This window comes from Prosopis cineraria, unplaced genomic scaffold (assembly GCF_029017545.1).
Source record: "Prosopis cineraria cultivar Desert tree isolate PC_DT_omini unplaced genomic scaffold, ASM2901754v1 PC10, whole genome shotgun sequence".
In the NCBI taxonomy this organism is placed as follows: domain Eukaryota; kingdom Viridiplantae; phylum Streptophyta; class Magnoliopsida; order Fabales; family Fabaceae; genus Prosopis; species Prosopis cineraria.
Genome location: NW_026555341.1, coordinates 7,449,640 through 7,520,141, shown reverse-complemented (window position 1 = coordinate 7,520,141; position 70,502 = coordinate 7,449,640). Strand labels below are relative to the sequence as shown.

Below are 70,502 nucleotides of genomic sequence, written 5' to 3'. Positions count from 1 at the left end.
TATATATGTTATCATATACATGGGAAAAAATTATAAAACAAAACGAGTTATTTTTTAAATTTTAATTCATGTGAGAATAATACAGGGATGGAAAATTGTTATTTATATTTGTTATATGTATAAGGTAACATTATAAATGTATCTGGTTACTTTCTTGTGAATGAAGTTTTTCTGTATTATTAAAAAAAAACATTATAAAATAAGTTGCGTTGAGGTAAGGCAAATTGATGTTTATGGATAGTATATCTATTTTTTATTTTTTGCTATAATTATGGTTTATAAATATTATTATGACACAGTAAATTATAGTGTATAGTTTATTATAGTACATTTTTTTTTTCCTAGGGTGATGAATAAGCCAACATATTTTAAAAGAAATTAAGCTTATTTTATTTTAATTTGGAAGGGGCGAGCATGAGAATAATAAAAATTATTACTCAGATTTTAATTTGTAAGAGTAACAAGTGATAGATTTAATAATATTTATTGAAGGATAAATTACATTCTCCAATTAATTATCCGGAAACTAGTAAAAAAATTTAATTATACAAAGCAAAACTAAGTAGTAAAATCACTTTTATATTTAATTTCATTTTTTTTCATACTGACTAAAAAAGAGTACAAAGCATAATCATCCAGAAAATATTATATTTAAAATAAAATAAATCATTTATATCCTTACGAAATAAAATTTAAAATAAAATAAGTTGTTATTTAAATTTAAATAAATAACAAATTCTAATTCCATGTAGCCTCAAATATTTTTTTTATTTTTATAATTCTATTTTAATTTTACCTTTTAAATATTACAATATCTCATGGAATACAGAATAAATCTAGTTGATGATACGAGGTTTTAGTCTACAAATTAATAAGTATTCCAAACAGAATTTAATCACGAATCATTAGCTATAAGAAATCGAACGTCAAAGAAGCAACCGATAATTGAAAAAGCGATGTCACATAAGCATGGTATTAAAACTCAAATCAAATCGGCCGGTCAACCTAAAAAATGATGATCCAATTCCTTATTCGGTCTGAATTTACTTCTAAACTAGTGAGAGAATGAATCAGTATAACTCGATTAATCCGGTGGGTTGACTGAGTTAACTGGGTTATTATTTTTTCAAACAAAACCCCTAAAATGAGATCGTTTTGGGAGATTTTTTTTCATTTTTAATTTTTCAAAATGTTGAGTTCAGAAATAAGATAACAAAAAAAAAAGGTGAAACTGAAGTTAAAAAATGAAAAATTAGAGACAAAACACGTTAAGTTCAATTCAAATTTCCAAACACCGTTCAATTCGACCTTTTGTCTGTGTCTCGCCTCTCTCACCTAACCTAATTGGTGTCTCTTCTCCAGCTTAACCTCCATCTCTTCTTCAAGCTCCAGCTCTATCTCCATCTCTACTATCTCGGTCTCTTCTTCAATTTAATCTCTGACTCTTTGTCTCTTATCCAGCTCTATCTCCATTTCTACTGTCCCCATCTCTTCTCCAACTCAATCTCCGTCTATTCTCTAGACTTTTAAAATTGAAAAATTGTAATTGTGAGAATAAATATTTAAAGTATTATATTTTATTATTGTTAGATTTTTGAGTGGTTGAATTTAATTAAATGTTTTTATAATTAATATCTTTTTATTTAAATTATATTATTTTAATCAGTTTACCACCGGTTCAACCCAAAATTCAACCTTGATTGAACAACTAGCCCGCGACCCAATGTTATGATCAATTCAATTGCCAGTCCGATTTTACATATCTTACACAGAAGTAACCTTACAACTGTTAACACTGAAAACATTTTACTCTCGTAATTCTACAACGAACGAATTCCACGCAAAAATAAAGCAAGACCATCAAACAGACAAGTGCACTTCCTGAACTCAGTGTCATCAAGGTTCACCAGGACTATAAATAAACGCAGTTAAACAAGTATGTACAGAAACCCCCTGAACTCTTCCATCTTAATCTTTAAATACGACCCAAAAAAAAAAAAGACAAGAAATTAAGATCACAGAATTGGAATGACGACCACGAAAGCAGCTGAATGGAAAGAAAAACACTCCTTCCTTGCACCGTACCAAGGAACCCTAAAAAAATAAAACTACAAGATAGCGCTTTAACTAATGACGGGGTTCAAAGTTAAACAGGATATTGATGTATACCCAACTGCACAACAATAGTAAGCCACTTCAGTCCTTCTTTCTGTCCTTCAGAGGTCCCTTGGGAATCTTACTCAAAACCTTGGCATCAAACACTGCATACTGCTTCTTAATCTCGCCGGTTGCCTTCTCAGCAAAGGCATCCACGTGATCTTCATACTTCTCGTAGAGCACAGGAATAGTGTGAAGCAAAACAAAGGCTGTTCCACGCTCATTAGATTAATTAAATCAGCACAGCATTTAAACTATCAGGTAGTAAGTGCTAATCTGCGATAAAAACCTTAATAAAAAATGGAAAAGTTTGTTACCTATATAGAACAACGTCAAGAAGTTGCACCAGTTCCCCACGATAGAAAAAACCCATAGTCCTGCGATAACCTAACATATAATACAAAAAGTAAAATACGGGCCAAGAAAGTATGAAGAATTGCACACCCAACCTTGATTAACAACACACAATTCACTGTTAAATGACAACCAGGACAATCAAATAACATGATAGAGAAAACAATAAATACAAAATGCAACCCCACTCCCCTCTTCCTTTTTTGGCCCCTTCTTCTTTAACCCACTAACTTCCCGGAAAGGATTTAAATCCTCTGAAATTGTAGTGAATTTCTGTGAAGTTTTTCTTTTTTACAAAAAAGAGAGAGAGAAGATTTTATATTTTATAAAAAATAATAAAATGAGCAAAAATACTCTAAAAAAAAAAACAGAAAACTTCACCTAAATTCACCAATCCCAACTTCAGAAGATTTAAATCCTCATTAAAGACCCACACACTCAGCTCTCTCTCAAATTTAACCCCCTGCTTTTAACACTTTGATAGTAATAGATTTTTCAATGAACAAGCACAAGGTTGGAACACAGTATGAAATGACTACAAAATTGTAAGTTATAAAAGGAAATGAACATACAGAAAGAAATTTCTTGAGATCCCTCCCTGATGCAATATCCCTCAAAGTAGCAATCAACCAATTGATCTCGATTCTAAGAGCAGAAGCAAACTGTCGAACAGGTTCCTCTGGAATGTGAACATCTGGTATCCGTGGTGGAGATCTGATAAAAATTGATTATTTAACCAAGTAACTAGCCCATGAAAGATAATTAATAACTTAAAACTAGACATGGTCTTGAGGCTTTACTTGTTGATAAAAGTTGAGGCATTAGACCACAGGAACAAAATTGCCAGTGCAAGGATCAGGATGTGGCAGACCAAAGTGAGTAGATGGTATTCAAGCAATTCAAATAGAACCCAAACGACCGTGGCAACACCAAGCGCAGAGGCTGATATCTTCTTATTCCTCCATAGCATAACATCTGCCGCTGTTACGTGAACAAGCAAATCAGAAGACACCAACAAATAAAGCAAACACCAAGGAAACTGGAGAGGGGAGCAAATCTAGGCCCCAAATGGAAAGTATGCCAATTTAATGAAGATTTTTCACCATAAATAACGAATTGATGAACCATAACCCCGGATCAGAACCAAGCTCAAAAAGCACTCAATCTGATATCAACCGTCGCCCGTGGGGCGGGGGACGGGGGAGTTTCATCCGATACAACACTTACAAGGACGTGGTTCTCACAATATCTAGACTCAAGAATTTTGACGATGAATTATGCACTAAATTCAAAATTTTAGGACATAAAATTAAGATGATATTACCTGTAATTAATTCAAGGATGTATTCACAAATTTACAACAGAGAAACAGGCATAATAGAGTCAAATCATATGACTTCAGTAATGATTTTACTTAAATCAAGTTTAATCACTGAAAAGAGGAGTAGAAGAATCGTATTCAGACCTCGATCAAAAGATTAGAAACGAGGAAAGGTATATATAAAGCACGAGAATGACGGTGCTCTAAATGGTTAGGAAACTGAAGTTCCCTGAGAAATAGAAAAGATCGTAATAAAGAAACTACGTACGTTTTCCGCCACCAAGGACCTTATGAACAGGTTTTTCCCTTCCAAAAAGTCGGAAAATCTTGGACTGGATCGAAGGAGTAGATTTATCCTTCTCGTCGTCCGAATCAGACGAAGACGACGAGGAATGGCGGTCATGAATCTTCTCAGAAATCTTCTCTAACAATGATTCAGACTTCGGTTCCTCGTGCTCGTGATGCTCAGCCATGATTCACCAACTGAAAATTTCGCACTTCCAATCGGCAATCAATCAACAAAAACCCTAGAGCTGGTTTCGAAACGTCTGGAAGGAATAAGACCCACGAATGCGAAAAATGGCCGTGCCGTGCTTGTTAGCCTTTAAGGTTAGGGAGCGGACCGATGTTGATGGTCTAACGGATGGCATCTCAGCCGTTCAAGTGAAGAGAGTGACCCGAACTCTCATGGTTCATAACCGAACCCGGAAACGAAATAGCGGGGAACGATTGACGGAGTTACAAGTTTCCGTGAGAACGGTGGAAGATATCAAAAGGGGACCCGCAGATCAGCATCCGTTAAACTAAACGGCTCCTGCACCCTGATCAAGTGGACGCGTGGCGCGAATATGATAATCGGCGTTTCAAAGTCACACAGTGCGAAAGCGGTCATGAAAACTGCGTGCGAGTGCTTGGCATTGAATGTCTCCACCCTTTTTCTCTTCATTTTCCTTCATTTCCTCTTTTCTTATTATTTAAATTATTTTATTAAATAATTTTTTAAAATAATAAAATTAATGAATGGTGAGGATGGATGAAATAAAGAAAAATAAAAAAAAAATAAAGAGACTCCTCTCCTGTGAGTACTCGTCGGATTTGGAGCAAAACCCTCCTCCATTTCACTTTAAAATTTAAAATAATCTATGATGTTCATTTAAATTAATTTTTAAATATTTTTAATATTATATTTATTAATATAAAAAATTAAAATTAGATTTGGGCTATACTAAGTGCATTTAAATAATTAATTTATAAAGTTTATAAATTCATTAATATTAAAATATATTATTTAAATTATACATGAATTATCTAGAATCCATTTAGATTATCAAATTATAAAATTATAAATTTTTTAATATTAAATTAGACTAGTTAAATTTGTAATGATCAAATTAATAATAAACAAATTTATTAAAATTTTTTATAAATTTTATTTAAATAAATATAAAATAAAAATAAAAAATTTTAAATTTAAAAAAATGCAGATCCCCTGAGAAGGGATCAGTATTATGGTGTTCATCCCAATGAGTAATGAACACTAAAGATAATCTACATTTAATATTAAATTTTTTTACACTTTTCATGCCAATAAATATATTATTAAAAATATTTAAAAATTAATTTAAATTAATGGTACAAATCATTGTAAAAGCAAGATAAAGGGCTAGAATTGCTTCCTATTCACCAAATCCGAACGCATGGAAACTTCAGGTAACGCAGGGACACACGTTGTCGCATGAGGGCGAGACATGTATCTTCAACACGTGGCATTATTGGTCCCATTCGAGAGTTTTTCTCACCTTATAGTCAGGAGTAAGTCACGACGATCGACGGCCGGCAGCCCTCCATTTAGCTGTGTCCTATTTGGCACAGGAAATTGTTTATGGTGAAAGTGGAAATAAAAATAAAAGTGAAAGTAAGATTTAAAAATATATTTAATATGTAAATGAAAGTGGAATAAAAATCATATTTAATGAATGTAGTTATATTTTGAATAGACCAAAACACTCTTATTTTTTTCTTTAAAAAAAGAAGCTTCCATTGTTTTCATCATTCATCGTCTCCAAAATCATCGAGGCCACCTCCACCAAATCTCAAAACACCTAAACAAGAAATCCTCCATCTGATCAGAATTTGTCGCAGAAAAATACTATGAAATTGAAGTTGAACATAACATTTGAATCAAATACAATAAAATATGAACACAAAGTTGAAGAACAAAAAATCATAGATCTGAAATTGAATCCAAGTTTGCATTGTGCATAAATACTGCCAAACTCAAATCAAGAAGCAGGGGATTTTGTTGAATCGTGCCGGAAATTGAATCATTCCTAAGAAGCAGGGGGAAGATTTGATTTCAAAAAATGAGAAAAGATGAAGAGGAGTGAAATCGATCCAGACCTGGTGAAACAAATAATCAGAACAATAAGAGAAAGGAGATGAAGGGCTGAGGATGGAGACAACGATGACTCACAACAACAACAAAATCCAACGCGAGCGAAAATGGAAGTGAAGACCATAGAGGTTGAGCACAAATCTGGAAGAGGAAGATGACGGATCAAGAAACCAAAAACAGGGGAAGAAGGTGGAAAAGGGTTGAGGAGGAAGCAAAGTGGGGGAGGTGGAGGATGCGCAGATCACCGAGGGGAGATGTTGCGACAATGAGGGAGGTTGGTCGGAGAAGACGAGTGACAATTAGGAGGGGCAAAACTTGTCAATTGATATAATACTTGAGAATATAAGAATTAAGAGATTTCACTTCCAAAAAAACTAAAGCCAGTTCTATCCAATATAGTAAGAAACTCATGCCCTATTTGGTATACAGCATTGGTAGCAAGGATTGAGATTGGATTAGAGTAATTTCACCTTTAGTATGTTTGGTAGGAAGCATTCCTTAAGGCTTGGGATTGCTCAATCCCATTTAGATAGAAATATTGAAACCCACCACCCCTCATGGTATTACTCAATCACACCAAAATTGAGTTTGGGATTGATACTGTTTAGATAAAAATATCCTTCCAATCTCCCCACTTCATCATCTCCAACCACTCTTCGATTCTTCATCTCTATCACAAGTCATTCCACTCGTAGTCTCCATCGCAAGTTGTTCGCTTGGCTATCTCCGTCGCAAGTCATTCCCATCGCCATCTCCATCGCAAGTCATTTCAATCGCATTCTTCGTCGCAAGTTGTCTCTATCACCATCTCCATCAAAAGTTGTTCCCATCGCCATCGCCTTTGCAAGTCATTCCTATCGCCATCTCTGTTGCAAGCCATCTTTCCCTCCAGATCACATCTCACTTGCTTTAATTGGCTACTATTTCTCTAGATCGTAATAGATTGAAGCAACATGAATAGTGAGAAAATGGATAACTTATTGTGAATTAAACTGGATAGTTGAAATTGTTATATGTGGAGCTTGGTTGGAGAGCAAAGGCAATGGCCTCTCGATACCATTGTGCTCACAATTTGGGAGAAGGTGAAGAAGGGTTCATCAGAGTTAGGGTTGCTTTTTTTTAATTTTAAAGGGTATTATAATCTTTTCATAATTTATGTTTAATTGTAAAATAGAATGAAGAAAAGTATTTCTACAAGTATTACCTCATACCAAATATAATTTTAAAATCTCATTCCCATTATTATTCTCAATCTCAATCCCTCTAAATTGAAACGTGCATATCAAACAAAGCCTCAATTCCATCAATTTTGATGGAAGTGGGTTTCATAAAGAATTGAATGTCAGTGTACCAAACATTCTAATTTTACAATTCCACTTTCACTCTCACTTCCCAAATTTCAATTCATGCATACCAAACGAGCTATTAAGGAGATTGAAAAAATTTGAGAAAATTACATATAGATCTCACAAAAAAGAAATTATTATTAAAATGTTCTCTAAAATTTATAAAATACTCTTAAATTTCAAATTCTATATATTTATAACTTAACAAAGGACATTTAAAACTTACAAATAAATGATAACTTGCAATAATAAATTTTAAATACATGTTGTGCAATTATAAATATCATTTATCAAGTTGTAAATGCCCTTTATTCAAATGTAAATATGTAGGATTTGCAATTCGAGAGTATTTTGTGGATTTTATAAAATATTTTAATAATAATTTTTTTTGTGAGATTTAAGTATAATTTTAAAAAAAATTAATGGAAATTAAAAAAAGGAGAAAAAATCCCCCAAATCCTCCAATTTAGGGGAAGGGTTTGGAAATTTTGTTCCCTCCCCTCCCTATTGCCAAATAAGGGAATGGGACTTCCGTCCTTGCTTTTGTCCCATCCAAACAAGTAAAGAAAAATTTTTATGAAATATGTCCCTTGTTTCCCTCCAGCCATGTATTGCATATTTATTATTTTAAAAATCATAGTAGTTATATAACTTAGAAAATATTACATCAATAATTTTTCATATTATCATGTAATTTTTAACTAAAAATATAATTAATTTTTATGTTTTAATTAAAAAGCTGATTCAAAATGTAACTTTAAAGAAAATCAAAGCTCCTGAATTGATTTAAACCTTGAAGTTTTTTTATTTTTTTTCTTGATACACTGATCCGATTATTAATATAAGATGAAGTTAATAAACTTGCTCATTTACCTTGAAAATGTAAGAAAACTTATAACTTTTTTAATTTATCCTTCTTTATAATTAATAATTATAATAAATTATTATTTATAAATTCAAATGTCAATAAATAAGCGAAAGAGAAAGTAAGAAAAAATAATGAATTTAAATTTGTTTTATATTTAGGACCAGAGAAGACTTTTAAACTTGGTCTTATATTAAATAATAGAGGGAGAATAATAGTGACAAATACGTTCCTTAATAGCTTCCCGGAAAATACCAAGCTCCCCCAGAAGGTTCCATAGTTTCATCTGCTCCATCCAGAATCTCTAGGTCATGACCTTCCAAATCGAGTGGTGGGGACGACATTTTCTTAACCCCTGATGACCCTGGTTTTGCCCGATTCTTATCAATATCTTTTTTGTATAATAAATATATAATCTTAACAATAGATACATGAATAGGTCCGAGTAGTAAAAAACTTAAAATGAACATTTGAGTTGTAACAGTAGTTTATTTCATATAGGCAATGAATCCATTAGTTTTCACTTTTAACTCTCATATACTTTTCCTGTTTTCCACGCAGACTTTATCTTAGATAGCATTATATTTAAATGCAAGACATGATGCATATCCCGATCCATGAAAATGTTTCCTAGATTTTATATACTAAAAAAATCATGGTAACCCATTAACTCCTGCTCTAATGAGGCCGTAGTCCAAATTTTCAAAACAAAAAAAGTATTAACTAAACATTTAAAAAGGAAAAAGTTTATAAAATTCCACATAAGAGTAATTTTACAAAATGTAACATATTCTAATTTTGTAATGATATTTATTTTACTCAAAAACAGATAATAAAAATATAAAAAACTGTAACAAGATTTAATGCAGTCCCATCCACAGCCAATTGAATTCAGTTGCCTGTTATTCAATATCGTCTCTAATTAAAAGATAATGAAAAGAGGTTATCTTAATTTCTCAGGGTGTTGCCATTATATGTTTGATTGAAAAATTATTTGAACAAATCCAACATACAAAGGCACGGACAACTAATTAAGTAGCATGTCATTGTATCGTGTGAAAAATTTTCCTAACAGTCAGAAAAACCAATAGTTCGGAGCCCAATCCCCAATATTAGCAAATTCAAACTGAACCTAGAACGGGTAGGAAATCAACGACGCGATTCTCAAGGATCGGGTCTTAAATTTTTGGAAACGTCACTCAAATGACATAATTCCACGTAACATGGCGCATGTTGGAATGGTCGACTTGATTAGTTCACGACCACAGTGCTCCCCCATCAAGAAGCAGAATAGAAGATCAGTTAAGAGCTAAAAGATGATATGAGAAGCACAAACATGAGAAATAAAGAAGATGCCAAGTCATGTACCCTAACCAAAATTGCTTGAGCTACAGGAGAGAGAAAGCTATTCCCGTGACTACAATTAACAGTTACAGCTTGGGAGCATTTTACTATAATATTGAAATCAAGATTAACAACTCCGCCTATATTTATAGCCGGTCCCAAGCCCGGATAAAGGAGGAGGGTTGTGTTAGGCCATCAACAGCCAATGTAAAACTTTGTAAAATTTATCACGAACATGGACAATAGACGTTATAATGTTAATGCTAGGTCGTTGCCCGTAAATAACGCGCTGCATGGCTCGAGTACAGTGATAAGTAAGTTAGAGCCGCTGCATCGGCGCCCGGATGTAGTGTTAAATGAGCAAGGGCTACCGCGTCATTCTGGACGCATGCGGCTAAAGAAGTTAGTCCATAAGAGCAAAATTAGATTTGGTACTTGGAATGTTGGGACATTAAATTGTAAATCTTTAGAGGTTGTAGGGGTTATGATTCAAAGGAAAATCAATATCCTTTGCCTGCAAGAAACAAAATGGCGTGGAGAAGAAGCTAAAGATATTTAAGGTTTCAAACTTTGGTATACAGGAAAAGTAAGTGCACGCAATGGAGTAGGCATCATTATAGATAAGGAGTGGAAGAAGAACGTTGTAGAAGTTAGCAGAATTGGAGACAGAATTATTTCCTTAAAAATGATAATTGGACGTGAGACTGTTAATATTGTTTGCGCTTATGCGCCGCAAGTCGGGACAGAAGCCAGTCTTAAGGAATTATTTTGGGAGGATCTAAAGGGGTTGATTCGACATATACCACAGAATGAAAAGATTTTTATTGGAGGAGACTTTAATGGGCATGTTGGGAGGGAAGCTGGTCAGTATGCGAGGGTGCATGGTGGTTTTGGTTTTGGAGAGCTAAACAATAAAGGACAAACTCTTCTTGATTTCTCATTGGCATATGATTTTAAGATTGCCAACACTTGTTTCAAGAAGAGAGATGAGCATCTCATCACTTACAAAAGTGGAGCCTCAAGGTCATAGATTGATTTTCTTTTGGTTAGGAACACAGATAGAAGACTTTGTAAAAATTGTAAGGTGATCCCTGGAGATGCTGTTACGACACAACATAGGGTCCTAGTCCTTGATGTGTGTATTATGTGTAAAATCCAAAAACGTCAACAAGTAGTAACACCAAGGATTAGGTAGTGGCAATTAAAAGGTGAGAAGCAAGATATTTTCAAGCAAAATCTTTTGGATAAAGGAATTTGAGAATCTCAGGAAAGTACTAACATCATATGGGAGGATATGGCTAAAAAGATACGGGAAGTTGCAAAAGTAGTTTTGGGAGAATCGAAAGGTTTTGGTTCGAGAGATAAGGAGTCTTGGTGGTGGAATAATAGTGTACAGGACAAAATCAAGTATAAGAAGAACTGTTTTAAAGCCATACATTTGTGTAACAATGAGGAAAATTGGGAGAGGTACCGTATGGCTAAGAAGGAAACTAAGAGAGCTGTGGGTGAAGCTCGTTCTAAAGCTTTTGAAGAATTTTATAAGAACCTTGAGACGAAGGAAGGAGAGCAAAATATTTATAAGATTGCCAAGAGTAGGGAAAGAAAATCAAGAGATCTAGAACAGGTAAGGTGTATTAAGGATGAAGAGGGAAGAATTTTAGTTACAAATGATGAAATTAAAAATAGATGGGAGACTTACTTTTCTAAACTTTTCAATGATGGAGAGGATTCATCTAGTAACTTGGAGGATTTAGTAACTGGTAAAGGAGAACAAAATTTGTCATTCTATCGAATAATACGTGATAAGGAGGTAAAGGAAGCTCTTAAGAAAATGGCAAATGGTAGAGCCAACGGACCTGATTGTATATCTATCAAAGCGTGGAAATGTTTAGGTGAAGAAGGGGTGAAATGGTTAACTAAGTTATTTAATGTGATTTTACGGTTCAAGAAAATGCCTGATGACTGGAGGAGAAGTACATTAATTCCTATTTATAAAAATAAAGGAGATATTCAGAATTGTACTAACTATAGAGGGATTAAACTCATGAGCCACACAATGAAATTGTGGGAGAAAGTAATTGAGCACAGGTTGAGATTGGAGACAAGTATTTCTGAGAATCAATTTGGTTTTATGCCAGGTAGATCAACTACAGAGGCGATTTATCTACTAAGGGGATTAATGGAAAAGTATCGTTGTAAAGATAAAGATCTACACATGGTTTTTATTGATTTGGAAAAAGCCTATGACCGTATACCAAGAGAAGTGCTTTGGAAAGCGTTGGAAAAAAAGGGAGTACGGATTGCTTATATTAAAGTCATACAAGATATGTATGAGGGGGTAAAAACTAGTATAAGAACACCTAGTGGTCAAACAAAGGATTTTTCTATAAAGATTGGACTACATCAAGGATCATCTCTGAGTCCTTATTTGTTCAACTTGATTTTAAATGTTTTTGACGGAACATGTTCAAGAGGAAATCCCGAAATGTATGCTCTTCGCGGATGATATAGTTCTTATAGCAGAGACAAGAGAAGAGGTTAATTGTAAACTTGAGTTATGGAGGAAGACATTGGAGTCGAAAGGTTTTCGTCTGAGTAGAAGTAAGACGGAATATTTATATTGTAAATTTGGTAAAGGAATATTCGACAATAATTTGGAAGTAAAATTGGGAGATCAAATTATACCTCAAGTGGAAAAGTTTAGATATTTGGGAGCCATTATTCAAAATGATGGCGAAATCAGTGGAGATATTTCACATAGAATTCAAGTTGGGTGGTTTAATTGGAGAAAAGCTAAAGGAGTTATTTGTAACCGTAAGGTGTCTAATAAACTTAAAGGAAAGTTTTATCGCACTGCTATCAGACAGACAATGTTATATAGTAGTGAATGCTGGGCTCTAACGAGACAACAAGAGCATAAAGTTGGAGTAGCAGAGATGAGAATGTTACGATGGATGTGCGGACATACACGTAAAGATAAAATTCGAAATGAGCACGTACGCGAAAAACTGAGGGTGACACCTATTGAGGAAAAAATGGTAGAAAATCGGTTGAGATGGTTTGGGCATGTACAAAGAGGACCAAGGGAGGCACCAGTGAGAAGAGTGGAACATATAACTTTGAGTCCGATTAAGAGAGGTAGAGGAAGGCCTAAGAGAACACTCTTGGAAATTGTTGAACGCGATCTCTTAATTAATAATATTCCTAAAAGCTTGATAAATGATAGAGTACAATGATGTCTTGCAATCCATGTAGCCAACCCCACCTAGTGAGATAAAAGCTTGTTGTTGTTGTTGTTGTTGTTATTGAAATCAAGATTAACCCAACTAGATAAATCAATACTTGATTGGTTCGATAACATGTTTTGTTAGTGACCGATTTGTGTTGCAAAGTGTTGAATGATAAAATGATGACTAGTAATGTTTGATCTGTTATAACTTTATGTCCTAGAACTCTTTAATTTGTTTTTAATATGTATCCATGTTTATTCTAAAATAACCGATTTAACAACGGTTTGATTAGGATTTTTACACTTAATCATTGAACTTGACCAATCAAATTGTCAGTGCATTGTATTGTATGTTGTGATCACTAGTAAAAGAGGAGCCCATCACACGCAATGAAAGAGCTGGAAAAGAAACAAACCCCATTTCTAACTCGCAATTGGTCTTTATTTTTGCAATGTCTGGCCCAGACCTAAAAGTAATTCACGACCCCACGTCCAGCTTTTATCTGGGAGAAATATTCACCCACGGAAAAAGAAAAAGAAAAAGAAAAAGAAAAAGTTCGAACGTGCACGACGAGTCTACTTAGACGAGAAATAATATAATATGTAGGCCTCTCGTGGACGAAAAGCAGGACAATTAAAGTGGTGGAAACGAACGAGCAACTTTTATTTTAGCATTTTACAACTCAAGAACCAAAAAGCTTTACCTCCAAGACAACATGAAAACCGCCAAGCCATCTCAAATGGTGCGTCTATTTATCGAATAGAGAGGCAAACAAACAACTCGAAGAAAACTAGTCGACAACCAAAATCACGCCACGCTTTATCACCATGATCCTATCAGACACTTTGGATGCACCGCGAAACATCCTAAGACGTGATATCTTTTAAATAATGACAGTAACAAAAAACCAGAATGACGGAATTGAGTTATTTGACCTTAGGCGCACTAATTAATTAGTAGGATTTTGTGAGGTGTGCTTGAAAATGAAATGCAAGGAAGAGAAAACAGCTAAATACTGGTGTTAATCAAGAGAAAGAGGGATGCTATGGAACAGTGATTGACTACCTCATTTGGGTGAGCCGTGACTGGAAAAGTAGAAAAATGAAGCAAGAGGCTGATTGGTTGCTGAAGCATATTTTGCTGATGAAGAAGGAAGAACCTTGGAATTGTTTGAGGCAAATACCAGAAGGATCCGTGTTAGACATGTGAACTAGGGACAGTCGTTGAATTTGTTAGGTGTGAGATCTGTCATCCGGCTCAAAAGCGAACTTTGAACGAATATGGCGTTGTGTCTATAAAACTTTCATATGTCCACAAATCTTTTAATTTTTAGTTTTCGGTGAAGCAAGGCCCACTCTGAAACTTTATGGGCGTTTCACAAACAAAATAAAGTACCGGCATTGGTGCAATTGGGCCATCATCAGTGGAGAGTATCTCGTATTGGGCCCTAAACCATCAGAGAAATAAATGGCCCAAGGTTCGAAGCAAATGCTTCGCTTTTGGACCAGGATTGAATGCACGTCCAGGATTCCTTGCTCGGATTTGATGGCCAGCGGGTGGATTGAGGGGGGCATAGGAGGGTCCATAAAGAGGAAGACCGAAAGTGTGGAATTATTAAGAGGCTTATACAATTCTTCCAAATGTGATGAATTGAAGTTTAAATTCCCATTAAAAAAGATGTTTCCATTTAATATTCAACAATGTAAACAATATTAAAAAAAGAGAGAGTTAATGTAAGGGAGTGCATGGGCATTGAAGCAAATCAAAATCTGAAAGCCTTAACCTTACAAATATAGTAGATAAATTCTTTTTGTAAAAGGTGCCTTGAGAGAGAGAGACGGCTGTGACTGTAAAGAATTACAAGGATGAGATGGAAGAAATTAGAGGGCAATCTCGACGTTATGCCGTAATTGTGAGTACAGATGAAAAGTTTAAGATTAGATGCTGTCACTCATTGGGAGCACATTTGGTTCGTCAAATATTTTAATAGAATTCACGTGGCATTGAAAATCAGACTGGGCCGGCTGGGTCAATTTAAAAACTGATAACTCGATTTCTTGCTCGGTCTAGATTTACTTTTAACTCGATAAGGGAGTGAATCGATATAACCCGGTCAACCCGAGTTCAACCCAGTATAACCTGGATAACCTGGTGGGTTGACTGAGTTAATCGGGTTATTATTTTTTCAGACTTTTCCCTCCAAAATGATGTCATTTTTTTTCATTTTTAATTTTTTAGAGCTCTGAATTCGAAAATAAGATAATAAAAAAAAGTAAAATTGAAGTCAAAAAATGAAAAATTAGAGGCAGAACATGCTAAGTCCAAAAATATAGTATTTTATTATTATTAGACTTTTTAGTGGTTAGATTTGGTTGAATGTTTTTATAATTATTGTCTTTTTATTGAAATTGTATTATTTTAATCATGACCGGTTTGCCACCGGTTCAACCCCGATTAAACCACTAACCCGTGACCCAATACCATAATCGATTTGATTTTATGTACCTTAGAAGTCACAACGAGAGATTAATGAAATAACCATGTTTGATATGTCATGGAAGGAATCAGCATTTGTGTTTGGTTGAATCAAAAAACTTCAAATGTAGAAATTTATTATCATTAATTTTATTTTTTACATTTATTTAATAGGATTAAATAACAGTTTGAACCATGAAATATAAATTTGAGAGAAATTTGAACATGAATTCATAGTGGATACATCATGACTCCTAAATAATTAAAATTAAAGATAGAGTAATTTGCAATCTCACCTTATGATTAATTTAAAATTAAGGTCCGTCAACCTTATGCACGGTGGGCCCTCATTTTTTCGCTCCCAGCTTCCAACTTTGGTTACTCTCTCTCCCTTAGAAGTAACCATGTTTGATATGTCATGGAAGGAATCAGCATTTGTGTTTGGTTGAATCAAAAAACTTCAAATGTAAAAATTTATTATCATTAATTTTATTTTTTACATTTATTTAATAGGATTAAATAACAGTTTGAATCATGAAATATAAATTTGAGAGAAATTTGAACATGAATTCATAGTGGATACATCATGACTCCTAAATAATTAAAATTAAAGATAGAGTAATTTGCAATCTCACCCTATGATTAATTTAAAATTAAGGTCCGTCAACCTTATGCACGGTGGGCCCTCATTTTTTCGTTCCCAGCTTCCAACTTTGGTTACTCTCTCTCCCCTCGGTTTAATGGCGGGTGATCTCAAAGGCGGGCTATTGCATAAATTAATAAATTTACAGCACCTCCATTACTAGAACCACCTTCTCCAGTGATTCTGCGTTAGACGAAATTGTGAACTCTCTTCTCATCAGAACAAACTCCAGTCCACACGCAATAAATTATAGTCCAAATACTGATGAATTGTCACGACAGGTCCAATAATGGCGAATGCCAATAAACCTCTTGTTAATATCTTTGATCGAGACGACAGAGGAGAAGCCGACGGTGGCTGAGAAGGCAATGGCGGCAGCGCGGGGGCTGAAATGATGGAAAACAAGGCCTGCAAATAGTACCAGAACTATATGACAGATTTTTTTTCTTTCACACCTGATATTCTAATAGTATTTAGATATATTAGATTTATTACTCGCTCAATCCACTTCAAACTAATTTAAATTTTTACTTAGGTGGAGTCCTTTTAAAGTTTCGTGAGTATCATTAACAAGACATGCTTTGCATGTGCTATTGCATACCTTGAGATGTAAATTCAAAATCTCAAATTAAACTGTCCAAGTCTCTATCATCTAATATAAGCGTCTGTTGGTTAGATTATAGATTTTGATATTGAGGATATTGACCATACTCATACGAGGATCGAACATGAGGCAAAATAAGAGGTAAAGGGAGCTTGAGTGGATTTGACCTAGAAGAATTAGCCCAGCTAAGTCCTCAGCACCTTAAAGAAAAATTCTCAAAAATAATCCACAAGTAAAATTCAATCAAGAATTATTCACTAAAATTTTGTTCGATTCAAAAAAAGGGGAGGAGGCTCCCTCCCAATTTGGAGAGAGGTTTTGGATGGGAGGGAAGGGAAAATTTTTAAAAAAATTTTAAAAATTTTCCATACCCTCCACCTAACCAAATAAAGAAGGGGCTCCGCTCCCCTTATTTGGATAAGAAGAGGGAAAGGGGGGCTACCCTTCCTTCCCCCCAACCAAACAATACTTAAGGATTTTCCTTCAGCACATAGTAAACATTGTTGAATTCAATCTACGAATATGTGAATTGCCAGCTACAATCCTCAACATGGACATGTCTTCGAAAGCTCATGGCAAGCTTCAGGAAGTGCAGGATAGCAATGTCGTGGGCTATTGCCATTGTATCAATCCTGTTGAAGCTGCCAACCCAAATTTCGAACACCCATTGCCCTACTCCCTCTTGCGAACACCTCTGTAAGGAGAAGACGAAGCGCCATGGGAGATCGTAGCAGAGCAAGACATTAAGGGTAACAAAAGCTTGGTGTTGGTAGCGAAAAACAAAACAAAAGGCCCAAAAAATAATTATAAGATTGCTCCAAATTTCAATGTACAAAATTTAAAGTATACTTCTTTCGTCTCAAATTATAAAATATTTTTAGATAAAATCTTATATATCAGTAAAGATTATTAAATACACTTTACAATCTTACTTTTTTAAGATAAAAATATAAACTTTTAAAAATATTTTTCATTTAATACTTCATTGATGAAAGAATATTAAAGAAAGAGAATATATGAGAAAGATAATAATAAAAAAATATTATTAATGAAATTTTATTTTTATGAAAGTATCTTATATTTTGGGATACTCAATTTTTTCTAAAAGTGCCTTATAATTTAGAACAAAGGAAGTATTAATTACTAAAAATGAATTTAATATTTAAATTGCTCATAAACTTATAATTGAGGATTCAAGTTCTCATTTAATCCTATTTAATAAAAATGTAAAACAGACCAAAGAGAGACATTTTTCATGATGTGATTCACTTAAAAATACATTCAATTTTTTTAAGTTTTTATAATTTTTATTTCTTTATTTTGAACATTTAAAATAAAAAAAAAAGTGCTTCTCATTATACTAATAACATGGGTTCACTCCCTCGTGACTTGCGGGAGAGACCGTGAGAGCATCTTGGTCTTCTTGTGCGTCCAACACAGGAACAACATTAATGTATAATATTGTAGTAAATATTTAATTTAAATATTCATACCACACAGCTTCACGTGCCCAGAACGTACAGAAAGGAACCTTAGCCCAGCGAGGGCCAAGGGGTTAAAAAGGCAAAGATCGTGAATCCTAGTTACCCCCATCATGTTGTAATGAGATCAACAAAGATTCAGCATCATTCTTTTTTTGGCCAAAAATTCAGCATCGGAATTGGATAATGTGTTGTTTGTATTATCATAATCTATACTTGTTAATAAATATTACATTCGCCCCAACGTCTCGTGTTACTTTTTAGTGATCCGAAATTCAGAAAGACTCGCCATGGACAAATGCATCATGGATGACGGGAAGAAAATAATACTAAATAAAGTGCAATTTGTTTCCTCCATGATACTCCGTCAATGGATAGCGTAATTGAAAGCAATCTCACGATGAACGGGATCCGATAAAGATGTTATAATACTTGCTCTGACATGAATGTAGATAGCTACGATTGCCTCCATACTCAAACCGGCGAAACTAGGATGAAAACATGGTACCAAAGTTTGGTCGTTTTCACGAACCTGTATTATTGGCTCCCCACTTTAAAAGCGCAGCGCTGTCGAAGTTAAGCACACCGGGAACACACCTACTGAGATTTAGGTAGGCTAGTGCAGCTAGGCCGTTCGACTCGCTTTCGAAAGCAAGATAGCAATCAATATCGATATGAGAAGCTCGAAACATTAAATTAAAAGAAAGAAGAAGAAGAAAACTGATAAAGAAGGTGGGTGGCTTTTACAAATTGCAGAGCGCTTTAGGAAAAGTTGGGAGACACGGCATGCAAGAGAACAAAATACTTTTGGACATGGGGATGCCCAATGAAGCCTCTGCTTTAAACGGAAAGCATCATGTGTATTTCAATGTTAAAAAAAGAAAACTCCATGCTTGTCACTCTGATTTACTATGTTTGTGCTGTTGATAAAGAGGATCCCATTTTTTTATTGTATGTGCAAAACTGTAAATCCCAATTCTGACAAAATTGTCCATTCCCAAGCACCACCTATGTGGAATGGGAGATGCGTCTGCTACTCATTCACAAAATCATTATTCGTCTTTTGACCGCATAATTAATATGGACTAAGTGATGGAAGTGGATTGGATGTTCTTTTACTCATTAATTGATTGATTTTTGTAATATAGTCCCCCTTAGTTATTATTATAAAAAGCTACTCCCTCTTCTTATATCTGTGTATAAGATTATATCATACAATTTAAAAAAATTAATCAATTATAATAATTATATTTGAAGATAAAAAATTAGACTAACATACCCTATATTAATTATCACAAGCATACATTAATTTATTTATTAATGTAAATTAAGAGAAAAAATTTATAAAATATGTAATAAATGCTTATAAAAATATGTGATTTTACTTATAATAAAAAAAAATCAAAAGTGATAGTTTTTTTAATAAACAAAAGCAGAGGAAGTACTCCCTACATTTTTATACATAAGAGAAACAAATTGTATTATGAAATTTAAAAAATTAGTTAATTATAATAATTATGCTTGAAAATAAAAAATTGAACTAAAATGGCCTATGTTAATCAACATAAGTAAACATTAACTATTTTTTATTAATATAAATTATGAGGGGTGATTGAGAAAATGTCTAATAAATGTTTATTAAAATAGATCATTTTGCTTATATAAAAAAATAAGTAAAAACTGATAGTTTTTCTTATAAATAAAAATGGGAGGAGTATCATATATCTCATTATTTTTTATAAATAAGACTACAAATTTTAATAAATATTTGTCACATACATTCTGAATGCCGCTTCATGAAATTAGTATTATTTTTCACAAAATAAATTTATGGGAGAATTTTAATTAAAGATCATGGATGGAGCTTAATTATTAGAGGGTCCATAAAAATTTGAAAATTCATTTAAGTTCAAGAGAATTAAATTAAAAATAATTTTCACTATAAAAAGATCAAACCAACCTTCACTTGTTATGAAAAATTATTAATTATTAATTATCATACTATAATTATTAATTTACCAATATATGTTATAAATTACATCCATTTGTTAGATAGCAGTAATATTAGTTGTTAATTTATTAACTTTACTCGTTAATTTACTAACATCAGTTGTAAATTACAATATATATCAATAATTTACAACTGATATTAGTAAATTAATGAGTAAAATTAGCAATTTAACAATTAATATTACTATTGTGATTGAACAACTGATATCAAATTTTATATAATTATTGACATATAAATTCATGCAATTTATAACTTATATTAGCAAATCAATAAATAAAATAAAAAAATTAATAACTAATAATTTTGTATAACAAGTGAATAGCAGTTTAATTAAATTATATACATTATTTCTAATTGAAATTCTCTCTAAATTTATCTTATTAATTACAGTGATGATTTAGTTCAAAATTTTTAATTTTGGACATAATTATTGCACTTGTCAATTTTTCAAACTTTGTAAATTGCTTATTTTTGTCTTATATTTAACTTGGAAGGAGTGTTTTTGAGTCAAGCTGTTTATTTAGGTTAAATAATATTGAACACATGGGCATGCAACAGTAGTGGAGTCACGTGGTAGGGGGCAAATACACCCCATCACTTTGGGAAATATTGTAAGTATGGTATAAAATTTTTATAACTTTACACCTTTTATTTTTTATCCTTTGCCACCTCTAGATTAAATAAAAAAATATTTGAGTTTAAAAACTTATTAGATATAAAATAATTTAATGATTTATATAAGATATGAAGAGCATTTTTACATAAAAGATCATATCAACTTACTCATTATAATTTTTAAGAAGAAAAATAATAATCACTCCATTTATGATACTATAATTTTAGTCCTATAATATAATTATTATTTTTTAAAAATTAATTTTTTATTAAATTATCCTCACTTTCTGGCTCCGCCGATGGGCATGCAACAAAACACAAGTCGGTGCTCAACACCTTTGTAAAAAAAAATTGTTAATTTGAATTTAAGATTTGAAAATTTTCAATCAAATTTAGATCGTTTCAGGTATTTAATTTAAAGACTATTTTATGCATTTCCTTTTATCTAAACTTCACATGGAATATAAAAAATAATAAAATAAAATTTAAAACATGGAATATCAATGTTAATTCTTACATAAAAAAAAACCATAATTATTACCTCGATGCCGCTAGAAAAAGAAAAAGAAAAAGAAAAAAAATCATCGCCGACCTCACATCGTATTCTTATCATAGAGGCTCGAGTGGTGCGTAAATTCTATGTAAAAACTACAGCGTCGGAGGAATGCATGGGATCCAATTCGTAGATTTTATATGACACAAAACTATAATTAAAAATTATATAAATAAAATATGTGTCTGTGTGGGAGTGATGTCGTTATCTTTCGATTGAAAAATGTTGAAGGTGGGAACCAGATTTGGGTTTGTAACAAAAATATAAAAAGAGGGGGGCCCTGACATTAACTAGAAACAAAAGAAGAAAGAGAAGAGCAGAATCAAGAGATGGATAAGATCCAACGGTGGTTGGTGATCCATCACATAGAGATAACATGAGGGGGCCCCACCGCATCATTAGGAGAGGGCCATTAAGATCATTATAGTCTGGGTTCTCTCCTTGTTCCGCATATCACTTCCCAAAAACTTAAATCCATCAATCACTCTTGACTCTTGACTTACCATTCAAAAATAAATAAACAAATAGTTGCAATTGGCAATTAGTCCTTTTCTCATGCGGGTCTTCTCCGCTTGTCTCTTCTTTTCCTTCCAACATAACTGACGGTTACGATTGGGCCCGTTTCCCGTCAAATAAGGAAACGCTGGTCAAACACTCAAGCAAGTTTTCCTATCGATGTTCCATAATATCACTCCGTCCAGATATTTTATACATAAATGATAAATCTACTCGTAAATTATGACTATCAACTGTACTTTACCCCTACATCTCAAGTGTGACAAAAAAAGAAGAATGAAATAAAATAAATAAATAAAATTAATATGAAAACAAGCTAAATTGTTGTTCTTTTCATAATAATTATCATAAAACTTATTATATTCATTAACATTTATTATAAAAATAAAAATTATCACACCCTTTAAAAGTTTTATAAATTATATTTTTCAATCTCATAAATTAAATTAATTTTTTTATGAACATGATTCATTATTTTTTTTATAATCTCATTTTTATTTTTATTTTTAAATTCATTCTATTTTATTTTTTTAATAACCAAATGAAACCTTAGGATAACATTTTTGCAAGTGCCTCCATGATTTTGTGAGAAAAATAATTGCAAATACCTAAAACTAGAAGGGAAAGCAAATTTTATTCAATGATCAAGGTATACATGCAAAAGATGTGATTGGGGAGGAGCTGCTTTAACTTTACAAGGAAATGATCAGTTGGTGCGTGCGTGGAGCTAAATGAACTACATGAGATATGATAACTAGGAGCGGACAACACGCTAGCTAGGATGAGCCAAGACAATAAATTTTTGTCCATGGGGGCTCATGACATGGCCAGACGATGACAGGAAAAGGTAAAGAATAGTTCAAAAGCTGAGATGCAGCTAAGGGAAGCATGCGGATGATGATTAACGTGAATTATTCATTGAAATTAAGAAGATATAATTATCATTAATATAGTCTGAAAATAAATAATTTCTTAATTTTATTTATATTTAAATAAAAAATAAATCAGCTCTATATTTTTCATATAGTTAATAAATTTAAATAAAAATATAATTAAAAATATAATTAAATATCTCACTAAATATCTTATATTCAGAATCATTATTTAAAAAAAAAAAGGTTTGATAGTAAGGATAGGAGGAGTGGCATGAAAATTAATTGGCTCGCTTACTATCAATTTGATGGCCAAAATGCTTTCACATTGGCATAGCTAAGCCGTCTCCTACCTGCTCACAGACACGGTCTCACACTTCCGATTTTAACAATTTTAGGAAGTCATGTTATATCGCTAATTTTGTTGCAAATGAAAAAAAAAAAAACAACGACTTGAACTCTTGATTTTCTAGCTTTCAAAGGTTCAGCTTTTTTTACTTATTCGTTGAACTAAAATGCATTTATAATAATTATATAAAAAATTAAATATATGTTATTTAACTACACATATTAAATAAGATATTATAAAACAAGTATTGATATATTATATTATATTTTAAATTATTAATAATATAATAATAAGATAATATATATTTACGTGGATCTTTGTATTATATTTTTAATAAAATGTTATTTTCATTAAGGAAATGAGCAAGTATTAAATATTAAATAACTTTATTCTAAATATTTCAGTTAATTTTTAAATTTAAATTTTATTTTTAAATGACAATTATTATATATATAATTTATTTATAAATATATATTATATTAATTTTTTAATAAAAGTTTACTTTTAGTGTCAACAATTAGAAACCGCAGCCAATAAATACATATTGTTTCTAACTGTCAATATAATACACTATTGAATATATCTACATTAATTTTATAACATAATATTTTATTTCTCTAAAAAAAATTTTGTTGGAAAATAATTAAAATTTATTTTAAAATTTTAAATAATTTATATATTTATGTAAAAAATTATGCCTACTCTATTCAAAAATATAATGTATTTTTTGAAAGATTGGATATTAAAAAATATACAATATTTTTAATCTTTTAAAGTATAATTATTATCTTTTTTTTAAGTGTCCTTATTGAATATATCACTTAATATTTATTTTAGGGTGAAATGTCTTGTTAAATAGAGATAAATATAAAAAAAATAAGATTAATTTAAAGACAATTAATTACTTTATTAGAAACAAGATTTGGTTAAAAGTGCATTATATTTTTCAATAGATGAAGTGTTATATTTATAGCTAATATCTATTAAACATTGATGATTTTTAAAGTTTTAAAATTCAACTTCATACATTTCATAAAGATATCAAATTAAATTTAAAAGATCCTTGCTAAATTGCAATTTTTTGATAGTGTTATTTTAATCATATAAAAATTCCAAGAGAGATGTACAACAAAAGTTTAAAAAAAAGAGAGAAAATAGCATTCAAGGGTCATTGGATAAAATTTACTTCAATCAATGATCAGTTGTCGTCAAAACTTGAATGAAAAATAAGCTCAAATGAACGATTGTTAATTTAAAATGAATAATTGTTAAAATCTAAATAGATACTTGTAAATAAAATATTAACCAAAACTAACCAGTATTCATTTAGATTTTGATAATAAATTATCTTTGACTGATATAAATTTCTTGAGTGGTCTTTAATTGATATTTTTCCTTAAAAATCAAATAATTTTATGAGTATTGACTAGCAAGGCACAAAATTTTTTCACCAATGCTAGAGACAAGGATTTTATCTCTCGCTAATATATGAATTTAGAGAGAAAATTTTAAGAAATTAATAACCCAGTGTTCATGAAAAAGTCACTAGTATGGGATAGCTTTTTTATGTCGCCTTTTAATGGTTATTTTTTAACAAAAAAAACCATAGTAAAAATAGGTGATGGCAAAATTGTAATTATGTACAAAATTTTTTACATCAAATTTGTAAAAAATTGATATAAAAACTACAATCCACGTTTGTTATTAAAAAATTGACGTGGGTTGTCAAAAAAAATAAAAAAAATCATATATTTTCACATTAGTTGCTCTTCTATAATAGATGTGAAAACTTAAAACCATTATGATTTCAATTTAAATTTCAGATCTTAAAAGATTCATTATTAATATTTGTTCATTCAATTTTAATTTCCTTTCCATTCGACCCTTCCACTCCTAAACCCGAAACTTAAAATGCTTCCTCCTTTGCCATTATGGAGGTTCATCGCTCAATCCATTGTCATCATTGTTGAGTCAGTCACCATTCTAGGTTCCACTGTCGTCACTTTTTTGCTGTCATTTGTGTCGTTTTACATTATGCTATCATTTTTTTGCATTCCACCTTCCAAGTGCCATTTTTGTTTTCCTTTTCTTTCTTCTTCCATTGTTGATTTCATTGACATTTCTTTTAGTCATGAGTGTTTTGTTCCTCACTATTCTTCTACTTTCTTTGGAGTAGTTAGTAGCTGTGGATATGAAAAATTTTATTTTTGTTCTCACTTAACACTAGTCGTGCTCGATTTGAAATGGCCATTTAGTTTTATTAATTTGTGTTGTTTTCTTTAAAATTGTTATATATTTATAATTGCTTGAGATTATATTACTTAAATTTTTATAATGCCTTTGAGTTTGATTTAAACTTCCTCGTTATTAAGATTTAAGTTGAATTTGATTGTTATTGAAATTTTAAGAGATTTAGTTTTAAAGGGAACTTTGCCAAGATTTTTTATAATCTCTATAATATTTATATAATTTACTCAAGACTTGAGAGTTAGATTTAAATTTTATTGTTGTTGAGATTTAAGTTGAATTTGATTATTGTTAAAATTAATAAGTTTAAAATCTAGATGCATAACAAATTAAACAATTTTTTAATTACACATCTAACAATGATTATATAAAAAATTGATGTTAAAACAATGTTAACGTGTGATGTTAAAAAAATTTTAACATCAAAATTTTAAAAATAATTATTGTAAAAAGCGAGATTTTCATATTGGTTATTATGTAGAAGTCATACTTTTCATGTTGGTTAATTCACTAACTAATGTGAAAAGTTGATCTTTCACTTCATTTTTTTTACTTTCTTCTAATAATCAATGTAAATAGTAAAAAATAATCGTATTTAAAAGTTCTTTCTACAATAGTGAGTGAAATCATTTTTATATACAATGTGTTAGGCATTGACTCAGTGTGATGAATAGAAGTTATCAAATTAATTGAACACATGTGAAATATAGGACAAAAATTATCTTATAGAAAAATTAAAGACTACTTTCATTCCAAATCAAAAAGACACTCATGGCATTTGAAAATATAAAATATTTTGATAAAAATAAAATTTTATTAGTAATTTTTTAAAAATATTGTCCCTCTCACACTATCTCTCTCTAATATTATTTATAGATGTTTATATTTTTATTTTAAAAAATAAAACTGTAAAGTATACTTAAAAATTTTTTATTGGGACATGTCATGTTATTTAAAAGCATCCTGTAAATTCAAATAAGAAATACTTTGCTGATGTTTTAGTTGATCGAGGTGACGTAGGAATGCCTTTATTTGACTTTCACCGTTAATTCAGACATGGCTTTCAACTCAGCCAAACACAGTGATGGATAAAACCATGCAATGACAAACGGCCAACCAATTACCTACTGCAACACAGACGCACCCACATCACTGAAATTACAGAAGGCGGCTGAGGGGCACAAAGTCTAAACTCCAGAGCAATACGATCGCACCAAGTATTTTAAGATAATTCAGATATTTTTTTTTGCCAACAATTTAATTATTATTTTTAATCATTCACTTTCAGGATACAGAATTTTTATAAATCTTGATATGATCTAAATTTTGTATCTGTCTACACTTTTTTTCTTCGTGGCCTTGGCATTAGAAAAAAGTCCAAAGCAACTAGGAGAATTCAAAGGAAGGTGTGGGATTCCCCAAACGTCGAAAAAAAGAAAAACAAAAATGACAATAGAATCCACAGGAGGATTAGAGCGGGGAAAAGACGAGTGAGCGGGCTTTGAATGCGCATAACGAGCCACATATCTGCCACTGTGCGGTCTTCTCTGTCAACGTGCTTTGGACTGACTATCCAGTTACGATTAAGCATGAAGTGAATATCCTTCGCAGTTCTATAACACCTGGCTGACACATCTTAATTTTCACTCTCTTGGAATCAAGCTGATTGCCGTTTGCGACTCTGCCTGTGGTTGTGCATGCCGATTATCCATGATCCCAAAGCGACTCTGCTCTTTGGTCATTTTTTTTATAAATTATTTTTATCAATTTTATTAATGTCAATGCAAGAAGATATAAAAAATAAAAGTGTGTAAAATTTTAAATATATCTTTATATAATAAATTTAAAAATATTTTTAAAATATTACCTAAAAAATCATACTGTAATTTATAAATGAAGTTAAATAAATTTTCTAAAACTTAATGAGATTAAAGGGAGTATTATATAATTTTAAATATAAAAAATTATATGGGCTTGGATTTTGTTTCAATTACTTGACTACTTAAGTTAAAAAAAAATAACAATAAGGATTTATAACTTACAAGACCACTGGGCACCAAGGGATTCAGGTTAAAAAAAAAAACAAAAGAAAAGAACTAATGGATTAGAAGCAAATCTTTTTTTTTTTGTTTTTAAATGCCATGGTCTGGTTTGAGATACTTGACATTCCCCACCACTTAATACGGGGATAATATAAATTTAATATAAATATAAATAGTCTAAATTTAATATTAAAAATTTTTAAATTTTAATATTAAATTTAAATCACCCATATTAAATCTATACTCAAATTAAAAATGAAACATGTTTATTAATATTTTTTATAATTTTTTCTTAAATATAAAAAATAAATATTTTTAAATTTGAGCCATCCAAATTAGATTCACTGTTTCTCATGGGAGGGATAGTGGAGGAATTCACTTAGCATTTTTTTTGCCAAAAAAAATACTGCAGATAGAGATGATATAAGAAATAAAGAAACTGCAATTAAGATAAATTGATTTTAATTGGATGATAATCTTAAAAAGTAGTGATAATTTTTTAATCGTTTAATGACACACACCACATTTAATTACTTTTTAAAATGCTGGTGATTGTGGTTAAAAATATTATGTATTTTAAACCTGGAGAGTATACCCAAAGCATAACGAGGGCACACCCTTTTCCGTTTAGTTTTTCATGCTTTAACGGAATTTGATGTAATTTTTTTCTTTAAAAATTTTTAAAATATATTCTTTCTATTTAAAAATATAAGGTATTTTTTGAAAAATTTGATATTAAAAAATGTAAGACATTTTTAATCTTTAAAGGTGTAATAATTACTTTTTTTTTTAAAAAAAATGTCCTTATTGACAATAACTTTATATTTATTATAGGGTATTTAATAAGAATAAATATAAAAAGATAGAGTTAGTTAAAAATAAGTAATTATTTTATTAGGAAGTAAAATTCAATTAAAAATATCTTATATTTTTTAATTGAGGAAGTAAGTCAAATTTTCTGTGTACAAGATAAGAGTTGGAAGTCCAAGTCTCCGTTTAGATAAAACTTTTTAAATTTTAAAAATAATTTTAAGAGAAATTTGAGACAATGTTTATAAAAAACAAAAAATTAGTTGCTGTATTTTATCTAAAGAAACAGATAATCCCAAGTCCATCCGTCTATAATCTATTTAACGAAGAAAAGTAGGTGCGATTCATGTATTTTATTGCCTGGTCTGGTTGATAAAAAGGTAAATCCACAAAAGAGGTAATGGTCTCAAGGGGCTCACGTGGCCAGTGAACATACGATACCGTGTGTGTGTGTGTGTTGCCGTCGCCATGCATAGCTCAGTCAATCAGAGTACTGGCATTTCCTAATCGGAGGGTCTCCTATCTGCCATCTCTGCGTGTTCTTCAGACCCATAATTGAGTGCTGCCTCAGAAGTGTCGCTCTTGTGAGCATTTTGCCAATTCCTCGGCTGAGAAATTGAACCCCACTCGCACCTCTGGTGCAATTGTAAAATATGGTCAACTTCAGGGAATTTGGGGTAATTTTATATGAATCTAAATATAAGACGACGCGGGCTCTGGTGAGGTAGGTCTGCATTCTGCAGTGTGCTATTCACCCTAAAATGAAAAAGTGGCCACTCCGCCACCCAATTAAATATCAATGATAAAAATTAATATAATATATGAATAAACAAAAGGTGGCAGCACTGAAAGCCGTAGAGGCAGTAGTTATGCAGTGTATGTACAAATCCCTCCCAGCAACTCTGTGAAGTCTGAACATTGAAATAAAAGCCCTTTCCCCACCCAAATGAATTTTACGCCCATCCTGACTACTCTCACATGCCTCTCCTGCAACCAAGCAAACTGACAAAATCAACCCAACCCTCTCTCTGTGTTTTCCATTCTTAACTGAGTAGTGAAGTGAACATTGGAAACCTCAAAAATCATCCTTTCCCCTTTTCCCTCCCTTTCCCACTGGCCACTCGCACCATCCCTTTCTCTCTTTCCCTCCTCTCCTAAAAAGCTACCCACCGAATCTCCCTCCCCGCACCCCCACTTGTGTATACTGGCTCTCCCGACCATGGAAGCTTTTAGCTTGCTCAAATACTGGCGACCCGGTGCTTCGCTCCCTCCTGGGGCTCCTCCTCCCCCTTCTCCCGACGCTGCCACCACCCTTGTCACCGCCGTCGCTGAATCCGTCGTTGACTCTGACGGTGAAGACGACGACGACGACGGGCCGTTCTTCGACTTGGAATTTGCGGTTCCTGACGAGGCTGATGATTCCGAAGATGGCCCTGAAAATCTGAATGTTAACCGTAGCCGAAGCAGCTCGCCCCTCCATAGCGAAGAAGACCGGGCTGACGTTGAGTCGGACGATGGAGATGATGAGAAAGAGTTCAAATTCACGCTATCTCCTTCCGCAAATGATCGTGGGGATCCTGACCTTTCGCTCTCCCCTTCCGACGATCTGTTCTTTAAAGGCAAGATTGTGGAGGTGAAGCCTTCTTCGTTTGTGATTAACTCTTCTGAATCCGAACCCAATTCGAGGCCTCAGTTTACCGCGTCATTGTTGAAATCCGCTACCAAGTTCCGTATTTTTATGGCCGCTCTCAAGAAATCCAAAGCGAATGCGTCGGACAAAGACTCTAATGCGTCTGATGCTCCGAAACAGCCGGAAACTCAACCGCCGGAATCACAGAAGAAGCCGCCAGAGCAGCATCAGCAGAAGAAACTTTTTACAGTGAAATTTAAAATCGAGGAGGTTCCCATTATGTCTCTTTTTACACGAGATAACAGCTCTAGAGGGGCTTCAGTGAACAAGTCCCTGAAGCAGAACACTGAGGAATCACTCACTTCGGCTACGGACGAAAAGCGTTTCTCGAAGGAAGTAATGCAAAAATATCTGAGAATGGTGAAGCCTCTCTACATTAAGGTTTCCAAACGGTACGGAGGCAAACTGAGGTTTTCCGGGCAGCTCAATGTGAGCTCCAGAGCCAAACCTGCGGGGCCAACTCCGGCCACCGCGGCGCAGAAACCTGCGCTGACAAAAGCAGCAACCGAGAAGGTTCCGACGGAGGCGGATAGTTCTGAAATCAAGGGACAACAAAAACAGGGAAATCTGCCGGCCGGGTTGAAGGTAGTATGCAAGCAGTTGGGGAAGAGTCGTTCCGCTTCGTCAGCGGTGGCAGCGACGCCGGCCGGATCAGTTTCTTCGCGACGGCGTGATGATTCTCTTCTTCAGCAACAGGATGGAATCCAAGGGGCCATTTTACACTGCAAAAGGTCTTTCAATGCCTCCCGAGGTAAAAAAACGTATAATTTTTTCTTTTTTTCTGCAACTCTTTGTTGTTGGGTGGAAGATTTTGGGGACCATTTAGGGCTAATTGCTGGTTAATTGATTCGTACTTGAAAATTTAAAGAATTTGATTTGTTTTTTACCCTTATCAAAACAGAGTGCGAGTCTTCCCAGCTGCCACGTTCCGTGAGCGATCCCCTGCACGAGATATCGCCGGAATTATCAACAAAGTCGACAGAGAAAAGCAAAGACAAGTGCCCTTGAACACTGGGGGCTCTTACAGACAATTTGAGAGAATCAGGGTGAGAGACGCAAGATTTGAGTCCTTTTCAAATGTCATCGCTCTGTCTGTAAAAAGAAAAATGTTAGTTGTTCGGATTATAGTGAGTAGCCGTGTATTGATAAACTATTGCTAGTGTTGATATGGCCTTTTTGGCTGGGTCGCTCTTTTATCCCTAGTAGGATAAACTGTAAAGCTCTTCTTTCCTAGCAAGTGAAAGAAGATCGTGCCTTTTCTTTGTAATGCATGATGTATCTATGTAGCTTAGAACAAATAGTTTCTTGACCCCTCCGGTAATTAGTATTTACTACTAGTTTAATTCATGAGTCCCTTTTTTTGTTAAGTTTCTCTTTTTGAAATAAAAGATCATATAAAATATTTAAAATAAAACGAGACACCTGAATTCCATTGAGCTCTTGCAACCTAAATCAGGGATGATAGTGAACGAAAAGAAATTTACATCTACATCTTGAGCCAAGCTAGTGACTCAATTGGTGTATTGATTGCCTTTATGGTGTAAATGATATAAGATAATATTTCAATCCCTAATTAGGAAATGCCTAACAACCTCAGTATGGTCATTTATCATGTGTCTGGGCTTCTTGGGGTATTGTACCTAGTGATCACGTTGACTTCCTTTGCTGAGTTGTGGTTACCATGCCTATACCAAATTCCTCGTCTCAATAGATTGCAAGAATTTTGCATATCTCAGCAATAGTACTGAGTGACCGAGTGGGATCAAGTTTCTTTCCGAGTCTCGTGATGCGCCACAAGAAACCTCTACTTCATAGTCTAGAGATTCTTCAACATCTAGATGAACTCAATTGTTTTGATTGGAGTATGGGACCATATCCCCCGTTCTCTTTTCTTGCCACATGCATCTTGCATAGAAACACAGTCGAAGATCAAGTTTTCCACATCTCTAGCAGGAGAAGGAAAAACTCTAGATTCAAAACAATGCTTCTAGGCTTAGCAGCAGATTTGGTCACAGGGAAGGAGGGGGAGGAGAGAGAGACGAGAGCCGGTTCAATGGTGGCGAGGAGGAGGGAAAAGAAAGGGGTGAAAGGCATTGATTTTTGATATAAAGTGAGGAGCTTTAAATAATAAGAAACATGATTAGCGTCAAAGAGGAGAAAAACAGCGGTCAGAGAAGTGGGAAAGATGGGGACATGAGCAGTAAAAGTGAGATTTTCTTTTTAGGGGTCAAGACCGGGGAGGAAGAAAAGGAAAGAAATGGATTGGATTGGAATTAGAGACAAGCGAGTTTTAAGTGGGAATCTCATTCTCGGTAAAATTCACGAGAGCCTTCTCTTTCTCTGCCTCTGCGCTGTTGGAGCCTTGGCCCTCAATGTGTCTGAAGGCTAGCATATATTGGAATTGGCGACACTCATTGATGTGAGTGCGCACCACTATGTTCATGTTCCTCTGCTACTCGGATACTACTAAATTTCCTATAACGTTAGACATTTCCTTTGTCTTTTTGTGCCACATATGATTATGGACTCTACATTTACCGGCTGGCCCGTTCCTTGTTGGGTTTGTAGGGCCCATATTCTGGCCCCACACTAGAAACAGGACCCCAACTTTCTCCATTAAATCCGGTTTCCAAGTTATCTAATTCAAATTTAATAAAGTGTGAGATTAGAAACTATCATATCATAGATCGCTTGAAAATCCAATATAATGCGGTGAGGGATAGGGTAAACAATATTGAATAATAAACAACTTCTTTCATTCATTTACCAATTTGTCCACAAATTATTTATCCATTAATAATAATCCACGGAATGTGATGTAAAAAACTTTTAAGTATAAAGAGAATTATAATAATATAAATATATATGTTATTATATCCCTCTTGATCTTGAATTAGTAGTCAACAGTCCAAAATTATAAGGATCAATTGAATGGCTATTTGATGGCAGTGGAATGCTTCTTATCGATTGAAATCAGAATCTTTCACCAACCATGAAGTCGCATCAACCTACTGTTCATTTCGGACTACGCTATTTGTCATTCCTGCTCAGGACATTCGGCTTCTACATACCCATTACTTGCAAATTACAGAGCTGCCTATACAATAGATACTAAACAAAGTGGAATTATCATGCATTAATTGATGATTTGCACAAATATTTTGCATTCTCTCTTCGTAATTATACAAAATTCTACTTTTGGTCTAACCAAAATGTCATCACTGATCAGACTCACCCAGAGATAACCCATCAACCGTGAAAGCCTAGATATCAACGCCGGTGAAGCAAGCCTCACCGTGGGTTGACTTACTGCTGATATTGTATACCAACGTACAGTTCATCCGCACCTCGACCTTTCTTTTAATAAGATTCAGCACTTTAACGATGCCACCTACTCTCGTGTAGCTGCTGATGTTCATAGCATTTTCTCTGATCAGATCGCTCCTCAGGCTCGGGTTCTCCATAAGCTTCTCTGTCATAATCTCCACGGTCACGTTCAACCTCAACGTCTTTCTGCCCCTGGCCTTACCCGGCGGGGTACTACCTTCTCCAATTCCGGTGCCATTATAGTAAATGACGGTGCTGCTGCTTCCAAACCTGAAGGTGAAGACGTTGGGATTCTTGACGGAGACATCAGCTATGAGTGTCTTGTTTGCTTCTCTACTTAGAGGTGAGTTCAGGAGGGTTACACCGTTCAGACTCAGCTGAGGCTCTTTCACGTTGTAGACTGTGAAACTAAATATTAAGAACGCGACCACGATGATCAATACGATGGCTGTGACGCACCCACAGCACTGCACATACTTTCGTCTTCGAAACTTGAGGGGATCGTTGGCGAAAATGGCTGGATGATGTTCTACGTCGCCGCTGCTAAAGTGTGTGAACGACGACGGAGCTAAGGGTTTGACCTGCTCTCTTTCAGCCATTCTTGAAACTGACGCTTGTAGGGCAAACTTCGATGGGTGGTTTGATATATTATTATAGATGAAGCTGATGAACTCGATTGGGTAAGAATACGATGGAATGTAGTGCTTAACCTCAACCTCTTGACTTGAGAAATCACGGAGTCAAGTCCATGTTCGGTGTTAACTCGTTGGACACGTTACCGTGTAAACGGCATGGCTTGACCTCCATTAGAATATGTATGGCAAGGAATCTTCCATATTGTCGAATTACAAACCAAATCAAGTCGGGGATTTGGAACAATTAATTTTGTTTATTATGGAGTTGAAATTGATCAGAAGGAAATGGGGGGTTAAATTAGACGAGGGCAGCTGGGAGCATGTCTGCACAAAATTGATTTGTGATCGGCCTGCTGTGATTGTCTCTTGTTCATTGCTTGGTCAAAGGGACAAAAAATAAATGGTACTTGCTTGCCAAAACAATGCTGTTTGAACTGTGGCAAGAAGAGACCTGGACTGGGACAACCAATAAAGCCAAAAGCTCTCTCGGCAAGATAATTAAATATCAATCTTTTGACATAATATCCGGTCTCCGATGATCATTTTAAATTAATTGCTTGACCAATTTAAACATGAACAATAATTACTTGATTTTCTTACCTTCCATAGTCCCGTCTCGCTGTCATTTTTACCGAAGTATATGCTGCAAAAATGGACAGCGAAAGGCCTTATACATAGGCATGATCTTAATTCAGGGCGAGCATGGGGTGGGGTTGGATATCAGATTGAAAAACTTGATGGCCATTGGGCTGCCTCAACTGTTGTTGGGCTTTCCGAATAATTTGAGGCCCCTTCGGCTTTTCTATCATGTTTTAAAACTTCTTTCTTTGTACCGAAATAATTTTCCTTTTTCCCCAAAAAGAACTTCTTTGTGAGCCCCATAAAAAAACAGTGTCGTCCGAGTGCGACCGCACCCTCCAGTGCCCACAACGAACATGAAAAAGAATGCGTCATGTTGTTTATTGTTGGAGAAAAATACTTTTTGGATACACACGAAAAAGAGGGTCTGATTTCTAGAAAGAGGGTCGGTTGTTTTGGGTGGCCAAGTTACATGCTGAAGCAAATCCAGATTTGGGGAGTGATTTAAATTTATTCATTCAATAAATGTCTTATATGATGTAATAATCATTGTTTAATTTAATCAAACTATTGTTCGCTATCCTCTCATTTAATATTTAAAAAGTAATAAATCTTAAATTTTTAGTGTTTTAATTGTGAAGTCTGTTTTAAATTTTTTGAGAGAAATATATTTTAATAATTTATAAATATTAATAAAGTTCAACAATTATAATCAAACACCTAAATGAGCGAATTGAATTAGACTCCATGAAATCTGCGGGATGTAGTTATAGTCTAGGTATCATCACGATTGCATAATTTAAGCATTCAATGCTACCGTACCACAGCCATTATTTTCTTTAACGTCGGATTCAATAATTAATTACTCAACCGATAGCATTTATGGGTAGTTAATATGTTCAGAATGCAGAAATCCACACGGCTTGAGTTTGTAAAATAGAGGCTACCCGTTGATGCGACTCCACCCAAAAGTTGGCTGCTTGTTATGTTGATAGAAACCATTCACGGTTTAATCTTCCGCAGAGATCCTGGATTCCTTCGTGCTTAAGCCATTAAACTCGTATGCACTCAGCTACCGAGAGGATTTAAAGATGCATATATGGGGCTCGCTTTCTTTATTTCACTTATTTAAATTCATTCCTCAAAGCTAATAAAAGAAATCAGCAACGCAGAAGGATTAACTTGCAAAAACGAAAACATACAAGAAAGAAAGGCATGAGCTGGTGAGTTTGATAATCTGAAAATGATATGGGTGTAATATACATACCAAAAAAGACATGCGCGATAGAAAGGAACACAAAGGTATTATCAACACTGCAAATTTTGAACTGAATAGGATGTCAGGTTGAGACGCAGGACGCAAGCCAATTCAGTGGACTTGTTCTTCTTCAAAAACTTGAGAAGGTGGACAGTGCCAGTGAGTTTAGTGTAGCCTGTGAGATTGAAAGCCCCAGAAAGGATATCATTTGAGAGATTCCCAGAAGACACTACCGGATCCGACCTTAAGTTCAATGTAACATTCAATGCTTTGATTTCTCCGGCCTTCACTCGGCCACCCTCCAATTCTCTCTCAGCAATTCTGGAGTTCCCATAGAGCACGGTCACACTGCTATTTCCATAATCGAGGTTTCCGAAGTTTGGATTGTTGACAGTTATCTTGGCGACCATCGTGAGTTTAAAGGAAGGTGATGGTGAAGTTCTGTAACTCAAGTTATTGACAGAAGCCGATTCGAAGTGGAGCAGAGGCTTTTTGACACGCAACACGATGGATGCAAAAACCAGAAGAATCGCACACAGCAGCACAAAAGCGGCCAAAAGGAAGACGAAACACTTGTTGCTTCGTTGCTCCTGGCTGGGTTTGGAGTACATGGTTGTCGCCTCAATCCAATGTCACGATCGAGTTGCTAATGGGTCTTACTCTTTAATTTATATATATATATATATATATATATATATAATCTAGTATATAACAGAAGAAGCCGAAGGAGTTTTCTGTTACAGATAAGAAGCTGAAGAAGTCGCAAAAATTATGTGTTTCCGACTTCGGAGATGAACCAAGGGTCTGTTGCAAGTTTATTGAATTTATATGCACAAATTGAGACCCTTTTTTTGCTCGCACACCCTATCTTAAGCCTGCCCTGAGCCGAGGAGATTTAATGGGCTCGGACTAATTCAAATTAACCATTGACGAATCTTCTCAAGTGGCGGGCTCCGTCCCACAGTTTCAATGCTGCATTCGTATGATTCAAACTTGCTAGTTAAGTGAAAGCAATCTTTTACTAGTTAATTCAAATTAATGTCCTATTTGGGTAGCCCTCATAAGCACGTTTAAATCAATAGTTGGATACTTTAAATAAATTTTTGCCAACTATAAACTAAAAATCAAATACACACTAAATCTTTTTAACTTGTTATGGATAGCCTCATGTCATAACTTATTTTTAGAAAGAGTAAGACCTACAAGGTTGAGGAGTTTTAGGAGATTTCTCGAATGATATAGAGAATTTTAAAATATTTTAGAAGAATCTAATATATTCTGAAATATTTTGAAAGTATATGTAACAATTTATAAATATATGAAAAAATCTAAAATGATCTAAAAGTTAGGGAGGAATGTGGATGTTTGAGATATTTTAAGATGTTCCACACATATGTTAAAAAAAAAATTTCAGAAATGTCTTTATAAATATTTAGAATAATGTCTTAGATATTATCATAAAATATTTTAGGGAAGCATTGTAAATTTTTAGATTGAATTGATATCTATAGTCCATTAAGGAGGCAAAAAAATTTTAGAATAAGGGAGAAGTTTATAAATATTCCAACACCTCTCATTTGTAATAATTAAATAAACTAATAAAGCTCTCAAATTACTCTTTCATGCATTCTAAGCATTTTATCCTTTTTGCCTATATTCCAAAGGTTTTGACTGATTTAGTTAAGATTAAAAGGTTGATTAAGCTAAAATAGGCATGATTAAAGAAGAGGGAAGTTTTAAGACTGACATTCAGCCGTGTTTGAAAGCAGCAATTTCTTTTTATATTTTTGTTATTCCGAGCGGCACCACCTTTTGTTCCAGGGCCATAAGAAACGTGATATGCTAGTATAAGGATAAAAGAGGAGGTACAGTATCGGGGCACATCGCTTGATTCCTAAATCTTTAATTATTTTGTGTTAAAAAATAAAAGTTAAATTTTATAATATTAAATTAATAACAATTAAGTTTTTGATAAATTTTTTAAAAAATAAGTTAAAAATATAAATTCAGATAATTAAAAATTTAATTATAAATAAATATTTAAGTACCAACTATAATTTTTAGATAGTAAAAAAATTTTGTTTGTAATAATTTGAATTGATATTTATAATTTTTTTAAATTTAAAGTTAAATGGATTAGCTGTTAAGTAATGGTGGGGAATAATAAAGTGAAAAAGGCCCATGTGGCAAACTTTATGGCGGCATAAAGGATCCGGCTATGTAGGCCTCTTTTAGGTCCGTCGGCTTATGGTAATACAAAAGTGTCTCTCTTTTATATCCTCCTCTCTGGTGGCCAAGTGTAGTCCCTGATTCTTGACTTTTTCGCTGTCTTGGACATTCTATTTCTTCAATCTTTGATCAAAACACTGCACACAAATGAACAATAACAAGAAGCAACAGTTTCACAAATTTAGCACTTTAATTCAAGTGGTGCTTGTAATGATATCCACGAATCACTGCTGCGCTTGAAAGTTTCCATTCTCAACACTCAACACCTTGTCAGAATAATCACAAGTCAAAACAGCATCTTTCCTCCTCCTCCTTATTCGCAAGACCAATAAATAAGGAATAAACACCTTGGAGTCACTGCTCTAGCCAAATTTTGTTTTAGCCAGCTTAAAGAAATAAACAGTTTCGAGCCGCCATGTCCAATAACGTAATCTTAAAACGAAAAGTTCCAAATTTTAGCCCTAAGAAAAAGTCTGCACCAATTATTTCATTGAGTAATATTAAGGTAATTGATTCCTGTGAGCAGAGCTTTTCCCCTTTATTTTTTGTTTTTGTTTTTGTTTTTCTTCGCATAAAGAAGCATGTATGTATCTGTTTCGCCAGATATAGCAAAGGTCAGAAGAAGTCCCTGAGTTAAAATTATCATGATAATTATTTGAATGAAAGACGAATCAGAAAGAAATGTGTATCAACTAATCTACACTTTGTTGTAGTCTTGTAGGTAGATAGTCCTGTAACGAGCAGTACGATTCTGCTCTGCCACTTCCAACTCATCTGGACAGAAAATCTTGCACTGACATTGCTTAAAAGCACCAAACAAGCAGTAAAACTCAAGGGACCTTGGATTAATCAGAATTTAGTTTCAGATCAAGATACAAAGACCAAAGTAGATAAAAGAATCTTAACTGCAACAGCATTTATGTCAGCAAAAATACTACTATCAATCCCCCTTGAAGCAACTGCTGGACAATGCTCCAAGCTTTTCACTTATTCTTCTGCAAGGCGTCAACTATTTGATCTTCGGTATTTCAGTACTGCAATGAAGGAGCTAGACTTCAATATTTTCTTTCATAGCTTTCCTAATTGTATAATATACTTGATCCTGACATGCTTCCTTCCATGGAACACAAGATTTTCAACCATTGCAGCAGCAGATTTATTATCACATAAAATTTTTTTAGCAGCTTTAAACTTCAGATGATTCATATTTTTCTCAGCCATAAAGCTTGATTGGGACTTTGACAGTAGGCACATGTCATGCAAGTATCTTGATAGAACGCTAGTTGCTTATACAGTAGGTGGGCAGCTTTGTGACTCGTTAAAGAAAACTTTAGCAATTCTGCTACATAACTTTTTTGAGGAAAAAAATGCCTTTTGAAACTTGAGACACTTCAATTCCCAAAAAATAACACGTCATCACCAAATCATTTTCTATCATGTGTTCACACTTCGCATTCATTCCTATGAACCAGCTGGAGCTTCTCAGTTGTTTTCCGTGCTTGGTTTACGGAAATGGAGTTCTGCTCAGCTTACCAAAGTGATCAGAACAACCAAAAACAGAAGTTACAGCCACATCATGCAAAACATTCACCATTTTGCACTTGTCGGTTGTCAACCACCTTCAAAGCATCGTGATTTACATAGCCCAACCGCTTGTGCCACAATCAAGATTCGGACTCAATGGAAATAGAAGATTCAACTTCATCAGTTTTCAAAACAAAATAAAAATTTTGTTGTGCATTTTAATTGAAATAACCTTTATACCAGGAGGATCAATTTTTGAAGTTATTTGGACAAATAATCGTTCTTGTAAGCATACGAGATCAATGTAACTATAATTCTCAAAATATTTCAAGAATCAAACTCAAGAAAAAGCAATGACTTTGTTATTAAAAAAAAAACTAATTAAAAGTTTTGAAAAGGATTTAATAATTACACAAATAAGTAAAAATAATGAAAAGCGATGAATCAAATATATGAGACAAGCACCAAGGACTAGAATTCACATACCAAAATGGTTCATTCTAATTTAGTATATTAGGGTTTATCTAATTTAATTAATTATCTCCCCTTTATTTATAGTGATGACTGATACTAAAGTATTTTAATTACCTTTCAGTATATTAGAGTATATCAATCTAAGGTTGAACTAGCTCTTTCTAATTCTATTAAAACCCTAGATAAATTATGAAGTTTCAATCTAAGCCATCACAAATCATAAATCTATTTTTAGTTCAATTATTCATGTTTATCTCTCTAAATCTAAGCTAACTCTTCATCTCTTAGTGATTCAAATAACCCACAAAAAGATTATATACTAGCTACATATATAAGAAGGCAAGAAAGAACAAGAGGATAAATATAAAAAACAAAAATTCTCTTAAATGAAAATTCATGTTCAACAGGAAAATGAAAGAGAAAAATCCATTTTAGCCATTCTACACATCTTGATTGGGAGTTTAAGAACAACTCAGAGTTTAAACTAAAACTCCCCAATAAAACATAAACAGAATATGAAGAAGAAGAAAAGAGAAAAAGTCTTTAGTTTGAAAGCACTCCTCGATACTTCATAATATATCTTCTAGCCTTTAAATATGAGATTGAATGATTTGAGAGTTTTTAAAAGGTTTATTTATAACTAATTCGCCCCCTGGGTGATTTGAGATCACGCATAATCTTATATGATTTGTTAAATATCTGATTTAAAATCTTATTTAAATATTAATTTCCGCTTCTGGGCCTTATGTTCAAGCGTGGTCGGGCTCCGCTCATCCATGCCCGGGCGTGGTTGAAAATCAAATCTCCACGTTCGGGTGTTCCCGCACGAGAGCGAGATCATCGGACCTTCAGGATGTTTGCACGTGATAACTCTTTCTTCAATTCTTCTTTGCGCTCGGTTGTGATGCCAAGAGGTGATTTCTTCATGCTTAGTTACATCCATGCACGGTGAGGCTCTCTGGTGGAGTTTTTTTGCTAGCAGAGGACGCCTTTTTGGCTTGTCTCTGAGGCTTTGATTGGCAACCTCGTATTCTTTGCATTTTATATGTCATTTTCTCTCCTTTTTCTTGAAAATACACCAAAAATATTAAGTGGGACCTTTTATCCATATTTATCATTTTTCCCTGCATTATTTGATGAATAAAAGGGTGAATATACATACATACATATATATATCTAGGTAAAATATCCTCTTATCAATAATTTTCATCTAACAACTAAATAACACTTAAAATTTTTTGCTAAATCTCAAGTAAGAACATGACATCAAAGATAAGTTCTGTACTTAGTGGTGGAGTCACGTACATGAGGAGAAATGCACCCCTTCACATGAAGAAAATTGCACATGTAGTGTGAAAAATTTATAACCTTACACTTTATATTTTTAACTTTTTGAACTCTTCAAACTTAATAAAAAACATTTGAGAGTCTAAATTTAAACTTCATATCAACCTTCTCAACATATTTTTGATAAAAAAATCTCAATATATTTTTTCCAAATAAAAATATGTATAATTTTACTTATGTTATTATATTTTTTCCTTAATGTAATTAATTTTAAAAAAAAATTAAAATATTATTTTTAAATTATTTATTTTTAAATTGTATTGTCTTGTATTTAGGGTTTTGACTTGGTCGCTGTCTGTACTTAATAGAGTTTTCACAGATACAATACATTGATATGACATTACCCTTGGCTTTGACAATATATCCACTTGTCTCCCCTCACCAAACTTTACTTTGGAAGAAAATGGTTTGCCCAAAGTTTTAGAAATTTGTAAAGTTGCTGTCATATGATGAGTACAGGCACTACCATTGTAAATCACTCAAATCTCTCAAAGTGTTCATAGCCATTAATAAGTTTAATTCAATCTTTTGATCCTATAACATCATTCCCCCTTCATAAATACAATATTTCTCAAGTTGGGACTTGGGAAAACCAAGGTTTGATGAATAAAAGTATAAAACCCAATTTATTAAAAGTAACCAAACAGGCATCTAATAAAAATTGGCTTCGGTTTTCCCAAGCTGTACTTATCCAAACATAGCTGCATTAATTGGGAGTTTTAATGTGTTCTCTGATGATACATCCTGTTATGTTGCAGATTTACAGTAGATCTATTTATAAATGGGCCAACGGAATTTGAGTTAACAGGAGATAGCAAGATACCGAACAAAAAAATTAGTTGGCCAAATTATAGAAGTATCACTATTTCTTTAACAGCTCAGGTTTGTGTTTATAAAATTATAATAAAACTTTTGAATTGATCATAGCTGAGAAAGTATAATCTGCAGTTTTATTAAGTGAAGAACTATGAGTCTCATTTACAAATATATCATATCCTCTAACCTGGGTAAGAAATCCAAGCAGAATCTGACTTGAATCACCGGTCCCCCCTCAATACTTTCTAGAAGGACTCCCGGAACCTACCGATGGAAAAATGAGGAAATTAATTAAAATAATCTAAGAACAAAAAAGGCATCCCTATTCCACTTTCTTTGACCCCCTACCTTACTTATCTTTCCAAAACTGTCTATATCCAATTTTCTATATGTCAATCGTCTTGCAAATATATAATATGCGTGACCGTCGTCCATACCAACCAGGCCACCGTCTCAAACGTAGCTGTACCGCACTCTTGCGACGTGCAGCTTACCCTAGCTATATATATATATATATATATCCTCTGAGCTGGCGACAGCCACTTGTATGATGAAAAAGCCAAGCCGGCCCTTATGTACACAGCTTCATTTATATATATACACACGCACAAAAGGCTTTTACTTTATTGGACATTGTCATATATAGTCTGGCCGCGTCAATTCGCCAAAATGGCAGGTTTCATTCCAGTCGCGATGAAGTGTCAACGACTCAGCTTTAGGTACCCCGTTCCTTAAAAGTGTTCCTTGTGGAACTCAAACTTTGTTGAACCTTTTTCGTTGTACTCGTAGCAGAGTTGGCTCAGTTCTTTGGCCAACACTGGTGCACCACAGTAAAATACCCCTGTTACGAATCAAGATGGCCTCTATGTCAGTGCAAACATGAAAACAATGCTACCAACGTATTGTTCATGGAATTTGACTGACCTATTCGTCCATTGCAGTGCTTCGAACATATTTTGGAGAAAACTTTCTTCCAGTTAGGCCTAGCAAAATGAGTTCTCACCTGACAGTAGAGATTTAAAATAAAAAACAGAGAGACAAAAAGATTTTTAATTTGCACGGTCATTGCAGTGGGGAAAAAACTATGGATGACATGCTGCAGTATTGTAAAAGGCATCAGGGCTACGATGTGATTTGAGAACGACTAAAAATAACGAAGTAAAAGAAAGGCTTACCCTAGTCCCAGAAACGATATCAACTCCATTTTTGGCATGGTTTAGTGCTTGTACCATGGTGATGAGGGCCGATCTTGCATCCCCTTCCTCGTATACGCTAGTCAAGTAATTGTGCATTTCAATGACACCCTGAAGTCCATCCATAATTGGATAATGAACATCAGCAAAAGCAGCTAAACTTTATTCGCCCCTCATCAAAGGAAAGAAATTGAGAATCCTTTAAGAGGAAATGTCTATAGCATATAACATACCCTTTGATCAAGTTCAGCTACTTCATTCATGACCCCTTTGAACCAATCGAAAGAACCTTGCTCTCTTGTAACCCAGTAAAAATACGCATTTGTAGTCTTTAGTGTTTTCTTCCGCTTTGGAGAAATTTTATTAAGAGATAGTGAATCCGAGCCCCCAAGGCTTTGGTCTGATCCTCTACTTAGATCAGAGACTGAATCCTGAACATCAGTAACCACGATTGTTATCTTCATCGTACAAAATTTCACAAATGAACTTAGCAACCAAAATTACCAGACTATGAAAAGGAATCAACAAATAAATTGGAATCTGTATGTTTAAACTTTGTAGCATAAGCTACTCACCGCCATTTCCTCCATTTTGATTGTGTTATTGAGAAGATCTTTCAGAATGCTGATGAAAGGTGTTGCTCCAATTCCGAGACCAACTAGTAACAGGACATCGTATTTTCTATAATCTTGTGCTGGCGCACCATAAGGTCCATCTATCTTGAGCTTCGGTAAACTATTTCGATAGCATAAAAAATGTGTATATATATTAATAATTTGTCATAAGAACAAAGAATTAGAAGTCAAACAATGGCAGGGTCACATTCACCTTTTCTTAGTGGTTTCATCAGCCCTGAGAAGCCCACTCTTGCCGGCTACCGGAGGCTCACATGCTTCTGAAAATACCCTTTTAAGATCCTGTGTCCAGTCACCCAGTTGCCGAATGTGAACGCTCAAGTAGTCATCACCAGGGGCCGAGGTAATAGAAAATGGATGCCTGTCATATATTGTTGCATGTTACTACAAAGTACTGGCACTAATTGGGCAACACGATTCAACTTCACCTCACTTCCCCATGCTTTCATATTTTCTTCTTCTAATCCATTAGGATAGAAAGAAACTAATCACAAACTAATCACAGGTTTTCTGTTTAGTGAATATAATTCAATAAACAGGGGAAACTTAAGTCTGCCGACTTAAATTTCTTCCTGTACATTATATTCCCTTATTTCTTTTTTATCCCCCCATCATCCAGCTAAAAATTCAAGATCACGTTATCTATATTAAGCTTAACGTAAAATGTGACAACACAAATAGAAAAACGAGAATCACTGAGGCAACAGCAAGATGCAAAACAACACCAGAAAACTGATGTGATAACTTACCACTCAAACGGAGAGACAGCAGGACATTGCACAAACATGTATTGTCCGCTTTTGTAACGAAATTGTGAGGGCTTAGACATTTGCAATGTGAGAACATTTCCGGGATAAATGGCAACCTGAACATTTCCACAATGCGCAAAGAGCAAATCCGGTTAACAAGAATGTCAAATATAGCACGAAGGGATGGGGCTTTTTGAGAGGCCAGGTTGTGGTCAAACGCACTTGACTAAGTGTGTGAATGGATGGTAAACGGTGCTATGTTTGTCACTTGGTAGGAAGAACTGTATATGTCTTACGCCAATTTCAGATTTTTCTGCTCACCTTTATGAGACGGACAGTATAAAAACCAGACCGAAATAATCTCAGTATTCTTTCTCCTGCATAAAGTAAAACTGGAACCGCAAGATACATCCACGTCTGTCAAAAGAAATCAACGTCAAGCACCTAGTAAATAATCATTGGCTGCGCTACTTTGAATTAGCACCAATAATAAATGTAACTTGATCAAAATTTATATACCGTTCGCTTGTACCATAGCCGTTTGTTCACGAGGTAAAGAAAATGACCGTGGATGATGAGCAAGATATAGACAATGACAAACAGATGGTGTGAATACCAGAATGCATTGAAGCCAGTTAGCCTACTAAATGGCTTGGGCAACTTAATGAGATTTCTCCTGAACCATTTGGTGGCAAGCGTGAATGCTATAGCCATAACAATCAGCATCAAAATTCCAGTTACACCCTCGACCCCTCTAACCAGTTGTCCATAACTGGGTTTATGCGTTCCAAACACTCCATTCAAATACGTATCATATTTTTTTTCAGGCGCCTTTATAAGTCTCGGAAAATCACAAGCAAGATGATCGCCGACATGGAGTATAACACCAATCACAATGGCGGCAGCAATCGCCTGTGACATCCAAGAGTGAGGGAAAACAGAAATCATCACTAAAAATTAGAAAGGAAAGATAAAGAGCGAGTTAAGTTATGATTTGAATTCTCTCTAGCAAGTCGAGTTTTACTTTTTCTCTTTTATTTTAGCTGTCAAATTCATTTTTATATCTAAATTAAAAGGCATCTACATCAAAGTGCATTGTTTTTTTCTTAATACGACACAATATGTTTTATTACTATAATTCTTTTTTTTAATGATCAGGTAAATTTGATGGTTGAAATAATAAAATTAAATAACACATGATTTCGATGATGGGAAAAAAATATGGTTTAAGTTGAATAAGCTACAAATGAGGGGGGGGGGGGAATATAAGATACAAAAAAAGTTTATAGATAAAAATTAAATTTAAATCGGAGAAGGAGGAAAAGGATCAAGATATCGAATATAGAGGGAGATTAGAGAAAACATAGCAGTGGAAAGGGAAGGGGGTAAAGAAAAAGAGAGGCAGAAATGGTCTAGGATGCTTCATTTATTCTTATTTTTTTTATTTAACTTATTTTTAAATAAATTTTAAATAATGAAGATTTATGCGCTTGTTGAAGAGAGGAAGTTCACGCCTAAGACAGAGAGGACACAGAACTATTTCTGTTCTTACCTTTTTTATTTTTTTAGTTGTGGCAAAAACTATACAAGAGAAAAGGAAAGTTTTAATTAGCAGCGTGACGCTCCTCATTCATGTCAGCTTCAAGGCGATATGTTCATCCTATATGGAGAGTCTCAAACAAAGTGGTGTTGTCTTCCATTTGATGAGGATGTCATACGAACTAATCAGGTATAAGAAATCTCAACGGTTCAACCCATTTTCTAAACTACATTGTTATTAAAAAACACATTAAAATCTTGGTCTATCGTACTGCCCACCTAAATTACTAAATACACAATAATAATTATTAATTTTATCGAAATTTATTAGTGTATTCGGACCTAATAATTTTTATGAATTCAATTGATACTCATGTAATTGGAAACTTGGTTTTTATGAATTTTAATAAAATTATATTTGTAATAATTTATAGTAATCCCTTCGTACCTAAGTATATTCAGTTGTCAAAATCATGAAGACCAATGAAATTAATCTTGTTTAAATGTTTTTTCTTTTTTCCAAAATCTATCCCTAGTTAAATGTTTTATGATGATAAGATTCTTTATTAGGGGTTAAAGGAAAATCATTAAATAGGTGTATATCCGGAAATATTTTACAAAATATACTAAAATTATGAACAAGGTATTATAAAAAGTGACAAAGGTTTAAAAAATTAGATATTGTATCTATCGAGGAAGGGAGTATATTATAGCTAGAGTTCATGAAAAATCTAAAATTAGAAATATTGTCTGGCAGTATTATTGCTCTAATTGACTGGCATCCCAATTTTAAGGTCTCCAATTGGAATAAAGGTGGAAATTGAGACTCGAGGTTTTCTAGTGTCGGCGCGTACCTTGTGAAAATTGATGTTGTCGTCAAAAGGAACAATGTAAGCCAGCTTGGTGGACCTGAGCCAAGTTATGGTATTTCTACACACGGGAAAGAGTATAATTGCCATGTTGAGCTTCAGAGTCTCAGCTGCGCCTTTGGCCGTGGTGAGACAGTAACCCATGATCTGAAAGGCATCTTTCTGCTTGTACTGAAAAAATTTCCACGCAAATAGCCCAATCATTATTGAAATCCACAATGTTAAGACCCAGAGTCTCTTCCAGTTCTCTTGCAAATAGTAGAGTAACATGCGGCTCATCCTCCGTAACGGGCTTTTTTTCCTTAATCCTTGAAGATTCTGGCTCAAAGCTTGGCTTGTGTAGCTTAGCGCTTGGCTGTAGTTGAGGTATGTGTCCTTTTGTAACAGAAGCGTCTCCAATTGCCATAGCTGTGGAGAAATAAAACAGTGCCTCAAAATAATTGGAGGACAAAGGTTGAATCACACAAACAGATATAAACACTTTGTCAAGAGCAGCACATGGGCCTTCTTGTTGAGCGGTGGCAAGGGGTCCTTGTAAGTTATAACTCAGGATGGGGGGTAAAAAAAAAGGGCCTACCAAGGGACTCTAATAAAACAGAGTGCAGAATGACATGCAAAACATTCTTTCCTTTTTTCTAGACCGAATGAGATGAAAACTAATTGGACAAAGACAAATATTTTCCATAACAAAATTATATTAGCAATTAATGTAAAAGAAGGATCAGCCAGCATCAAAGTACACTTAAACTTAGTCCGCACAGTAAACAATGCATTCGGTGAAGTGTGGGTGTACACATATCCAGAGCTGCTGGTATTTTCCTAAAAGATTACACTTTAGTTTTATATTTACTGTAAATTCTGTTTTTCAAAAATATACAAGATTAAAAATTTTATGTATGTAAATAGTGAAAACACTGTGTATTTTTCAATTTTAAATGCAATTTTTTACAGTTAAAAATTGTGTTTAAAAAATTATTTTCATTCTTAAAAAATTTTAAATTTAAATTCTTGACCTAAAATATCTTCCCTTATTGTGACGCTATTATACGCCTTGAGAAAAAAGGGTACGCCTTTTTCTGCTACTCGTAGTATATTCCTGTATTTACTTTTGTCGTTTTACGCCTGCAACAGATCGTTTTTTTTTTTTTTTGACTATCTTCTAATCTTCTAATTTATAAATCATTGTCAAAATATTGGGACATCATTTTGTTTTATTCATTTAACATCATTTTGAACAAAAAATGAAATGAAATGAAAATTACACTACATTCACAATTTTCTAAATTTGTGTGCAACCTTTTTTAAAAAATATATATGTATTTCTATTTCAGTTGCGGTGAAAACGTAAACTACAAAGGCCAATACAGTTCAGCCAGGACGAAGGAGAGGGACACGCAATATCGGTCAACAGTTACTTAATGCAACAGAATAAAATTATAGTGATGTAGTCAATCTAACTAAGGAAGGTCAAAAAAGAAAATCTAACTACGGAATTTATTCAAGTATGATGTTTAAACGAAATCATTTAACATGCTAAGAGGATTCATTAGGACACTAACAAATATACACTATGATATGTATAAATATATATATATGGATAAATTCCCGAATATATAATTCCCACCTCAATGTAGCCTAGTCTTTCTGGGTCTAACTCCTCCATGATCAGAGCTGCATATTCTTCTGCCTGCTCCTTCAATCTTGATAACTTATTTGCTGAAGCGCTTAACATAATGATCTGCAGGAAGTCAAAGCAGACTTAACAAAAATATATATAGTGCTGTCGACGCTAAATTTCTATAATCAGATATTACGTGGTTCGGAAATAACTTTATGTAGAATGAAAATGACGATCACGCCCCCACCAACCGCACTAAAAACGTAATTATAAGTTCCAAGAATTTGATAGAGTCAGGGAAAACAGAGGTGCCATCTGGATGAAAGATGCTTGAAAAGTAAGACCTACTTCACTGACCCTTGAATATAAGCCAACTAATAATTATAGGTAAGATGCTTTAGAACATGCGGAACGTCATGACTCATGAGTAAGAACACCCATTTTTTCTCCATGCCTCTCATCCTTATTGAAATAAAGCTTAAAGCACTAGTTATTTAGAATTTGAGATTTAATTAAGCCCACCCGATCCTGCCCAGTGTTGAATATTATTTAAACTCCTATTGACAGCCTGGATGCTACATTTACGCTTAAAAGCTTTGGAAGGGCAACCTGGGAGCAAACTCTAAGGCCAACACCAAACTCTACTTTGAAATTTAAAATTGCAGTAAAAATGAATTTAGGTGATTTATGTATATGGAGTATAATTTTTATATACAACATAATTTGCTAAAAAACTACATTATTCGTAATAGTTTGACTAATCTTTAAGTATATGCAGTAATCAGAATTTAATTGCCAAAAGTTATTTCCAAGAAAATGATTAGACCAATTAACAATCCAATTCAACCGATTACGCATAATAAGATATGATCCGTCTTCTGAAATAAATAAAATATTTGCTTACCTCTTTCACTTCGTGTTCGATGATTCTACCATCTTCGTTCTTATCTACCCTGGGAAGATGATTAACATTAAAATTTAATAAAACATGCAAGGATATTATTTGAATTACAAGCAAAGAAAGTATCAAAGTTTTGATGAATATATAATTATTAAAGCAAATATACAGTGACCGCTTGTCCTGCCGGGGCAATTAAGTACGTGCTTCGGCGTGAAGTGCGAACTTTATTCAAGAGAACAGTATTTTTTTAACTAATCAAATAAATAAACTTATCAAAGATGATTAATCAATGATTACATGTCAAAGAAGATCTGCAGTCGCGAATCAAAACTTTGATCGGTAATTTGCGACCAGAATTCGTGAAGATCATCTTTGCTGATTTTGTCAATCTTCATTCTTCTTCTACGACTTAGAGCGTCGAACAGTTCCAGAGCGAATTCTTTAGAATCTTTCATCCCTTCAAGAAGACAACGTAAACTATCATATATTGAAAAGAAAAAACAGGAAATTAAGCGCCAGATCTAAACAATTTGCTACTAATTTTTCCCCTTGTTCTCTCCCCAAAATTCGTAAAATCCAATGCATTGGAACCAAGGGAAAACCGGCCGGAAAACTTTTTCAATTAGAGCACAAGTTGAGATGAACAATGCAAAAAACTTGATTGAAGACAATATGCACCTATGCATTGAGCAAAATCGGCTCGATGGAGAAAACCATCCTTTGCAAGCCTATCAAAATTGCTCTGCACCTCGTTCCACGCATGGACACCATCAGATTTACTGCTGATAAATTTCAGGCCACGGAGTGCCTTGTGAGCACCTAAGCGTGTTCGATCAAGCTGAGCGCGTTGCTTCCTGAGTGCTCGAGCTGCCAAAGCCGTTTCGAAACCACTTCCACCGTCTCCAATTCCATTCTGAGCAGAGGAAGAGGACTGAGTGCGCGATGCATGGCTGTGGCTCCAGGAAAACCGCCGGAGCTCCGCTTTTAGCTCCTGCGAGAATTGCCTGGCCTTGGCTACCGCCTCCGCTTTCAGCTCCTGCGAGAACTGGCGCAACCTGCTGGACGAGGTCCTTCTGATGGTCGGCGATCTCGAGGCCGACGCCGGAGTTTCATTTCCACTAGTGACCATTCCATCTTCGAAATTAATGACAGCAGCAGTGGCCGGCTCAACGCTGCGAAGAACGATAGTGTCATCATCTTGAAGATCGAGAGTGACCTCGACAAACTCCTCTGCAGCCGAATTGGAGTCAGTGCCGGGGGAAGTTCCGGCGCTGACGGTCGCCAAACCGGGGACGGTGTCGGAGGCCCACCGGCGTTCGTGCTTAGGATTACTACTCATTGAAAAAAAAAAACAAGACAAAACAAAACAGAAAATGAATGTATTACTCGCTCTTCCTAATCTGATTCTTCCCTTTCAAGACTTAATCATTGGAATGAAAATGAAGAGGGAGAGGAAGAAGACGGCGTTATTAGAATGAAAATGGAGAAGAGACGGAGGCGTAAAGAGGTGGAAAGGAGGGGAGGAGAGAGAATGGAGCTAGGAGAGGTTGAGGAATGGATATTGGGAATGAGAGAGAACAAATGCAGCGAGGTGATTAAATTAATCAGGGGAGCTTAAATATAAAGACGTGGTAGTACATCCTGAATAGAGAGGGGGTGGGGAAGGGGAAGGCGAGTGTGTGAGGAGTGACCACAAAAAGCAGTTTTGGTGCGTTGTTGATCGACGCGGTTAAGTCTGGCTTTTCAGAGGAAGTGGCAGAGCCCAGGGGCTACGAATGCAGAGCTGAGAGACTATGTGGCCGAGCGCGGGGTCCGAAAAGGAAATGGAATATCTACTTTACTCTAATGCTGGGTCCCACCGTCACGCCTCGCCGAGTCAACCAGCACCTTCTTCGTGCATCCTTCTACTGCGAAAGTTTGTCTAAATCACAGGGATTGTATAAATTAAACAAGAGGTGTTGAGTTTGAGTTTTTGAGAATGTAGTGGCGTTAAATATTTTATGAGAGAATTTTGTTGTCTCTTGTGATCTTGCTCAACTTGATTCAGATTAATTTCAGTCCTGTCTTAGAACGTCAGGTGGTCTGATTTAAAAATAAGCACCTGATTTTAATTTCTATAGAACCCGCAGCCAAAACATTCTATGACAGATGATTTTTATTAAAATCATAAATAATCGTGAAAAATCAAAACTTGATGATAATTTAGTGGGTAAGATTTAAATTCCGTGATGATTTTCAACACTTGCTTTAAATTCTATCTAGTTTGCCCATGGTTTTATGGTCTAATGACATGAAATTTTTTTATAATAAAATAAGAGGTTGTAGTTCAATCCTGCATGCAATTTTTTTAAAAAAAATGAATTTTATTTAGTTTTCGTTTTTTTCACATTCCTCCGCGCCCAATGTGAAGATTTATATCCATGAGTGAAGGAAGGAAGAAAATAATAAATGATATCCAAAATTAAGGACGAAGCCACGTAATGGAATGGATGAACAAAGTTGCAAGCTAAACAGCGGCGTGATCTTTCTTGAGGCAGATGAATAGTCCTCCTGGAAGAAAACACGCAATATATGTCAATTTCTTCAACGAAACCTGTCCTTTTTATATGCAATCCCAATCTTCTTATTATTTTCCTACAAATCGATATCCTAATTACAAGTAGCTAGTAATTTGAACATCGTCTTGATTTCACCAAAATTTCTTCACATTAGGGCCCTTCAGCTTAATTTCTTCACACCCAAAACATAATATTTGTTTACACTTTTAAAAATAAATGAATTTAAAAATAAATTTTTCATTATTCTAATAAGTTACTTTGAATAGTTTTTAAGAATAATCTGATGCCGCCGAAGATGAAAGTGAATGTTTTAAAAATATAGGATACAAAGATGTCATAAAATTTTAAAATATCTAAATATTTTTATAAAACAAAAATAAAAAAATTGTAAAATTTAAAATTAACTAACTAATAATTATTTTTTATTATTATATCCTGAAATAAAATAATGTATGCTTTTTATAAAATCTATACAAATAAATCTCTTTTTATAAATATTTAAATTATTTGAAAATTACTTATTTTTTAATTTCAAACAAACGCTACCGTCTAGTAATTATTAATATAAATCTCGCAGCCAAGTGAAGCCAAACGAATGCCAAATAGGATCAACAACGCGCCCAGGCATAAATGGGAACGAGCATGTGGTGTCGCAAAATATACACCAATTTCGTGAAGAATTTTTTTTTTTTTAAAAAAAGTGCAAGATGATAGTTTTGTATAGCCACGGCCGAGCAGAGTCAAATTACCTCTTCGTTGATCTGGTTATAGCTAGAGAAGGATAATACGAAAAAACACCGCAAGTGACAGAGATATAATTTCTATTGACTTTGAATTTAAATATGAAAACCTTCAATGATATTCCATCTCCAACTAAAGCATGTGACTTGTACCATAAGCTATTTCTTGGAGTTAGGCAGAAAAGGAAGGGACGCAAATCAGTCCCTTCAACAACAACCAAAATTAAAAAACAAAAAAGGAACGGGGTAGAAGAAAAATAAAAAAGCACGTTTGACAATTTTCACTCACCAACCGCTCCATTGGAATAATAATAGTATTGGGGGGGAAAAACCCAACAAAAGAGGTTAAAAAAGTCTACCCATTGCAGCTATTTGACGCCAGAAAAATAGATACTTTCTACCATGTGAATAAATAACCAATACACACTCTCCACTCACCACCTAGTTGATTTAACTACTCGTCGTTTACCAGTATAATTATACGGCATTTTAATGTATACTCTTGAAGTAAAAATCACTTCCGTCTTTCTTTAGTACAGCCGATCAGAGTAATTGAAATTCATGATATTTTTGAAGCTCTTACTCTATGTTGAAAAATAAAATAAAATAAAATTAATGTCTATTTTGTATTTATTAAAATCCTCATTCACGATCGAAACAAATACTTTCTATCCTTTTTTTAGATCATATAAAATATTAGATCATCACTCTTGACTATAACTTTAAAAATTCAAATAAATATATGAATTCGTTAACTCACCATGTAAATTATGAAGATTTTGATACTAGTGCTTTTAATAAATGACCCACCCTGGTGTAGTGATCTTTTGATAGTTAATTGGAAAAACAACATTTTGATTTCTGTACTTTATTCGTATTTTGTTATGAATTTCTATACTTTTTTTTTGTATTTTAGGTCTTTATGTTTTTATTTTTTTAGTGTTTTAAGTTTCTGAATGAATAAAGTATAGAAACGTTGGATGAACATAAAATATTAAAAAATAAAAGTGTAAAGACCCAAAGCATAAAAAAAAATGCATGAATTTATAACAAAATACAAGTAAAGTGCAGAGACAAAAAAATATATTTTTTCTAATTAATTTAACATAGTTTTATTTTTTCCTACATGGTTTTATTGTGACTTTATATTTTTTTTTTAAAAAAGACCTTCTTGGTTGGAGATAGTAAAATTTTTAATCCATCAAATATGTTTAAGCTATCAACTTAGTCCCTCAAATTTAATTTATATCGATTTAGTCTTTTAAATTTACATTAATTATTAATTTAATCGCTTAAATTTACCTTACTATCAATTTAATCCTTATTATTTAAATAAAAAATAACACCACTAAATTTACTATCATAATGACATATTCATGACAACTATATAAATTAATGAAAAGATGCATAATTATTTATAAGTATGAAAAAATAAAAATGAAAAAACAGAGTAAAGGATTAGATTAATAAAAATTAAATTGATGTGAAGGCTAATTTTTTTTTTATATAGCTACGCACACATATGCATGTCAAGTTATCAAAATATTTTATATATTAAATTAATTTGAAAGTAAGTTCGTATTTCAAAACTCAAATGACTAATATAATAATTTTAAAAAATACAAGGAACCAAGGCAATAAAAAATTAAATTTGAAAGGCTAAATTAACAATTGAGGCAATTTCAAGAGACTAAAAATTTTATTATTCATCTTAGTTTTTTTTTTCAATCTTTTTCCTTGAACTGAGGAATTAATATATAAATAATAAATATAAAATGTTAGTATTGGGGGAACTAGCTAAGGAAGTTCACCAACCTGCTGAATTTGGATTCACAATTATTTCTTTCTCTGGAGACCACAGAATTCAAATCCAAGAAACAATCAAAGGCACCCCAGCGTTTGGGAAAATTGGAATAAGGTGTTCGTTACAAGTGACAAAGGGCTCGGATACGTGTCAAGACCCAAGAATGCTTCTTTCGTGCGACCTGGTCTCAATCGTTGACCCTGTTGTTGTGGGATGGGATGTCACCCACTTTGAATTTTACTTTTAATTCTGGTTCCCTCCTAAACTAATGATAACTTCAGCAACAACACAGGAAATCAGGGGAAAATATTACTTTTTTATATTTCAATTTTCCAACCATTAATTCCATCACGCAGTAGTACTTTAATTATATTGCCCTTTCTGTTACGACTTAATCAATTGATCTCTGAGAATGTTCCACCGGTCTTTCTTTGATAAGTTAACTGAATTGGATTAAATTATTTCGGCTACTAATATACTTCTTGGGATAAAAATAACTCGATTTTTTAAGCCAATAGTTTTAACTTTAACCTTACAAATGATAAAAAAATATATTGAAACAAAAAACTACTTTTAATTACACTTGACAATATTGAGAAATGCAAACTCAATTGTATGCTAGATATCAAATAGTTGTCAAAGAAAAATATATTAATATGACTGCTGCTCATTCACTGGTTGAGATTGAAATGGAGAATTTACCGATTTGTTTTATTTAAAAATTAAATAGGCAATCTGATACGGTCAAATGTCATATACGCGCACACGCACACGCACACTTGACTCTGCATATACATTCATGATGTTGAAGATACAGACTCAATCGTTAGTGGAAGCGAAAATCAAGGGTAAAAGGAGGAGGAGAAAGCCAAAACAGAGAGAGATGTGAATCTCAAAATGATTATACATTTCCGTTTCTTCTCGGCCAGCTCTCACAGTTTAAATTAAAAAAACTGAAAAAAAAATTAAAATTGAAAATCAAACAAAACGTAAAACGTAAATTTCCCAAAATAAGCAGACACAAAACAAGCAATTTTTTTATTAAAAAAAAGCCATTCAGATTTTAAATTACTATAAGTAAAGACCTGAAAAAATTGGGTGTTTTTTTTTTTTTTTGAATGAATCGCCGTTGAAGGAAGTTTGTGCTTACTGCTTAGTAAACTAATGGCATGAATTGGTATGATTACTTGTTTGATTCAACGAAACAACAATAGACGATGTGTCATTCTTTTCTTTGACAGAGAATTCGCGATTTAAGAAAAGCGAGAGGCATTACAAACTGACAAATTCTACTCTCTAATAATTTTTCTTTTCCTTTCAGCACGCTAACAAATAATTTAAACAAACATTTTGTTGGGCCTGAATTAAGAATTGAAACTCAGTCATATATTGTTTTCTGCCGACGCTGAACTGAACTTGATCTTAACTAACAAAAGTTTCACCGAGCAAAACGTAGAATGAATTCGTAAGATTCTACTCACTCACCAACGTAGTTAGTACAAGTCAATTTTATTTATTAAGAATAATTTAATTTAATTTATCGATTCCCAAAATTTTTTTTTTTTTTTGGTGGGGAGTGGGGGATTTTATTTGGATACATGGAAGAAAGAGGGGCAGAAAAGGGAGATGGGGATGGAGATTGAGATTTGTGAATAGGTGGGCTTCTAGAAGAGCGTTACGTATAAAGCCCAGAGATGCCAGGGGCCCACCGCAAACTTCCAAGTCAAATGCTCACCAACTCCTATCCCTTGGAAGAATTTTTTATTGGCACAAATAATAACTGTTACATTTTTTAAAAAATATTGTCATTTTATTTGATATTCCGTAATGCCATTGCTCATCCCCACTAATCATATGTCCAAACATCATATCGTAATTCGTAATATTGCAAAGTGCAAACAAACAAAACGAAGACCATGAAAAGGGTTCATGTTTTGCAATGCACTCCATCCATCCAGTCATATATATGAATGAGTTATAACTATTTCACTGAAATTAAAAAAATAGTTAAATTATTAATATTATCTGACAAAAAAATTCTCGATTTACTTTTATTAAACATATTTTTTTAAAAAATCATGTTTTCTTTTTTTATATAACCTTTTACTTTATTTTTTTAAAAAAATAAAAGAATAAAATAAGACTAACAAGTCTTATTCTATTAGGTGAGATTAATCACATGAATTGCATAATATTATTATGCTATTTTGAGAATATTGTAAGTTTTTTTTCAATAACTTGTGTAAGGATTTTCTTTTAACTTCATTTCTCATTCTTTATAAAATTTAAGATTATTTATTATACTTTTTTCATCAATATTTTCTACAACTTTTTCTATATATGTTCAACTCATATCATTGACATGTCTTTTTAAGTAAAATGACTCATAAAAAAGATTATTAATATTTTTAAAGTATAACCTAAATACAGGAGGGAAGGAGTAAAGTTGAAGCCGTTTGCACTGGCAGCCACTACCATAATCCCCTCATTCTCATTCGTCCTCGCATCGTTTTCCTTCCACTTTCCATTTGTCGTTTACATTTCTCCATTGTCTCACTCGCTACGGCTATGCGTGTCTCTGACAATTAACAATTATAGGGATTAACAATTCCTTCTCCTCCCTGCCCAAAATTTAAGGCTAGGAAAATTTTCATTTTATAATTATTTTTTTATTCTTTTTCTGGCTGGGAATGTAAGAAGCTAAAGACCCGGGGATGGCTTCAACTGAATCATCTTTATATCTATTCATGTTATATATAAGGTTAAAAAGTAAAAATATTTTAAAACTACTTTAAAAGGAGTGCTTGATATCTTAAAATTTTTATCCGAGCAATGTCACTTTAAAATTTTAAAAAAAAAATTTGTAATGTTACCCACCATTAATCTAAGCACACATTGACTGTTAATTTAGTTATGTTGATGAATGGAATTGCACGTGGCAAGTTGTAGTTGCTAAGTAAATGATAAGGTGGGATCCACGTGAAGTTAACTTCACCAAGCATGATGCAGAAGCTCTAAGAATTGTAATGTTGCCGCCAGAGCAAGAGGGCCACATCACCCACGAGACGGCAAAAACATTGACGCAGTCGCTAATGAAATATGAGAACTAGAAGAGAAAAGAGGAAGAGAATACGAGACCAATTGAGAGCACAGAAGATGTGGAGAATCAACACACCTTAACCCACATAACTGAACCAAACCTACTTCTTCAATCTTTTGCAGGGAAGACTTGGTATTATGAGATCACTCATACCCCCTCCTATAATATCACCAAATTACTACAATGTAATTTATTATAAAAACCATAATCTACCATAGTTATAAGGGAATAACTAACCTAATAACCATACCATGGTTGCTAGAAGTCAATTGCAATCACAAAATACTTGATCATAATAGAAAGGAAAAGACTTATATTAAAAGTCTATTATGGTTAATAAGAGTTGACTTATCAAAAATAATTATTAAAGAATCCCTATCATGATAGAATGTTTAAAACCAAGTAATTTAACACTTACGAAATAAGCAAACTTGAAATTCAAGTTTATAATAGAAAGCCTTTGATATAAATGGGATGCTGAGTTTAGTAAACTAATTATAAATTTTTCAAAGTAAAAAACAATAATTATCAAAGTTATAAAACATACGTAAGCATGTTATATAATTTAGATTTGAAAACAAAGTTAAAATTTTGTTTTTTCTTCTAAACAAGGTTGTATGCTGCGGCTGGTGACACAGAGGTCATTCGATGTAGCCAAGCCCCACACACACACACCCACACCATGGCTTGACTGCTCTGTAATATGTGCCGTAGTGATTTATGTTAATAATGGCTAATTACAGCACTTAAACACTAATCTCATACTAATCCTATAGTTAGGTTTAATCTCATTAACCCTAACACATCCCACACACTTATATCATCAAACTTAGTCCCAAAAATCCTCATTATACTCCTCTTGTATAGGTTTAACACCTAAAATTCAAGATCATCAACCCAAGTGTCATTTTCAAGCTTAGGGTTTTAGATTTAATCATCCTATAGTCATAAACAACACTAAAATTATCTAAACAACCCTTATCTAACCTCAAGCAACACTTAAAATTTAGATTTATAGGGTGGGTATCTCTAAAAACAAAACCCTAACACCCAACAGCAATTAAACCTTTAAAAAGAGAATATTAAAGGCTAGAATAATGATTAAAAATGTTTACTTTAGTGATTTAGAGCTCCCAAAACATGTCTTAAGGTTAGGAATCCTTAAACCATGGACGAACTTCAAAAAATTGCACCCATAACTCACAAAACACTTCCTCTCTATTCCTATTTTGAAATGGGACACTTATCAGAATTTTCAGTCATTTGCTATAGCCACAGTAGAAAGTAAAAAATGTAATATGTCATTTTCAGCCTACTAACTGGGCCTAATCTAGCTTAGTACTTATATTTAGACCCTATATAACCCTTATACATGTCCTTAGGCATAATTTGACCCTTAATCAAGTGCCTAGATGAAAAGCTGCAAGTCGTATTACGTAATATCCGGGGAAAATTAACATGATTAGTTAACCAATTATTTTGATTAGTGAGTAATGAGGTGTGTGGCCAGAGGAGCTTAACTTGGTGTAATTGTGATGATTTTAGCCCTAGAAGTGGATTCGAATCGATGGCGAACCACCCAAGCAAGAAAAAAAGAAGAAAAGTAAAGAATTGCTCTCTGTGCCATATATCGTGACATGTGGTTAGTTCGCCATGACGCATAGAGACATATTTGAATGCAACAGGCTCCTTTGTGCCATACGCTGCGACACATGGCCAAAAATCTGATATATCATATTCGTATCAGAGCAAGAAAAATAGAAAAGAGGAAAGAGACACCGAATAGCATGACTTTGGCTCTACTAGAGTTTATTGTTAGAGCATATTAGTGATAGATTAAAGTTCATAAACACCCAAGATAAGTAATCTAAGCTTTATTCTTCCTTTCTCTCCCTTATTTATGATGACTTATAATAGGGTTTGAATTAAAAAGGTTAAATTTGGTCCATAAGGATATGGGTCCGATTTTATTGGTTGAAATGAGTATAATGGAAGTCATTTAGGGCATGGGAACACTACATTGATAGTTTTATTAAGAGTTTATTGAGTAGAGCATTTAATATCTGAAAATCCATATAAATGTGGTATTTGGGAGAAGTTTATGTTCATTAATGGTGGTTTGAAGTATTATTAATGATAATGTAAATTAATGAAACCTAAAGAGCCCATTTAGTATAATAGGTAGTAAATTTTGGGTTGATAGAATATTTGTAACATCCTAAAAATTTTAAGACTCAAATTTATTTAAAAAAATAAATAAAAAATAAAATAAAATATCTATAATTAAATTAAAATTTAGAATAATTTAATAGAGGCCCAGAGTTTGAATTTTACTAAGCAAAAGTTTGGTTTTATTTGATTTTTAACTATGGGAAAAATTACCAAAGTTGACCCGGGCTTTTGTGCAATAATAAAAAATGTTGGGCCCTTTCTTGTAATTTTCCCCAAACTTTTTGACCAGCATTTTAAAGAGCAAACAGATGCAGAAAACGCAGAAAATAAATAAGGGAAGGAAACGCACAAACGGGAGAGTGAGAGAGAGAGAGAGGAAGAAGAAAGGAGAAAGAGAGGGAGTTAGGCTCGGATCTAGGAGTCTTTGCGACCGTTGCGAGCTCGGCTACACGATAGGTAAACTCCCTACTTCAATCCTCTTCTCTTTCTCTTGATTTTCTTCAATTTTTGGAAGAGGAAATTTTTGGATTTTGATCCCAAAGGCTTTATTCTTGTAAGCTTTTGTTTCTTTGGATCCTAGAGAGCATGTTTTGAGTTTCTATATAGTGATCTAATATTTTAAGTGGATAATTAGATAAAAAGAGGTGTTTTGGGCACAAAATAAACCTTGAGAAATTGAGTTTTTGCTCCTCAATGGTTTAAGCCTATTGATTTAGTTATAATTTTGCTATTTGAGCCTAATAAGATTTAAATTAAGGTTTGGTTTTCATTATAAGGGCTAATGGTGAAAGTTGGTGGCACTAAGTAAAGGTTTTTAATTGATTAAAAAATTATATAAATTGAAAATTAGCCTAGTGATGGCTAATAAATGGTTTTGGTCGTTAAGTGATACTATGTGAATGGTTGGTTTAATATATGGACCATTAGGGTGGATTATGACTCATTGACCTAAGTTGTGTGGTATAAGTTATAGTCTTCATTAATGCTATTTGTCATGATAAGTGATGTGGATCACTTATATGTTGTAGAAAATTATTGGTGGAACTTATTGAGAAGTAAGGAACAAGCCGAGCCTTATTTTGTACAAGGGGAACCCTTTTAGTACCAAAGGGTTGAGGTAACAGGGGAATTTATATTTCTTATTACTTTGTTTTAGCTATTTTTGAATAAATATTACTAGTTATCATGCATTACATGTTTTAAAAGATTAAATGTGCTTTATAAGGGGTTATGGGGTACTACTTTGATTATAGTACAAATATGTTTTCTAATTGTTTAATAACAATGTTTTTATGGAAATGAGATTTATAAATATTATACTACTTTAGAGTGTTGAATGGTCAATACTCAGGAAAGGTAGACAAGAGTAAAAGGCATGATCTCGGTGGGAGTTCACCAATGAGAAGGTGTGGATTTTTGACATTTTATGGCACACTGTCAGTACTCAGTGTTGTCTTACGTATTGTGGGCTCAGTGCACTAAAGTGGTTAGTGTATTGAGTGTTCGACACCTCTCAGTGGGGGAGGGAATTCGACATATGAAGTGTGAGGTTGAGTGCCTAGACCAAGGTAGCCCTCACATGGAGAGTAAGTCGGGCTGGCTCTGGGAGGGAGTTAGCTTTAACTGCTCAGGATTCACGTCGAAGGGGCATAGGCGGTTCGGTGGATTAGATCATGCCTTAGATTATGTTTTGTGCCTGTGGAGGTACAAGTAGGTATAAGGTTTACCTGTGAGTTAAAGAGTGCCAGGAGGCATTCTGTTGGTCATGAAAGGCCATACCGGTCTAGGTCATGCATTCATGCATTTTAAATGGCTAAATTATATACTATGTTGAATTTATTATTCGTTTATTTGATTATGGCTTACTTTGTAATAATCAATGTAAATTTCGCTGTTACTGAGACTGTGGTTGTCTCACCCCTTTCTTTTCAATATTCTAGGTCCAGGCGAAGGATCCAGTGGTGGACGGGGAAAGGAGCAAAGCTAGGGGTTTGCTTGTGATTTGTAAAGAACTGCAACCCCTTTTTTTGAGCAAATATATTGTAATGTATTTAAGATTAGGGTGCCAGTAGAATATGATCATGTGTGTGTGTGTGAATATGTGTGGATTGTGTGCTTGTGTATGAATTTTTGTCTGTTTGCAGACTTATGGCTAGGAAACTTGGTTATGGTGTGTGGTTTTGATGGATTTACTTAGTAGACCAAGTTTCTATTACAAGCAGATCTTTATTTTGATATATATGTGATTTTATAAGCAAATGCAAAGTGGTTGCATTGCAAATGGTGTGCTATGGGAAAACATACAGCTTGGATAGAGAGAGTGGGTGCGTGGGCCCCACAAGGAGCTCTGAGCCAAGTGAAAATGTTTAGCATATGTATTTATATAAATACATGGTATTTGGATTGATTTGTGACCACTCTTGTATGATTTGTGCATTTTGGGGGTTTAGGATCCATTTTGGGAAATGGCACTCGGGTGGTCAAATTTTGATGTATGAGGGTTTTCCATCATTTGAATGTTCTATCAGGTGTTTTTAATCTTATTTGACGTGTCCAAAGTGTTTTCACAGGTTTGTGACCATTAGGATGAGATTTGGACAAATTTTGAAAATGGTTTTTACCAAAAAGCTGCACTTTTGCATCCGGGTGTCTAAATCTTAATCCGACCGTTAGATTTCTCTAAAATTTGGGTCACAAGTAAAACCTTTTATAAGCTTCGTGTGGGTTTTAGAATCACGTCGATCGGATATCGGACGGAGAAACAACGCACTCCGGAATTTGGTCTGGAGGTGCTGTCATGACAGCATTAAATTGCTGTCATGACAGCTACAGTATTAATTTTATAACCTGCACAAAATTCAATCCGTCCGTTGGATCTTTTCAAAATTTAGTATGCTAATAGTATTCTTTAAAAGTGACATGTGGGCTTTGGAATCACTTCGATCGGAGGTCAGATGATGAAATGGTGCACTCCGGAAGTTGGTCCGAAAGTGCTGTCAAGCTGTCATGACAGCAAAAATAATTAAATTTTTAACATGTCTAATTTTAAATCTGACCGTTGGATCTTTTTGAAATTTGGTATACTTATAGTACCCTTTGAATGTGACGTGTGAGCTTTAAAATCACTTTGATCGGAGGTCGGATGGCGGAACGACGCCTCCCAGAAGTTGACTCGGGAGGGTTGTCATGACAGCAATTTAAATGCTGTCATGACAGTATCTTTTTATTTCTCTTTCATCTAACTTGCTTCTGTGCGCTATAGTTAGAACCTATAATTTTTTTTAAGGTTTTAAATGTTTACTTTGCAATCGTATATTTGCTTAGTGATTTAAATGGTTTGTTTCCTAAGTTGGTTTTATGATTAACTCCTTAACCACACTTAGTTTATTTGAATTGTGTGATTTTTAGATAACACTCGGGGCAAGTGTTACAATAGTGTGTGTGGAGTTATATGTTGATAAATTCTCAAGATTGAGACGATGATGGTAATCTTTTGCTATGATTATAGTGTGGTTCATTTTGTCATCATTCAAACTTGTTGAAGCTTTGAAAGTTGATATTGTGAGGGGTAAATCTTTGATCCCTTAAAGGTTTGAGGTAATTAGGGGAAACTTAATTTTTATAGTTGAATGTTAATTGTGTTTGTGAAATGTGTTTAATGATTTAAATAAATGATGCATATCAACAATGCGTTTAATTATGAAATGATTTTGGAAAGGAAAAACATTTATCATGCCACCTACTTGTGATTTATAAATTTATTTGTAGCATGTTGTAATAAAAGCGAAGAATTGTGATGTTTGATATGTTGAGTTTGTGGAGTATTTAAGCATGCGTGAATTTATGTGCTATAAATTGATTGTTTAAAATGCATATTATGTGAGAAATATGCATAGCATGATCATTGGCGGGAGTTTGTCTAGGGAGAGGAGTAGATTGGTTTAAATCCACGTGATATTGGCAGTGATCGTTGGAATTAGGAACTTGCCTTGACACTGATCATTGAAATTGGGAGATAGCCTTTATCCCATGATTGATTCAGGACTGTCCTACTTGTTCTACGAGGGACTTAAATTAACTAGTCTCTACTAGTTCATAAAGAAACTAGATTAGAGATAAGACACCTCATGGTAGTTAGTATTGAAGAAACCAGATTACATAAGTGAGTTTATTTTGGCCTTGTAGTTCCTCACAAGTGGTAGGCTGGGTTAGTCCGTGAGGGACGTAGCCACGTGATAACTACCAGTTTCATGTTGAAGGTAACAAGAAGGTATAAGATTGATATATGATCATACATATAAGTTCAGCCACATGGTTGTTAGTTTTATGGTCCAACATATGTTAAAGGTGCATGGTTATTATTATTGCAACCCTATGTTGCGCTTTATGAAATATCATGATATTATATGTTATGGGCCTAGTCATATGGTTGTCAGTTTTGTGAATCATGGCCAAGTGTTTATATGTGATATATGTGTATTTTCTTAATTGTATCTATTTACAATTGTTATACGATTGTATAAGTTAGGTGAAACTTGGTTACTGAGTGGTTGTACTCACCCCTCAATTCTTAATATTTTCAAGACCTAGCTTATCAGATCCAAATTAAGGAAGAACACATTGAGGCCTAGGATTATAAAGTAATCCTCTATATGCCTCCTTTTTATGGTTTCGTGTGTATATGTTATTGTATTTGCTAACTATGATCATTTGACATGATTTATATACTACTTGCATGATTTTGTGTATAACTTATGTATTTTGTGCTCTGGGTTATTGAGTTTTGTTATAAACCCATGGATAGGACTAAAATACTTGTATAAGTAGAGACAGATGTATTTTTAAATATTTGAAATGAAATTGATGTATTTGTGCAACTTTTGCTCCCCTTTTGTGTTTTGAAAAAATTAGGGTTGAATGATGGTTTTATGATAAACATATTTCTGATTGTGTATGGTGTGTTGCACAGGTCCATTAGAGTCTATTGAGTGTGGTTGGATGATCGGTGTGAGCAATTTGGCACATGTGGTTAAGTTGGGACACACATTTGCGAAATTTTGTGAAAAAGTGATCAAAATGAGTTTTAGTGTCTAACTTTTTATAGAAAAAGAATTTGAGTGTGAAACTGGTGTCATTAATTGGAGCTAAGAGAAAGCTCCATGTAGACACTAAAATCACCTCAATCGAATGTTAAACAGAGATTTGAGGCTCATCGGAAGTTCGCTCCCTATGCTGTCAAAGGACAGCACTAATACTATCAAATTCGTGCAATGTGCCATAGCGCATGGCACAGAGAAGACAAGCCATAACACACATGCTGAAAGTCATGGCATACGTGTTATTTTCTACACAAATATTAGTTTTGAGTTTTAAAACTCACGAATTTGAGTCCCAATTAATTTTTAAGTTTTTGCATTGCTTTCAAAACTCTAATTTGAGCTTATTAAATATTATTGAGATTTGAAATTTTAAATTTGGAACTTCATTGTAAAAGTTTTGAGAAATTTTTTATGTGATTTTACAAACTTAGGTAATCCTTTGAGGGTTAATCCCTTAATTACCTTGATCGTGGAGCATTATATGGTTAATTAAGGACGACCTTACATATTAAGCTTCTTAAAAAATTCTAAAATGTAGTGGAGTGCACCCTAGGTCATTCTTATCCTAAGAGAGCAAGTGAAGCAAACAATTTCAGTTTATAAATCATTTACAACTTAAAATCAATATTGGTTTGACAAAAATCAAGAAGAAAAGCATTTTTGGTTTTCCAAATTTTAAGTGAAAATGAATGGAAGTCAAATTTGCTCAAACAAGCAAATGAGTGAATTTTTTCAAGTTTTGAATTCATTCCACCATTATAGACTCCTTAATTCGATAAGCTCGTTTGTATGTAACTCAATTGACAAAATAAGAGCCTAATGACCACTAGGACTAGATAAATATGGCTTAGACCAAGATACATAACCCTTGAATAGTTGCTAAATTTTGATAAAACAAATCATATTGAATTATTTTGCCACGCTAAACCTTGCTCTAGTACTTCGAACAATTGAATCTAGACAATCAACTCCTCATTAATACCTAATGAAAGCTTAATGAATCAAAAATATTAAGCAAGAATCAAGAATAGTTCGAATTTAGCAAGTAACAACCATTCAAGTATAAACTTAAACACTTAAAGTGCATAAATTCAATGGAAATGTAAACCAAAATAATCTGATCCTTAACAAGAAAAGTTACATCAAATTGATTCAATCAATCTAACTAGAATCAATGAATTAAATTCAAAATCAAATAAGAAACTAGAATCATATTTGAGCTACAACAAAACCAAATCAAAAGAATCAAAGCTTGAGTGGAATTTCATCATCTTAAAGAATTCTTGCAAATTTAGCCTCTCATTTCTCTCTCTATAGCTGCCAATTGAAGGAGAGATCCACAAGAAACTGCCATGGACAAATGCTCAAAGGAATGAGTCTGGATTGACCAAAACTAAGAGGAAAAATCATGTGAATGGTGTGGTTGAACTTGGACTGAGGGAGAAGCTTTACGATGGCATGTGACGAGCTAAACTGAGATGAAGATGTACGATGATTTTATGTGATGAGTTGAACTCTATTGACTGAGAGGAGGTGAGTAATCCTAAGTGATGAACCCATGCAACCGAGAGGTGAGATGGAAATAAGCAATCTGTGTGTGCGATGGAGATGACTAAACTCAACCTCAAAGAGATAAGCAATCTGTGCGACTAAGCTGGAGGCAAGAAGGGAATGAGAGTGCGTGTGCCCAGTAAAGATAAGCGAATTATGTGAATAGTGTAACATCTCAATTTAAATTTTAATAATTGATTTGGGTTAATAGAAATTTTGAAAAAAATATTTAGAGGTAAGCAAATTAGTAGAAAATAATTATTAAATCTAACTTAGGATATAATTCTAAATTAATTTTTTAAAAAAATTTATTAATTAATTAATTAAAAAAATAATATTATTAAATTATTATTACTATTATAAAAAAAAAGAGAAAAGGTATGAATAAAAAAAAAGAAGAGGAGAACAAAAGACTTTCGGCCGCCGCATGCATGATGTGTATAAAATAATAAAAAAAGAAGAAGAAGAAGAGAGGGAAAGAAGAAATAATAAAAAAAATGTGTGGGACCCACTGAATTTTTATAAAAACTCACCCGTTTCCTTTCATTTCTTCAATTCTTTTCCTGCGTGCGAGCTGAGGCGGAGAAAAGCGAGTCGCCGGTGCGAAATATCTAAATTTTTAAGGTAAGAGTTTTTAATAGGATATTTAGAGTGTGATTTTAAGCTTTTTAAGACTAAGTAAGTGTTCTAAAAAATTTTCTTAATCATCCTTTTTTTTTGTTTTTGAGTTTGTAGTGGTAGAAAATTTAAGATCTGGAAGAGGGATGAATTTATGTTGAATAAATATAATTTTTGAGGTTGTCAGTAGTATAATAAATGTTTTAGAGTATAAATTTGTTAATGATCTTTGAATTTGTGACTTATGAATTAAATTCTAAACTAGATCTGAAAATATATGTTGATTTATTGAGGTTTAGATGATTATTTGGGATGAAAAATGAATTATTATGGTTATAGGATTATGATTCTAAGCTAGAGACTCAATTTTTAATTTTTGGGTATTTTAGGTACGAATTTATGAAATAAAAAGAAAATTTTGATAATAGAAATTAGTTTAGAAGTTGATTTTTAGATTATTAATGTTTATTGATAATTAAAAGAGGAGTTAAAAAATTTTACTTAATAGTATTAACTCTAGATTTGTATTAAGGTTGAGATTAAAAATTATGTTATATTTTTAATTCTATTATTAGAATTATTTTATTAGTTTCAAAAATTGAAACTAATATTTATAAATAATATGTTATTTGTAGATTATATTACTGGTGAAAATTGTGGTGAGAGAAAAATTTTAAGGAATAATTTATTGAAAAAGCCACAAGGTAACCATGCTTTTAATTTGTGATTAGTGTTACTTCATGTTAATTGGGTGATTATTGAGAAAATTATGAATTTTATAATATTGTATAATTGTGCAATATTATTATGAATTTGTTTAATTGTTGTGGGAGATGTTGGGAGACTTGCTATTATTGTTGTATTTATGTGCCACGTGGTACGCCCCTATTGGAGCTCAATAGGTGGCTTGTAAGGGTTCGGGCTAATCTACCTTTGGCCGGGTAATTTAGCACTGAGTGAGAGTTACGGCTCGAGGTTAATGGAGGGATATAAGGATGGTTGTTTGTATTATTGTAATATTTCTTATATTTGTTGGAATTATATTATTTTTAATTCTCACTTAGTAAACACACACTTAACTGTTTATATACACTATCATAAATTGGCTTTGGTTACTGAGACTTTTGAGTCTCTTTATGTAGTTAACAATTTTCAGGAGAAGAGCCACGAGTGACACGTGGAGGAGTCCCAGAGGCTTAGTGGTATAGATCCACTGTCTCTTTTAAGTATTTAATTTATAATTTATAATATATTATATTGCCAATATTAGGGCTTTTTATTTATTGTCAATTATATGAATATATAAATGTAATCATGCCTTTCAAACTATTTCTATTTTTGGTACAATTTGGATGACTGTAATTTTAATATTTGGTTTACTTTGGATTGGTTAAAATGGCATGATTATAAGGCTAAATAACTGGCTTATGTTGAAAATTGACTAAATTGCTTATTTTATTTGTTGGGAGTATAAGGATGGACAAATGTGATTTAGTTTACTTGTTGGGAGTATAAGGATGGACAAATGTGATTTAGCCTAATGGCATGTGGGAGGTAAAAATTTATCTGAAATATTATAGTGTGTGAGTTGAAGCCAATTATAAAATATTTTATATTAAAATTATTGATATAAAAATGTGTTGGGTGGCTGTAACCCAACTATAATTGAGTTAAATTATTTTAAAAAAAATTTTGGTGTGTTACAAATAGCCGAGTCTAAGCCTCCTTTCATCAATGGCCAAAATCAGCTTTTCTTCTTTTTTTTTTCATTTTGCATTCCCTTCTCTTTGAAAAGTCAAAAATTGATTTTAAAACAATGAGAGAATTACCAAATTGGCCCCATTAATCTTTAAAAACATGAAGCAACAAAATTAAATCAATGTAATGAAATTGAACCAAACAAAGTCCTAAGAATGAGAATAAAGATTGCCCAAGTAAAAAAATGTGCCAAAGAATTGAAATTCTAGATTAAAAATAATTAATTCCAATAAAATGTACAAAATGATCAAAATGTTCCTAATGTCAAAACTCAATGCAAATGAGCTAATGATCAAATTCAATGCTAAAATCATGCATATAAAGGTCTAAACTAATAAAATATGGTCACAAATATAAAAGAAAAGTGTGCAAAATATGTGATTCACCATTAAACCATCAAAGCTTCCCCTAATCCCTTCCTAAAGGAAACCTTTAATCTATTCTACAAATTGATTGCTTGGATTATGAATCTAGATGTTTTGGTTGCCAGGTTTGTTCTTTTCTTTCCTAATTACTAGGTTTGTTGTAGTTGCTAAGTGGAAGAAGAATTGGGAGAGTGATTGTGTTGTAATTTGAAAAAGAGATGGAAGAAGAATCGATAAAGAGAGGGAGGGAGAAGGCAGGAGAAAGATGAAGATGAAAGAGGTGGAAGTCAAGTAGAGCCAAGTAAGCATGCCACTTAAGTAAAGTTTGTCAACCAACGGTCAAACATTAGGCCTGCAAATGCAAGGCAAAATTGCATAGTTTTTAAAAACATCAAGGAAACATTTCACCTTTAAATAATTTAGAATATCAATTGCACTTTTAGAAAAACCTCAAGGATAGATTTGTACTTTAACTCTAAAATTTATATAAATTTACAACTACATATTAATAGAGTCAATTATAAATTTCATACAATAAAATACGAACTTACATTAATTGTGTATTTAAATGGATTTGAATTTGAACCAAATCCTTCGTTGAGATACATAAAAGTCTTTGAAATCAATGTTTTATTATAATTTCTTTAGTTTGTCATTTTAAATTCTTTCTAGATCTTAATTATTTGAAATTTTACCAATTCTCACCCTCTTGTTTTTTTTTTTTTCACATTTTCACTTGCCTCTATTATTTTTGCCACTATTTTTTTTCTAGTTTTTGTCGTCAATTGAATAATAGAGGTAAACTCTTTTTAATTTTCAGTTCCTGCTTCCGCCATTATTTTCCTCTCTAGTTTTTGTCTCTCGTCGATTGAATAAGGGAGGTAAACTCTTTCTAATTTTCAGTTCCTGTTTCCAATCCCAGCTCATCTCTCTCTTCTAAAATTTACGCTATGCAAATGGAGTATTTTAAATGTGTGTGTGCGTGTGAATTTTAAATGTCATATTTATAACTAAAATTTTAAATTTAAATTTCAAATCCAAATCCTTGTACATCCAATCCTGCCCTAACCTCATCTCTAACAGCCACGAATCCATTTGAATAATGATTATTTGTGGTTTCACAA

General features: G+C 33.4%; 5 protein-coding genes across 5 annotated transcripts; 1 reads left to right on the top strand and 4 right to left on the bottom strand.

The window, feature by feature from the left end:
- Positions 1-1,847: 1,847 nt before the first annotated feature.
- LOC129321456 (reticulon-like protein B2) lies at positions 1,848-4,416 on the bottom strand. Its single transcript, XM_054967223.1, has 5 exons — positions 4,101-4,416; positions 3,312-3,492; positions 3,084-3,225; positions 2,475-2,544; positions 1,848-2,366 (listed from the first exon to the last, which is right to left on the bottom strand). Exons 1-5 carry the CDS (start codon positions 4,303-4,305, stop codon positions 2,197-2,199), a joined length of 768 nt encoding a protein of 255 aa, XP_054823198.1. The 5' UTR covers positions 4,306-4,416; the 3' UTR covers positions 1,848-2,196.
- Positions 4,417-29,175: 24,759 nt separating this feature from the next.
- Positions 29,176-31,267, top strand: LOC129322776 (probable membrane-associated kinase regulator 2). Its single transcript, XM_054969151.1, has 2 exons — positions 29,176-30,671; positions 30,822-31,267. The coding sequence occupies exons 1-2, from the start codon at positions 29,450-29,452 to the stop codon at positions 30,926-30,928; spliced, it is 1,329 nt and encodes a 442-aa protein (XP_054825126.1). The 5' UTR covers positions 29,176-29,449; the 3' UTR covers positions 30,929-31,267.
- Positions 31,268-32,865: 1,598 nt separating this feature from the next.
- LOC129321433 (late embryogenesis abundant protein At1g64065-like) lies at positions 32,866-33,908 on the bottom strand. Its single transcript, XM_054967194.1, has one exon. The coding sequence runs from the start codon at positions 33,844-33,846 to the stop codon at positions 33,184-33,186; it is 663 nt and encodes a 220-aa protein (XP_054823169.1). The 5' UTR covers positions 33,847-33,908; the 3' UTR covers positions 32,866-33,183.
- A 1,426-nt stretch (positions 33,909-35,334) lies between these two features.
- Positions 35,335-36,638, bottom strand: LOC129321265 (late embryogenesis abundant protein At1g64065). The gene is made up of 2 exons (XM_054966981.1): positions 35,729-36,638; positions 35,335-35,642 (listed from the first exon to the last, which is right to left on the bottom strand). Exon 1 carries the CDS (start codon positions 36,328-36,330, stop codon positions 35,770-35,772), a length of 561 nt encoding a protein of 186 aa, XP_054822956.1. The 5' UTR covers positions 36,331-36,638; the 3' UTR covers positions 35,335-35,642; positions 35,729-35,769.
- Positions 36,639-42,217: 5,579 nt separating this feature from the next.
- On the bottom strand, positions 42,218-51,447 carry LOC129322171 (respiratory burst oxidase homolog protein A). The gene is made up of 14 exons (XM_054968282.1): positions 50,292-51,447; positions 49,911-50,070; positions 49,617-49,665; positions 48,719-48,832; positions 47,080-47,502; positions 45,206-45,598; positions 45,008-45,103; positions 44,687-44,802; positions 44,131-44,298; positions 43,878-44,037; positions 43,536-43,733; positions 43,285-43,413; positions 43,034-43,112; positions 42,218-42,950 (listed from the first exon to the last, which is right to left on the bottom strand). Exons 1-14 carry the CDS (start codon positions 50,950-50,952, stop codon positions 42,841-42,843), a joined length of 2,856 nt encoding a protein of 951 aa, XP_054824257.1. The 5' UTR covers positions 50,953-51,447; the 3' UTR covers positions 42,218-42,840.
- Between the last annotated feature and the right edge of the window lie 19,055 nt (positions 51,448-70,502).

Coding starts and splice junctions, on each gene's coding strand:
- LOC129321433 (XM_054967194.1), bottom strand. CDS start 33,846: ATGGCTGAAAGAGAGCAGGTCAAACCCTTAGCTCCGTCGTCGTTCACA.
- LOC129321456 (XM_054967223.1), bottom strand. CDS start 4,305: ATGGCTGAGCATCACGAGCACGAGGAACCGAAGTCTGAATCATTGTTA. Junction 3,493..4,100: donor GGTCCTTGGTGGCGGAAAAC/GTACGTAGTTTC, acceptor TTCACGTAACAG/CGGCAGATGTTATGCTATGG. Junction 2,545..3,083: donor ATCTCAAGAAATTTCTTTCT/GTATGTTCATTT, acceptor ATTATATGTTAG/GTTATCGCAGGACTATGGGT.
- LOC129322776 (XM_054969151.1), top strand. CDS start 29,450: ATGGAAGCTTTTAGCTTGCTCAAATACTGGCGACCCGGTGCTTCGCTC. Junction 30,672..30,821: donor GTCTTTCAATGCCTCCCGAG/GTAAAAAAACGT, acceptor TTATCAAAACAG/AGTGCGAGTCTTCCCAGCTG.
- LOC129321265 (XM_054966981.1), bottom strand. CDS start 36,330: ATGTACTCCAAACCCAGCCAGGAGCAACGAAGCAACAAGTGTTTCGTC.
- LOC129322171 (XM_054968282.1), bottom strand. CDS start 50,952: ATGAGTAGTAATCCTAAGCACGAACGCCGGTGGGCCTCCGACACCGTC. Junction 50,071..50,291: donor CGATTTTGCTCAATGCATAG/GTGCATATTGTC, acceptor GTCTTCTTGAAG/GGATGAAAGATTCTAAAGAA. Junction 49,666..49,910: donor CTGCAGATCTTCTTTGACAT/GTAATCATTGAT, acceptor TCATCTTCCCAG/GGTAGATAAGAACGAAGATG.